The sequence below is a fragment of the Gossypium hirsutum genome, chromosome A03, assembly GCF_007990345.1.
Source record: "Gossypium hirsutum isolate 1008001.06 chromosome A03, Gossypium_hirsutum_v2.1, whole genome shotgun sequence".
NCBI lineage: Eukaryota > Viridiplantae > Streptophyta > Magnoliopsida > Malvales > Malvaceae > Gossypium > Gossypium hirsutum.
Window position 1 is genome coordinate 15,082,756 of NC_053426.1, and position 72,089 is coordinate 15,154,844.

Below are 72,089 nucleotides of genomic sequence, written 5' to 3' on the forward strand. Positions count from 1 at the left end.
AAGCAAAACTTTCTTTCTTCCTCTCTTTCTCTCACGTTAGTGCATGGGAAAATATGGATGAGAATTTCTCATCTTTCTTTCTTTATATACTAATAAAATAATAATAAAATATCTTATTAAAATATTAATAAAATAATATTTATCTAATTAAATAATTATAAAATATCAAAATATCTCTAGCATCATTATTACTTTCTAGATTTCTCTCTCTTCCAATTGACCATTTTGCCCTTCATTATCTTTTAAAATTCCATCCTTGAGTCATCATTTAATTTGGTAAAATTGCAATTTAGTCCCTCATAGTTCTTCATCTATTCAATTTGGTCCTAATTCATCAATTTTCCTTAGTTTCTAGAGCATTCCACTCTTAAATTATTTACACTATTGGTCCTTCAACTTTTTCATATTTACACTTTAACCCCTCAAATTTTGAATATTTATTCTTGTGCAACAAAACTTTTCTCACTTTTACAATTTAGTCCTTTCTTGAATTAATATATCATAATATACTTCTCAATATTGACATAACTCAAAATTTCCATTTTTGTCACTTTATTTCCTTATTTTACTATATCAAGGATAAATCTTACTGTAAAAATTTTCAGAGTATTACATGTTTCTTCCAATTATCATAACTCATTAATCTATTATTTTCTTATATACATACTCTTAATCCTATTTGAAATAAATGTAGTCAATTTATATTTTTTATTTAATCATTTTAGCATTTTTCACCACAATTTTATTAAGATGAAGTTAGGAGAATGCATGGTACTTACCTCTTTAACAACAAAAATTCCAAAAAGAACTTCTTCTCACATTTTCAACACTTGAATCCGCACCAACAATAGCTTGAAATCTTTTCTTCCACTAATCTCTTTCTCTCAACACAAAAACATACATATAAAAGTCATTACTATAAGCTCTAATAATTGTTCTTCATAAAAAATCTCTAATATCAAATATGGAGATAGTAGAAACTCATTTTCTTATCATGGTTGGAGCTTTATATCTCTAGTTATAACTTTCTCTCACTAACCCACTTGAAACTATAGCCTTAAATGAAGAAGAAGATGGTGGAAATTAATTAAAAGGTTGTTTTTTGGTGAGACTTAATGGAACAAAACTTAGTTTTTTTTTTGGGTATTGCTTGGAAGAGAAAGGAAGAAGAAAACCATGAAAGGAGAGGCTCTCCTCCCCTCTCAAGTTGCTGCTAGAAAAAATGGGGAGAAAAAAAATGAGAAAACATATTAGCTTCCTTTTATTTACCACAAAAGTTGAGCTTTTTTTATTAAAATAACCCAAAATTTTAATTAATTATCAAAATGACCTATTTTTTTTAATTAAACACGAAAATGACTAGAAATTTACAGTAAAAGTTAGTGGAGCCAAATGATTTGGCGCCACCAACATGCCACATCAACTTCCATGAAAAGAAAATAATTTTTTGGTGGAGCCATGTAAAATGACGCCACTTGTACAAATACTAGGGAAATATTATAATTTTTGAAAATATGGGGGACTTTAAAAAAATTACCATTTTCTGGTGGAGCCAATTAATTTAGCGCCACCAGCACAGCCACCCTGTTATTTTTTTACTTTGTTTTTTTCTTTTTACTTTTCTTTACTTTTGTCATTTTTTTTTACTTTTTTTAAGTTTTGTCTTTATCTTTATTTATTTATTTTATTTTTTATTATTAATTTTAAAAAACTTGAAATGTACATTTGAAATATTTTATAATATATATTTTTAAATTTTAAATATATATTTTTGAAATTATTTTTTTAAATTTTAAATATTATTTTTAAATATTAAATATATTTTTAATAATATAAAACATTTAAATATTTTAAAGATATCATTTCAAATTTATTATTAGTTTTATAATATTTCAAATGTATATTTTAATTTGTTTTATAATTTTTTTAATTATGATTTTTAAATTGTTTTTAAAGATATTGAAACCTTTTTTAAAAAAAGGTTTGAATATCTTTAAAATTAATTTTAAAATTAATAATTTATAAAAATTATATTTAAAATTTAAAAAATATTTAAAATATTATAAAAAAATAATAAATTTGAAAGGTAATATCTTTAAAAATAATATATTTTAAATAATTTAAAAATTATAATTTAAAATATTATAAAATAAATTGAAAAAATTATAAAACAAATTAAAATATACATTTAAAATATTATAAAACTAATAATAAATTTAAAAGGTCATATCTTTAAAATATTTAAATGTTTTATATTATTAAAAAATATATTTAATATTTAAAAAATACTATTTAAAATTTTAAAAAATAATTTAAAAATAATATTTAAAATTTATAAAAATAATTTCAAAAATATATATTTAAAATTTTAAAAAATATATATTATAAAATATTTCAAATATACATTTTAAATTTTTTAAAATTAATAATAAATAAATAAATAAAGATAAAGACAAAACTTAAAAAAAGTAAAAAAAAAAACAAAGTGAGGTGTGTAATAGGGTGACTGTCAGGCTAGTGGCACCAAATTAATTGGCTCCAATAGAAAATGGTAAATTTTTTTTAAAGTCCCCTATATTTTCAGAATTTGTACTATTTTTCTGGTATTTATACAGTTGGCGCTATTCTATATAGCTCCACCAAAAAATTAATTTTTTTTTCATGGAAGCTGACGTGATATGTTGGTGGCCCCAAATCATTTGGTTCTACCAACTTTTACGATAGAACCCAAAAGTTGAGTCAAAATCATTACATCAAAGTTACTCAAATGTGTGGTACACATTTCATCCCGATGTTAAAATCCAATTCAACGGCTCCAAATTATCCTCAATGATTTAATATCTCAAAATATAATATTTCCAATGTAGATTTCACGTAAAATGACTATAATGCCCTTTAAGTGGTTAAATTGCACTTCAGTCCTTTTTTCTGTCTTATCACCTTTCTTTATTCCATTCAAAGCACTTAATACATAAAAATATTTATAATTTGCACTTATTGTCCATAATCATCAATTATACATTCATAAATTTGCATTTAGGACCTTTTTCAATAAAATGAAAAATTTATGATTTAGTTCCTAAATATTCATTTGTATTCAATTTAGTCCGCAAAATCCTTTTTCTACATACTTATCTATCCAGTTGTATGGAACCTTACTAATGCATTTTAGCTCATTTCTTCATTGTTGGGAAAATTTTCATTTTAAGCCCTCGTACTCTTCAAATTTTATAATTGAGTCCCAAAAGTGACTTCCATCATATTAACACATTCTGAGTCATATTCATGTCCAACAATCATTATTAGCTCTTATTTCCTCAACTTGATCAAATTGCATTGTAATGCTTTAATTTTTTTCAAAATTCACAATTTGACCCTTTATACCAAAATCACATATTCACAATCATTCTCTCGACTTTCCTAACCTAAAAATCAAAGAAATTCTATAAGACTTCTTTTATAAAACATGCTTTCTAGTTCTATTTAAAAATTTTCATTGTATCGAATCTTAGAACAATATCATTTACTATACCGAAAATTTAGGGTGTTTCAACAATCCTTTTCTCTTGACATATAGTGAATGCACTCTTATAATGATTTGATAACGCACTGTTCTCAACACTCAAAGGTGTTGAGTTAACCTTTAAAAATGTATTTTGAAAAATAAATTTTGAGCAAATAAATTTTAACAAATAATAAAATTTTCAACAATATCAAAGTAAAAAATAAAAATAAAAATTGAGACGTCACAACAATCCTTTTCTCCTAACATATAGTGGATGCACTCTTATAATAATTTGATAATGCGCTGAACTCAACACTCAAAAATGTCGAATTAACCTTAAAAATATATTTTGAAAAAAAATTAAGTAAATAAAATTTAACAAATAATAAAAAATTCAAGAATATCAAAGTAAAAAACCAAATTGATATTCATGATTTAAAAGATCAGACATAAAAAATTGAAATTTATATAGGCTAGATTTATGTTGAGAAAAATTCATCGATGATCCATTTTCATCCATCACCTTTTCAAGCTACATTAATCATTCATAAAATTTATTAATAATTCATTATAATCTATTATCTTTGATCTTTTATCAACATTTCATTTTCATCCATCACCTTTATTAATATTTCATTTTCTTGTTATATGAAAATTTTAAAATATATTAGTAATTCGAAAAGGTTGAAAATTGAAAAAACAAATTTAAGGGCATTAAGCTTAATAATTTTTTTAAACTAATATTTTCAAAAAAAAAAAAAGTCACGTAGTGCACACTCTCTCTGTTTATAACGTATTTCTGGAATAAAATTCTTCTTCATGTATAAAAATAAGATATTTGGGAGAAAAAGATAGAAACAAATGAGCTTTTAAGAAATTATTTGAAGAAAATACTTATTTGAAAAAAAATTAGTCGTTAGTTCTCAATTAAATTTTGAAAAAATAAGTTTAATTCAACAATATTAACTTATTAAGTATATCAAATATAAAGTATATGCATATTGCATTTAAAAAAAAGTAAATTACACTAATATTCACTCTAAAATAGGGTCTATCCTATTATGGTCACTCCAAAAAAATTTTCTCGGTTTAATCACACTAAATAAGATAATTGTGCCAATTAGACACTATTGTTAAAATTTTTGTTTTGTTTAAACAGATTCCTAACGTGGCACATTAAATGACTGACACATGAGTTTTTTTTTTGTTGACTTATGACTAAAATTTAGAGACCTTCTTATAATTAGTCCAAAATTTTTTTCCCTTAAACTTTAGTAAAAAATTAACAAAAAGAATGCCATATGTGAGCCACTTAATGGGCTAATATGTCATGTCAGTAGATTGTTAAAAAAATAAAAATTTTAAAAGTAATGCTAATTTGCACAATTATCTTATTTAGAATAACTAAATTAAAAAAAATTGGGGTAATTAAAATAAGAGATACCACCTTATTTTAGAGTAATCATGGGTGTAATTTAAAAAAAAAAACAGAATAAAATTATAAAAAGATGATATATGAATTGTGTTAGATGAGCATTGGATAATTGGTTAAATAAAAAAAATTTAATTAAAAGATGAATGATTATATATTTTAAAAGGGATGGATGAATAAAATTGAATTTAAGTTGTAAAATTGAATTTAGTAAAGATTGTGGATGATAAACACAAATTTGAAAAGTGGTACACTCATATTTATATTTATTAATTAGTCTTAAAAAAGTTTATGTGGATTAAAAACATTTAAAAGAATAAATAAATATGGATGGCGAATATACTCGATTTGTACAGGCCATTAGCAAGAATTTGATTTCAGAACAGCTTACAAACAAACTGAAACTGCGTAGTTTTTCTTTTGTTGAAAGATAGCAGAATTAAGAAAGCTATTCTAACATGCATTCATTCTTCAGGTAATAGGTCAAAATTAACTAGGAAGAGCAGCAACCAGTCTTCTGGTTAACAGGTTGTCCTCGTATCTGCACCATTGGCGGCCTCGCATTGTTTAACGCCGGCTGACTTGCCATCCTAATGTAAAAGGAGAAACAAAAGAAAATGAATCAACAAGGATAGTATTCGGAATTCTGAAGGAATATATGGTTTCCGCAGATGAAAATAATGAATCATGAATTTACAGGCAAAAGAAGGTACCTGTTCTTAATATCACCAGCCATGGCCATAAAAGCTTGCTCAACATTAGTGGCATTTTTTGCACTAGTCTCCATAAATGGAATGCCAAGGTCATCTGCAAAGGCCTATGAACAGAAAATATGGATGCGATTCTTTTACTTTTCAATGGTTGATGAAAATAAGCAACACAGAGAGTTAAACCACTATTACCTTGGCTGTTTCATAAGAAACCACTTTTTTAGCAGTAAGATCACACTTGTTTCCCACCAGAAGCTTGTTCACGTTCCCACTTGCATAGCGATCGATTTCATTCAACCATTGCTTCACATTGTTGAAGCTCGCTTGGTCGGTAACATCATAAACTATCTGCCAGATGTCGAACAAACGTTATGAACTTGTCTATAAAATGTGAAATAATATGTACCAAAAAGAGGACAACAATGAAGAAATAAGGAATGTATGCATGTCGAGAGAACTTACTATAATGCCATGTGCCCCTCGGTAGTAGCTGCTAGTGATTGTTCGAAACCGTTCTTGCCCTGCAGTATCCCACTGCATGTTTCAGTAGCTCGATTAGCAAAGGAAACAAAATAAGATATTACGGTAAGAAACAAAATGAATACACACCAAGGCCAAGCCAAAATCTACCAATGATATTTAAAGAATATATAAGAATAAAGCGTTGTCAAGGCATGCTCCTAGGCTTGCTTGCACCTTGCTCCTTAGCACAAGACAAGCTGACCCTTTCGAGAAAGACCCATTTGATCAGGCGTACGCCTAATGCACCTTAGCACCTTTTTTTGCAAGGTAATAGGCATAAAAAGCCTACTTGATTGAAAGGGATAATATCAAACTCTATACTTGTCAATATTTGAGTATTCAACTAGAAATGGACCACCACAAAGAAATCAATACATAATAAAAAGAATTGCATTTTTTTAGATAAATTAGTCCGCACTTTAGAGTTTATTATATGTCTTACATATATGCATACATACAAAGACACTCATATCAGCATTTTTTGCTCCTTGCACAAGCGATAATACAAGGGTTTAGCGCCTAGAGTGCGCCTTGCATCCTTGACAACACTGATATCACAGGTGAGTTAAAAAAAGACAAAGAAAACAACAAATCAAACAAGAACAACCAACAAGGAAAGATATGGTTTGCATCCCTCGTACAAAAAATAAAGCAAATAAACAAGGAAAGATTCTCACAATTTGAAGTTTTAGAGTTTTCCCATCTTGCTCCACCGTGCGTATTTTCTATACAATAGAAAACAAACAAATAAGTTAAAATTTTCAAATAAGGAGGAGGATTACATTCAGGTACAGGTCAGAAATGCTCACAAAGTCCACGCCAATTGTGCTTATATAACTCTCCAGATATGAATCATCCTGTAATGAAGCGATAAATTAGGTAGTCAGATTGCAGGTATGCTTTCAGAATCGATTGAGCTCACCACTAGAAAGCTTGTAAAAGATGCAGCGGAGAAAAGTAGATTTTATGCTTGACTACAGACTGCTATTGCAAATCTAGCAATAAAGTATAAGCGACGTAAATTAGATGTAAAACAGTACAATTAATTGTTACAGTGGAAGCTTACAGCAAACCTCAGAAGAAGACATGATTTGCCAACTCCAGAGTCTCCAATCAGCAAAAGCTTGAATAAATAGTCACTGCACAAAATAGTTTAAAACCTATTAGCATTTTAACCAAACAACAAATCGAGATGATATCCATAACAAACCTAAAATATATTTATTTTTCGACAAAATCGAAAACTCTGAATGTGGATACACTAGATTGCTCCTACATTCAGACATTACCTTAGGCGCAAAATAGTCCTTACCCCATTTCTATATTCAATGACAAAACCACAGAAACATAATAGGATAGTAATACGACGACAAACAAAAACATTGTACTGAAGACAAACACATGAATACTTAAACTCAAGAGATCGTTTCTCCAAATTCTTGATCAGAGTTCAACCATAAACACACACAATTCAGCTTTGTTTTCTAATTAAAAATGATTAAATTCTAATGAAGCAATAGCGTTAGATCAGAAAGCTATAGAATTGACTATATGTTAAAAACACCCAATTACTTGTATCATAACTGTAATAGAAGGCGCTAGGATAGATCTATACAAAAAGAAGCCATCATGGCAAAGAAGAAAAACATCTGGGATCTTAAGCAAACAAAGAGAGAGAATCAAGTGTGAACAAACTAAAACGAAAATAATATAAATCAAATCACTGATCATGAAGCATACTATTCAGCATTCATGACTGTTGGTTTTGCCCGAAAACGAGCCTGCCCCTTGGTGTAAGGATGGGAACAGTTACTGATGAAAAAGGAAAAAAAAAAGAGAGCTTGTTTTGTTTTTGTTATTATTTAGTGAAAAAAGGTGAGACAGAAAGTGAATAATATCTTTTATTTTGGTTTGGTTTGGAACTAAAGACAATACAATTACAGAGGGAAAAAAAATAATGTTTAACGACATGTCCGAAAAAATTGCATTTTAGAGTGGCATCCTAAAAATTCCCAAGTCAAACCCAGAAAAATCAGCAAATCTTTACTAAGAAAATCATATCTTTTTTTATTTTTTATTTGGAAATTATATAGCTTAACATATAATTATTTATTAATACAAATATGTTGTTTGGAAATTACACAGCTTAACACGTCATTTTTTTTTTACATTTGAATTGTACTTAATACGTATAAAATTTCTATAAATTATTTATGAACAGATAAAGAATATTAAACAGATCAATCCGACCCAACCCTAAAATTAACGTGAATTGTTAAAGTATCTAAGAGTAGCAAGCCAACAACGGATGGAGCCGACTTGTCCAAAATCAAATCACAATGCCATGTTTGATGATTTTGAACAAATAGAATTGGTGAGGAGTAGTTGAAGATAAAGTTTAGTAGTTGTCGCAGTTCTAAAGCCCTTCCTTATTGACTTTGGGGAACCAACATTTGTAGTTTTACAAGAAATATCAACCAACGCAATCGCTTCTATCAATCGGTTGCATGGGGATTTAAGTGTAAGAAAATGTATCGTAACAGCACATTAAAAAAGTGCACTTAATTCAATTTATAAGCTGAAAAATTTATCAATCAAACCCTTGATTAATGTTAGATCAAATTTAATAGAGATTTTTTATTAGTGTAAATAACAAAATAATTAAATGAGAACTTGTAACATGCCATGAGTCTTTGATGCTAACGTGGTAAAATATTAGTTAACAAATAACTTTTAACAGATAAAAAATCTTAGAAAAATATTTTTTAACAGATAACAAATTTTAAAAAAATATTTGTCTAGGTCTATTGTTTTTTAAAATAATTATAAAAAATTGTTAAGAATTATATAAAATTATAAAAAAATACAATTTTAAAAAAATTACCTTAATAAAATTAAAATAGATGTTTAGAATGAACTTGGACAAATACATGTTTAGGATCGTTCACCCAACATTTGATCTATTAGTTAAGTGTGTTTTCCATATTCCTAAGGTTGTGGGATCGATCTACAGGCTGTGTGCGTGCTTGAGTTTAAATTTTTATTATATAAAAGAATATTTAAAAATTATTAACAATTGTTGTTTGAGTTTTAATTCGATTGTCATGAGTATTGTTGTCAATGCAGGAGGACGTAGGTTGAAGTGTACTGAAATACATTATGGATAGTTATAGAGATTATGCCAAAAAAAATATGATAAAAAAACATTTTAAAAAATTAAAATTATTTTAATCATGTTTTAAAAAAATTATATGTATTTATAATTTTTAAAACCCTAGCGATCACCCCTTCCTACCCTTACCAACATCTTAATAACCTTGATAGGATTTTTTGGACGATGACCGAACTTGATCCCCTTGGTGGAATTTGTACCAATTCTCTTTAAATCCAACGTCATGTCATCCTGCATTTCCATTTTGGCTCCATCTTGACTTTCATCTTTTGAAATTAGATCAACAAATTCTCGATTACCAAACTTATCAACGTTAATGGATAATTTGATAAATTAATTTTTTGATTGATTTTTTTTCTCAAGGTTTAATTGAACAAACCCATTTACGACAAAAATAGCGGAAAGAGCCGAAAGGTAGGTCCCTTACCTCTTGACTAGTACTAAGCCATTCGCAGATCTGAAGTTAGGTCATCTAATAATAATCAACCTTGAACTACATCACACACATATATATATATAATGCAAAATACTAATCCTCTTATATCAATTATATCTCTCATCCATGGCTAAGCTGATTCTGCTTTGTCTTCTTGCTATTTTCTGCTTTGCATTAACAAGTCATGCAGCAACATATGTTGTTGGAGACACTTCTGGTTGGGACATAAGCACAGATATTGATTCATGGGCTACTAACAAGACATTCAATGTTGGTGATGTTCTACGTAAGTGTTTTTCTTGCCATCTCTGTGTCCAGACAAGATTTAACTTTTATTTTTTATCAGAGTTTAGTGACAAATTTTGGTTTTGTTTTTGGGCTCTTTCTAGTGTTCCAATACTCATCATCTCACAGTGTAAGCGAAGTTAATAAAGAAAGTTTCGAAACTTGCAATACAACAAATAGTTTGACAACTTTTTCTAATGGGAACACAACTGTAACACTTTCAAATGCTGGAAAGAGGTATTTTGTTTGTGGCAACAAGTTGCATTGTCTTGGAGGGATGAAGCTTCAAGTAAATGTACTAGAAGATGATAAAAAATCCGTAACCGTTGGTGCTCCCGAAGCTCAACCGCAACCTCAAGCTACGATTCCGAAGCCTTCTTCGAAGACCAACAATCCTTCTTCAACTGCTACTCCCAGTTCGGATGGGTTTATCAATGGTGGAATTGGATCTCTCATAATAGCATTCCTTTTTATGGTCTCTACAATGTTTGGTCTATTCCAGATTTGATAAAAATGTTCATAGATGTGCACTGTTACTCCATATTGAGATCAAAGTTGCTTTACATTGTTGAACAACAACAAACAGTTTATTAAATCTAAGGCAAATCTGTTTACTCTAACATCTCTACTTGTGGCACTGCTCTACGGACAAGTAAATTCAACCTAGAACAAATTAAAACACAATTCACAAATTCACTTACTAGATCCAATTAGAGGGAAGTCTAATTGCTTATTTAATTTATATTTCAATCATAAAATGCATCACTTTATTTTGAGAAAGGATTGTATGAAACAGTGACGCCACGTCATCTGTATCTCTTTCCAATAGTTTTATGCCACATCAGTATTCTTATCCTGAATTTCAGGATTTTATCCTGAATTTCAGGATTTTATCCTGAAAAAAATTAAATCCAAATTAAAATACTGAAATTCAGGATAAAATCCTGAAATTCAGGATAAGAATACTGATGTGGCATAAAACTATTGGAAAGGGATACAGATGACGTGGCGTCACTGTTTCATACAATCATTTCTCCTTTATTTTAGTATTGGATAAATATAATTACTTATGTATGCAGTATATAAACATAAAATGACTCTATATTAATAGTTGTGTTAATAATTTATGAGAATTGAATCCAAACAAAATTTCATGTATCAAATTGCACAAAATCAAAGTTCATATATAAAATTGCATATTAAACCAAAATTAATGTATAATTTTGAAATATATCCTTTCATTTTATTCTACAATCTTCAAACAACATGAAACACCTGTTATTATATTTTAAGTTTTGGCGCTTCTAGGTGAAAAAGCAACTAGAATTGCAATTCGGGCCGAACCAATTTACCCCCTCTTTTTATTTTTCGGGCATAACAGGTTAGATCATCAATGCAAATATAGCCCTTATCTTCTTGCCACCATTGCGCCTAGTAACCAAATTCTCGTTACATTCTTGATAATTAAGAGGAAGCCCATTGAAATAATTTTATTTATTAACAAATAACCTTATAACGAAGTGTCTATAATTTATTTTATTAATAGCATGGAAAATTCGAGAGATCGAATTCTAACCAACACATTCAAGTAAGGTTCATTTGGACTAGATTATATTTCCACACAACTACTAATCTTATATTTCGACATACACAACTATGCTATGCGTCAAATAATTATGAATTTAACAATTCTAATTGATAATGCAAATTTTCTAATCAATCAAATATGAATTCTTTTATTCAACAAACCCGAATATTTGTAATTAAAACAAAAGATATGTAAATAACAAATAATAAAGAAAGGAAAAAACAAATTAGATATTACAAACTTGAAGAATCGCAACTTCGAAATCCCTTTTACTACAAAAAGAGTTTAACAACTCGTGGAGAAAAGAAAACACAATAATAAAATAATATTGAATGCGACTAAATCTAATTTTGATCCTAAAATTATGTATTTATAGGGCAAAATTCACATAAAGAAGAAAGATAAAAGTGCCCTTAATGAATTAAAGCAATTCTTTTTAGTATTCAACAAATTTTTGCCTCAAACTTCTAAACCATTTTTAGGCATCTTCCTGACATTTTTAGGCTTCAAGTGTTGAAATAAGTCTGAATAGATTTTTCAATTCCTAAATTGGAGTTTTGTAGCTCATAATATGATCAAAATACCAAAGCAAGGTGAAGCTGAGATCTTAAAATGGAATTAACCCATAAACTTGCCAAAATCAATATCAAAGACTTACCCATGCAAAATCAAATATAAGTCAAAATGCAATAATTAAACATTTAAAATGACACGTTTATGTTTTTGGTCTGTCGTTTGACACGAGTTTTGCTATCTGTCGTTTTGACATGTTTTTTCGATAGAAAAATTTGATTTGTATTTTATTCACTCTCTTTTTCATCGAAGTTTTACAGTGATTTGGTGTTTTCTTTCGAGCGATTTTGGCATGGAGGATGATTTAGCCAATTTGAGACTTTGTGACGAGGAAGAGAAGGCATTCCAAGAGGAAGCGACGGTAGGAGATCAGGATTTTCGGTTGTGTTTAGTGGATCGCTGTCTCACGGATAGTGTTGTCCATTTTCCTTCCCTACGCAATACGATGGCTGATGTATGGAATCCGGTTGGAGGAATATGTATATCTGATCTAGGTGATAAGAGGCACCTTTTCCAGTTTTTCCATGAGATTGATACGCAAAGAGTGTTGTTGGGTACCCCTTGGTTTTTCAATAACCATCTCTTCATTTTGCAAAAAGTCCAGCAGGGAGAACATCCATCAGATGTTTTATTAAACTTCACAGAATTTTGGATCCAAATACATGATTTGCCTCCAGGTCTGATGACTGAACATATGGCCAGACAGTTGGGTAATTTTTTGGGTGAGTTTTTAGAATATGATACTGCTATCCTAGCTTCGGGTTATAAATAGTTTATGCGAATCCGTGAGCGTTTGGATGTTACTGTTCCTTTGAAAAGGAGGAAAAATATTCAGATTGGGAAAGAGAAGACAGTATATGCCCGCTTTCAATATGAGAAGTTGAGCCTGTTCTATTTCATTTGCGGCAAATCGGGGCATGGGGAGAGTTTCTGCCCTCTTCAGCTACGGATTGAGCCTACGAATATTAGTTTTGGATGGGATTTATCTTTACGGGCTGAGTTGTGGCGGTGTGGTAAGGCTGATAGTAGGTGGCTTCGTCAGTCCGATGGTTCGCTATGGAGCAAGCCAGAAAAGGAAGGTAGCAATCAAAGCAACAAATGGCTGAGTGATTTGGGGAATGCTAATAGGAGGGAATCATGGCAACAATATTCTAATCCTAATTTAATTCCTTTGAATCCTAGTCAACAGTTTGTAAATTATGAATCTGACAGCAGGCGCAATTTGGGTAGTAGTGTAATTCAAAGTAACAATTCTGATAGTGGGCCCTTGGATTTAATGCTGGAGGAGGAAAATGAGCTTTTACTTAATATGAAAGGAAAGAAGCGGCAAAGGTTAGTGGAGGATTCAACTATTGTTGGGGATGTAAGACATTCTGATGTAACGGTTAGCTCTGGAGTCCAGAGCAGCCGACTGCAATGAAAACACTTAGTTGGAACGTTCGTGGTTTGGGGAGATCACGAACTGTAAAGAGGCTCAAGAATCAGTTGAGAGCCATTAATCCCCAAATTTTGTTTCTATTAGAAACAAAATTAAGTGCTAAAAAGATGGAATCGGTGAGATTAAAATGTGGTTTTGTGAATGGAATCGATGTTGGAGTGGTGGGATCCAAAGGTGGTTTATCACTAGGGTGGAAGGGGAACTCGTTGATTAGCCTCAAGTCTTTTTCTTCTTTTCATATTGATGTTGAAGTCCAAGATGCTTAATGTGATACTAGTTGGCATTTATTGGGTTTTTATGGGAATGCAGAAGAAAAGAATAGAGGGGATTCTTGGGAATTATTAAGGCGTTTGGGACAAGATCAAAGGCTTCCTTGGGTTGTTCTAGGGGATTTTAATGAGATTGTAAGCTCTTTTGAAAAGAAGGGAGGACGACTATGAGTTGATCGCCAGATGACTGATTTTCGTATGGCTTTGGAAGATTGTGGACTTAATGACCTTGGCTATATTGAACGGTGGTTTACATGGGAGAGAGGTAGATTTTTCTCTACCAACATAAGGGAGAGATTGGATCGGTGTTGCGACTTTGGATTGGATTAATATTTATCCTAATTATCAAGTTGAACACTTAAGTCATTCATTCTCTGATCATTGCCCGATTTTGCTGGATACTATTGGAAACCAGAGAAAATACACGCCTTCAAATGTTTTTCGGTTTGAAGCTTCTTGGTGTTTGGATGATTCTTTAGAGGAAGAAATTCGTCGAAATTGGGAAGAAATGCCTGGAAGTATTCCTGAGAAGCTTAAGGTCTTGGTCAACATATTCAGAAATAGAGCAAACTTAGAGCTAGGAAATCTAAAAGATGTCGTTTGGAGCTGGAGGATAAATTAAATAGTCTATATGATCAAGAGCCAACTGATGATGTCCTTGCTGAAATTACAGATGTACAGGTCGGTCTTAATCTTCAGGCAGATCAGGGAGAATTATTTTGGGAACAACGAGCTCGAGTCAACTGGCTGAAAAATGGTGATAGAAACACCAGTTTTTTTCATAAAATGGCAATTCAAAGGCAGAATCGTGGTCGAATTCATGAATTAGAAAGGGCGAATAGAACAAAGGTTCATTCAACAGAAGAGATGCTAAAACTTGCTTCAGATTTTTTTTGAAGAATTATTTTCAGCCTCTGAAGTGGGATCGGATGAGCGCGTTTTTGGATTGGTGGAAAAACAGATAACTGATGATATGAATGATGTTCTCCTTCAAGAATTTACGGAGGAAGAAATCACTCATGCAGTGAAGATGATGGATCATTTGAAAGCACCGGGCAGTGATGGATTTCCAGCAATTTTCTTTCAAAGGTACTGGCATATTATTGGTCCTGAATTGTCTAGCTATTGTTTATCTATTTTGAATGGTGAAACTGAGATTGAAACAATAAACAAAACCCGTATTTTTTTAATTCCTAAAGTTGATAAATCAAAAAACATCACTCATTTTGGACTTATAAGCCTTTGTAACGTTGTTTACAAATTTATCGCGAAAGTCTTGGTGAATCGTACGAGTGCTATATAGGAAAGTTGTATTAATGAAGCTCAAGGGGCTTTCCTTCCAAGAAGACATATTTCGGATAATGTTCTTATTGCTTATGAGGTGTTTCATTCGTTGAAAATGAAGAAAAAGGGAAAAAAAAGGGAATTTTGCGTTGAAACTTGATATGAGCAAAGCGTAGGATCGAGTTGAATGGGATTTTTTAGCTGGCATGATGATGCATTTAGGTTTTCATGCAGATTGGATCGTTCTTGTCATGAGATGTGTTTGTTCCGTGTCTTATTCGGTGAATCTTAATGGGTTCAACAGTGACTGGTTTCTCCCTTCGAGAGGATTACATCAGGGTGACCCTCTTAGTCCTTATCTCTTTCTTATTTGTGCTGAAGGATTCTCAATTCTTATTAAGGAAGCTGAGCAGAAGGGTTTAATGAAGGGTGTTTCAATCGAAAGAGGAAGATTCTCGATTAACCATCTTTTCTTTGCAGATGATTGTATTCTTTTTGGGGATGCATCTGCTGAAGGTGCTACGGTGGTGGGTAATGTTATAAAGGAGTACGAATCTCTTTTAGGCCAAAGGGTGAATTTTGAAAAATCTCTGATTTTTTTCGGGGCTAATGTTAATGTCAATATCAAGGATACTATCATAAATATCTTGGGAGTAAGAGTTGCATTGAACCCGGAGAAATATTTAGGGCTGCCAATGATGGTTGGGCGCAAGAAGAGTTGGGCTTTTGCCAATTTTATTGACAGATTCAGAAGATGTATAGAGGGCTGGAGCTTACGATACTTATCGATGGGGGGAAAGAAGATTTCGTCAAAGCAGTCCTATAAGCTATCCCAGTCTATGCGATGCAATGTTTTGAATTTCCGAAACTCTTATGCAGGAAGCTTGAAGGTGTTATGAATAAATTTTGGTAGGCTAATAATAGATCGTTGAAGGGTATTCATTGGAGAAATTGGGATGTGTTGTGTAGACCAAAGTGTGTTGGTGGGCTGGGTTTCAAAAATATGCGTTGGTTTAATAAATCATTATTAGCAAAGCAAGTGTGGCGTCTCTTATCCCAGGCCAATTGCCTTTTGGCCAAAGTCCTTAAAGCTCGTTGTTATCCACATTCAGATATTTTATCAGCCAAGATAAGTTCTTACCCTTCATTTACCTGGCGCAGTATTTGCAACGCTCATGATTTGATTGCTGATGGAGTTTTGTGGAGAATTGGTAATGGTATTAAGGTTAACATTTGGAATGACCCCCGGTTGCTTGGAGTGGAAAACAACAGAATATCAGGGCATTGTATTAATCCTCGATGGACGATTGTTAATCAATTAATTGATTCGGAGACAAATACCTGGAATAAAGGACTTATTTCCAGTCTTGTAGATGAAGATCAGGCGCAACGTATTCTGTCCATTCCGATTGTTGAGTCATCAAAGGAGGATTTGCTGGTGTAGAAGTATGAAGGTTCGGGCGAGTATACGGTTAAAAGTGGATACAGAGTTCTTACTACTGCCTATTTACAGGACACCAATTTCATCAACTTTACTGATGATAGATACAAGATTTTCTACAAGTCTTTGTGGTCTATTAACATCCCGGAGAAAATCAAAATACATATTTGGAGGCTATTTAATAATTTTTTCCTCACTACAGTAACTTAGTGTTAAGAAGGTTGAGGACTGATTCTGTTTGTCCGCTTTGCAGGGAAGCATCAGAAACCACGGATCATTTGTTGTGGTCTTGCGATCTTCTTCAAAGTGTATGAGCTTCCCTTCAAATTAAAACTGCTTCTGTTGACAGCACATCCAACTATAAGTTTTGTTTTGTCAAAAATTTTATTGAAGCAAATGAGCAGAGCAAACAAATTATTGCAATATCTATCTGGACCATGTGGTACAGGAGAAACCATTTGATACATGAGGGCACTAAATTTTCTATACAGGAAGTGCTTGGTTTCATTAAAGGATATGTTCAGGAAATAAAGTTTTGCAAAAAAAATCTCGGTGGCATTGATGTTTTTCTGAAAAATGGGTTTTGGAAGCCTCCAGGTTTGGGATTTATCAAGATTAATTTTGACGCTACCTTTCAAAGTGATTCTAGGACATCTATTGTAGCAGCTTTGGCCAGAGACGCAAGAGGGGAAATTAGAGGAGCTGTAACTTATCTGATTGAGGATGTAGCTGATGCGTTCATTGCTGAAGCAAGGGCATGTGAAAGGTCCTTATTGTTTGCGCGTCTGATGGGTTTCAGGTGTTTGGAAGTGGAAGGGGATTCTCTGACCGTGATTAAAAAACTGCAAGCAAGAATTAATGATAAATCTATTCTCAGATCTATTATCATTCACATTCGAGAATTAGAACACTATTTTGATAAGGTGGTTTACCTGTTTGTTCCTCGTTCTGTTAATGCTGCAGCCTATGCTTTGGCAGCGGAAGGGCGAAGAAGCAGAAGATCTGGGCTATGGAATGATGGCATTCCGACTTCATTATCGAGTGTTTTGGAAAGGGATCGGAAGAGTTCGATAGAGACGATTCAAAGTATGTCTTAGTTTGCTTTGTAGTGGAGAAGGTTCTCTGAATTTCCATATTTGGGTTCAAAGCATTTGGGTTTTCTTCCTATATCAGAACTGATTGTTACACGAAGAAGGAAACTGGCTTTGACTGATATTTGTGGGTTTTATCTTTTGTTTGAAGGCCAGAGTAGTTCTGGTTTTTGAGTTTGTGGTTTTTGAAGTTCCTGTGTGCGCATTAATGGTTTTTGGACGATTGGTCTGCTTTTCTCTTTTGTTTTATTGCTGTTTGGTTTTATTTTATGTTGTTTTTGTGGGTTTTGTTTTTTATCGGGGAGTTGATTGTGATGTAACCTCTGGCATTTTGAGCAATTTTTAATAATATCAGTCTTTTCATTTCAAAAAAATGAAAAATATTCAAAGGGGAAAATATCACATATAATTGAACTTTATGCACTAATCAACAAGCCTTTTTATGCAATGACTTGTTTAGGTTAAGCAATATGAGAGAGAAAACACTTAATTTGTTCAATTATGAATTTTTATTTGAGTACAAAATTTTAAGTAAACTTTCTTGTTTTCATCTGAACTTTCAAGGGGAAAGTATTAAAAGGAGAGCGATCTAGTTCGAAGTATAAAAGTGATATTGGAATTTAATTAGTGAGATAAATTTAAATCATAACTAGTGCTTCGTTGATTAAAGTCCTTATAAACATAGAAGATTTCGAACTATGTAAATATTTTTGGTGCCCATTTCGAACTAAATGAAGATTTGACAATCAAAATAAAAAAATTCTACAATTGGTATCTAAGTTGGACACTTGACATACTAAGTGGTGACCCTGTTATTAATTTGAGAACGAGATGGAAGGTTACTCAATTTTTAGACCCCCATGTTGGATTACACGAACTATGCCTATTGAAAGGCCAAGATAAAAGCTTTTATAAAACCCATAAATAAAAATTCCTGGTGTTTAATCTTAATTAGATGAGAACCTTCAACAATTGTTATAGATGGTGTAACAACTCCTAAACTTGAAGGAACCTAGACAAATGATGAAGAAAGTTGGCTGGTGCCAACTCTAGGATTCTCAATGCAATATTTTTTGGAGTTAACCCTTAGGAATTTAAATGGATTTCTAAATGCACCATTCCCAAACCAGCTTGGACGATTCTAAGAATAACTCATGAGGAACAAATATAATGAAGCATTCCAAACTTTAAATGTTGACTACAAGGTTTGAGACTCTAAGAATGTAGGACAATGAGACTTTGACTAAATTTGGGTAAAGTTTGTGACATATCAAATCCAACTTTTACAATTAGATAATTTTACTTTAAGTCGAAGTTGGCTAGAAAAGTGTTTCATTCTTTACGAGGCAAATTTGCAATCAAGGTGGATTAGATCAATGAAGCATATCATTTCAAATATGAGGATTGACGAGCTCATTGGTTCATTACAAAAATTTGAGATGAACCTAAACGAGTCAAGGAATAATAAAGGCAAAAGTGAGAAGAACATTATTTTGTAGGTTACAGCCCCAACTGCAACTAAGGTGAATCTGCTATAAACGATCTTTAGGAATAGATGTCCTTACTCACTCAAAACGTTAAGAAGGCATTCAAGAAGTTGACTATGCAGAATAAAAAGTTTGATGCAAACATAAATCCTAGTAAGTTTAAGGGTAAAGGAGTTGTGATAAATGATAAGGCATAGAAGGGTATACAATATTATGAGCGTTAAGGATTTGGTCATACTTAAGCTGAATATGCCAATAACTTGAAGAAGTCACTCTAGCTTACTTAGAGTAATGAGGATTTATCTATTAGTTTTGAAGAAGATGATGAGCACCTTATCAACTTCATTATTTTTACCACTCAAAGACAAGGGAAAAGTTGAGCAACTTGAATGTTCCAAGAAGGCTAAGATCAATCACATAGAGGTTTATGATGTTGGATAATTTGAGTGGAGACGATAGAACCGGAGACTTATATGGAAATAACAGTAGACTTCGAGGGGAGGGTGACGCTTTCCAAAGAGAACTATTTTCCCCCACATAAAGTTGCTAGAGGGTTAAGACAAAGGTCCTCCCTAGATACAACGAAATTTTAAATTTCCTTTGATTAGCAAAATCGATAAATTCCCTAACTTTTATTCTAATTTCTAAAATTGAATTGATTGTAATGTAATTTGTGAGCACCATAGTCCCTTTATTTATATGTATTCAATAAATACTATTTTGAAAAGCCACAACCCTTCATTTTGGACATTCTTTTTGGAAGAAACATATCTCATGGAAATTTATCCATGGGATGATAAATCATTAATTTTAATTTGAATAGTGTTTATGATTAATTTGCAAGATGATAAATCATCACTTTTAATTTAAATAGTGCTTATGAATAATTAATTTGCAATCTATAATTTCCAACAATCCCTCACTAGATTACTAATTCCAAAAAAGTAAGTACACAACGATTATGCATAAAGAAGGGTGTCCGCAGATTGAACCTTAATTTAGTGCAAACTCTCAGAGTACCAGCAAAGTGAATGGTGGCTAGTTGCTTAAACCATCACTCTTAAAGTTAGTACCGAAAAAAATTCACACATAACCCTAATGTATTAGAGTAAGAGTTTACTTGCTTTAGCACCGTTATGGCCATGTGCTCATCTCGTTTCTTGAACATGTAGAAGAGAAAACCATAAAGAAAATTTCATTGAAGCTATACCATTTCATGTCCATATAAGAATCATGATTCTTAGTGCACATTGTCATTCGATAACTTGTTATTACCCTTTGAACCTCGAAATTAACTTTTGGCTAGAACAAGGTAAGGTTTCCATTATCAATGATGCGATTAGAATGATTTTAATCTCATCTTAGTGGTAGTACTCTTAACCAAATCCCTTAACAAACCTTTTGTCAATTTATCTGCTAAATTATCAATTGACTTAACATAGGTAATAGTTATCACACCATCCCTAATCAATTGTCTCACATACTCATGTCTCAAACTTATATTTCTAGAATTTTCATTGTACACCTTATTGTACGCTTGAGACATGATAGATTCACTATCACAATATATGGCGAACCTATATTGTGGCATAACTTTATATCTAGTAAGAGATCTCTTAGTCATTTCGCTTCTTTTCTAGTAGTTGTTAAGGCTATAAATTCAGCCTCCATAGTCAAATGTGAGATGCAAGTTTGTTTCTTAGAGGCCCAACTAATGGCTCAACCTCCGATCGTAAAAATCCATCCTGATGTGGACTTATTGTCACTTAGACTTGTAATCCAACTTGCATCCAAGTAACCTTCTAGTACTGCGTGATAATTACTATAGAGTAATCCTATATTTTTTATTTTCTTAAGATAGTAAAAAATCCTACAAATTCCTTTCCAAAAATCCTATGAATTCCTTTTAGTACTGCGCGATAATTACTATAGAATAATCCCAAATGTTTTGTTTTCTTAAGACAGCCAAAAATCCTACAAATTCCTTTCCAATGATCGATACTAGGACAATTTGTTCATCTCACCAATTTGCACATAGCAAAGAGTCTAATGCAATGCATTGAATACATTAGACTTCCAATTGCACTAGCATACACAAGTTGTGCTATAGCCCTGCCATTATTCTCACTTAACTTAAAGTTCGAATAGTATGGAGTGTTTGAATCCTTGATATTCAAATGTTTGGACTTTTCCAATACTTTCTCAATGTAGTGAGATTGGCTTAGCGCAAAGCCTTTTTCATGCTTTTTCACCTTTATACCTAAAATTGTATCTACCTCGTTGAGATCCTTCATATTAAAATTCGAGGCTAGATACTTTTTGGTCTCACGAACACCTTCCATGTTCGTACCAAAAATTAACAAATCGTATACATAGAGACAAATGATTATACCGTACCTATCGGTGAATTTAGTGTAAATACAATTATCCGCATCATTATGGAAAAAACCATATGATAAGATAATCGAGTCAAATTTCTCATGTCACTGTTTAGGCGTTTGTTTTAAACCATATAATGACTTGATCAATTCACACACCTTATGTTCATTCATAGGAAGCACAAAGCCTTCGGTTGCTCCATGTAGACTTTCTCTTCGAGATCACTGTCGAAACCATTTTTTAAATGGACGTTTGAAAAATGGGGATCGACTTTTGAAAAGCGAAAACGGGAGTCGCCACCAACTTTTTTAAGTGTGATTGGATCACCTTATAAAACGTTTTGGTCTACGAAAATTAAGAAAACAGGTTCGGGAGTCGGTTACGTACGAGGAAGGATTAGCACCCTCGCAACGCCCAAAATTGGTACCAAATTGAATATTTTTTGTCTTAATGTCAAAAATTTGAAAGGATTTAAAAATAAGATCCATTTTTTAAAACCAGAATTATTTAAGTTGAAAAATCGAGATTCCTTAGCTCCGAAAGAATACAAACATCACATCCAGCATGATAGGACACGATATTCTTAAACTCTCATAACTGAAATCATCTCGTTATTTACAAAATCTATTTAGAAGGATACTTTAGGCATTTAGACAAACAGGAAATCGCAACCCAGTATGTTAGGGCACTATTTCCCGAATTCCTAAATACGAAAAAACATTGCCTCATTTTAGAAAAACTTTTGGATAAAATATGATAATTAAATGAAATATATTTTTTTAAAATAATGATTTGAATAAAATTTTAAAAAATAATTTACTAAGAGTAATACTAAAAAAATTATTAAAAAATGAAAGAGTTTGATATAATACTAAAATTATTAAAAAAATTAAAATATATAAAAAATAAAGAAAACATGGATTAAATCAAAATAAAAAGGGTTGAAAAACGAAGATGAATAAAGAATAAAATAAGAACAAACCGTAGAAAATAAGAACGTAAGAGGGAGAGAAATTTGAGTGAAAGCTCTAAAAAATTTTATTGTTTCCCAAAACTCCAGTGTGTTTACAATGAAGGGAGAGGCCTCTATTTATAGTTGAACCTCCTCAAATCTAACGGTACAGATCAATTACATCAACGGTTAAGATTAAAAGGTATCTACAAATTAAATCTCTAAGATTACAAAATCATATCTTCTAAGATTACAATCATATCTAAGATTGTACCATATCTAAGATTGTATCATATCTAAGATTGCATATCATATCTAAGATTGCATATCATTGAAGATTATATTTCCATATGAGTCAAGCTTGTAGATGGACCTTAAATCTTTTCAAGTAATGGGCCATTCCGATTGGGCCAAATTATATTTGTAATTCTGGACTGAACTTGGACTTCATTTTTTTTGGGTTTATTATTTTTGTTTTTGGACTTATTTCTGGGCCCAGGCAAAGTTGAGTGTCTACAATCACCATTCAAAAAAGTCATCTTAACATTCATTTGAGGTACATGTAACTTATGGATAAATGCAAGTGCTATAAGAATTTGAATGTAGGTCATTCTAGCCACTGGTGCATAAGTGTCAAAATAATCTAGGTATTCTTTTTACCTAAATCTTTTAGCCACCAACCTAGCCTTAAAGGTTGGAGAACCCCTTATGGGAGTATTCTTCCTTTTAAACACCCATTTACGCCCGATAGGCTTCAATTCTTAAGGAAAATCAACTAGAATCGAAGTATTGTTGGTTAATACTGAACCCATTTCATTATTGATCACCTTTTTCCAAAATGCTGCATCCCTAGAAGTCATGGCCTCACCATGGGATTGTGGATCACCATCCACATTAAACATTATGAGGGTCTTCCTAATTACGAATTCTCTATTTCCTTCAACAAGGAATGCTAAAGATTGCGGGAAAATGAAATTAGGACCAAAATCTTTTACTTTTCTCACTCTTTGACTTTTCCTCAACTCCGTATCCTTATTTTCACAAAGACTTCTTTTGGTTTGATCACTTGAGATCATTAGTTGATATTCTTTTTTTGAATCTGTTGAATCATTAAAAACCCTATTTTCAATGAATACAACATCTCTTGTTTCAATTATCGTATTTGAAACTAAGTTAAGAACACGATAAACCTTAGAGTGTTGGGCATATCCAACGAATGCACCCTTGACAGGTCTTGGACCTAACTTTGTTCTACATTGGTCGGAAACTCTATAGTAAGCCAAACATCCCTTGTAACAGCCTGTTTTCAGTGAAATCGGAATAGTAGTTTCGGGACCACAAATCCGAGTCCGAAAAGAAATTTTTTTAATATCATTGCATGGTCTGCATTATGATAGGAATGTCATATGAAAATTTTGTTAAGAAAATTTTACCGATTACATGTCTAATTAGATGGAAAGGACCAAATTGCATAAAATGCAAAAGTTGAGTTCTAGTAGCTATAGGTATCAAATAGCTATAGAATTCAAAATTAGAGGTCCTTATATGGAAAATAGACCATTAAGAGGAGTTAGTAGATAAGTATGATGATTCATCATTGGAAATTTAAATAAAGAAAAGGACTAAATTGGAAAGAGAAAAGATAAAAAGATGATAAATAATAAAATAACATAAAATATCATCATATTATCATCTTTCCTAAATTAAAAATATGGAAGCCCTATCCATGGAGAATTGAAGAAAGGAAAACTTATTTGGCCTAATTAGGTGAGTATTCTTATCTCGTTTTTAATGATTTTTATATTTTCGAGATTGTAATAACTTAATCTAGCTATCTTGGGGATTAATTTGTAAAGTTATCAAAGTACTAAGGTTCTGCCATGGATGAGTATGCATGAATTAGGAAGTTTTATGGTAGAAAATGAAAGGCTGTTGATAAGTAAACAGCTTTTGTAAAAGGAATTTTGATGAAATTGTGATTTAGGGACTAAATTGAAAAGATGTAAAATTTATGAAAAAATTTTGATTTTTAAGAAATACATGGACTGTTATTGTAATATGTAAAAATTCATTAGTCTTGGAATAGGGATTAAATTGCATGGATTTCATTTTCCGAGTCTAGGGATGAAATCGTAATTAAATAAAAGTATAGGGGCAAAATAGTAATTTTTTCTAAGATGTGAATTACATTGATTTGAGTATGAATTGTATTAAATTGATGTTAAATTAATTCGTTTAGATCTGGATAAATCAAATAAGAAGCTAGATCGAGGAAAAGAAAAAGTATCGGATTAATAGATTACAAATCCACGAACATTTATCGAGGTAAGTTCGTGTAACTAAATTGTATATATTTATATGTTTGAATTGAATGTTGTGTATTTGAATTGTGTAATTGACATGTATGAAAATTAAATCGGTCACATATCTGACAAAGTATTAAGTCTCGTTTGAATAAATAAAATTCGATGGATGCAGGGTTTCCGTATTGGTTGTGGTCCTGCATGTGTTGCGGACACACCACAGCCCGAAAGAGCATCCCGTTATTAGCTCTCATGAGCATCCCGATATTTGGCTCTCATGAGCTTCCCGTTATATGGTTCTTGTGAGCTTCCCGTTAATAGCTCTTCGGAGCATCCCGATTTGGTTGTGATCCTACATGTGTTGTGGACACATCGTAGCTCTTATGAGCGTCCCGATAAATGGCTCTTTGTGAGCTTCCTAATTAAAGGCTCTTTGTGAGGTTCCTGTTAATGGCTTTCCAGAGCTTTTCGATATTGGCTCGCTTGAACCTTCCCGACATTGGCTCGTATGAGCTTCCCAAAAATGGCTCTTCGAAGCTTCCCGTTACATGACTCACATGAGCTTCTCGTTATATGGCTCAAAAGAGCTTCTCGTTTATGTGCTCATATAAGCATTCCTGAATATGAATTGACGGATTACAGATTTGTACACTTCATGTGTACTACCTAGGTATCCATCGATATATTAAATGATTCAACGGACAAAATCCTGATATACGAAAATAAATGAATTCAAAGTGAAATGTTACCTGCATATATAAGAAATACATGGAAATTTGATATTGATGAGATCATACATGATTCTTGATATTCATGAGAAATAAATGACTAACATGTTTGATGAAGTTGTGTGTTTAAGCTATTAGCCAAATTGCTTGGATGCATTTTGTATGTTTATTTTATTGAAAATGAAAGGTAAGTTAATTTCCCGTTATACGAACTTATTAGTACTAAATGCTTACTCTGTTTTATTTTGCCTGTTTTATAGTAATTCGGAAGCTCAATTTGGTTGGAAGCAGGTCGGAGCAACATCACACTATCCTTCAACTCGTTTCGATATAAATAGCAAAATTTCTTTTGGGTATAATGACATGTATAGGCTAAATTTGGCCAAATGATGACATGTATGTGTTTGGTTGTGATTTGCCATTGGTATGACTTATATTGAACATATTTTGATGTAAATATATATATGTGTGTGTGTGTCTGGTTTTATCATGCTTGATATGTGTTTGGTGTGGTTGAATAATGGGTAGTTTATAAGCATGTTGATGAAAAGATTGAGATAGTATGTTTGGTATAAGTAAGAAAGTATGTGTTTTGATCATTATGGTACATGAGAATGCTAAGATATATGAGATAAAAATGACTTGTTTAAGACTTGGTTTTGGATTGATTTGAATGTTTGGTATTGGCTTGTAAATATGCTAAAATGTTAATGTAGGTGAATACCAATTTGGGTGAGAAAAGTGGCATTGGAAATGCTCTATTTTAGTCCACACGAGAAGAGACACATGCATGTGTCTCAACCGTGTGTGACATACGGTCTAGCATATGGGCATGTGATCTGGCCGTGTGTCCCTGCATCTTAAAAATTGAGAAACAGAATGCTCAAAATTATCCACACAACTTAGCACATGGGTGTGTGGCTTGGCCGTGTGACTCCTGCACCCAATTAATGCAAGTCAGTATGCTCACACAGCCTAGCACGTAAGCGTGTGGCTTGACCGTGTGACCAAGTTAGAGAGTTACAAGAGTATGGACACGGGATGGAACACGGCTGTGTGTCCCTATTTCGAATACCCACATGACTTGAGACATGGGTGTGTCTTTTGACTGTGTGAGACACACGGCCTGGCCACATGCCCTTGCACCTAGAAATTTTTTTGAAGTTTCTCGAGAAATTCTCTAAGTACCCGGTTTAGTCCCGACTTGATTCTAATGTGTGTTTTGGGCCTCGAGGGCTTACATAAGGAACAATATGATTGATTATTACAGGCTTATGATATGAATGTGAAATGATATGAAATTGTTTGTATTTGATCTATAAATCTTGGTAATGCCCTGTAACCTTGTTCCGTGGATGAATAAGGGTTAGAGGTGTTACACCCGCACACTTTGAAATGATTTGAGTTTGGTATCCGACCCTTCCATAACTCATATGGAGATGCTTTGAACTTTCTCGATAGTATTCTGTTAAGAATATAACACACAGTCAATAATGTTTCACCCTATAGATTATATGAAAGTTTAGCATTTAACAACATCGAGTTAACCATATCTACTAAAGTATGATTCTTTCTTTCCGCCAAACCATTTTTTTGCAGAGTATAAGGTGCGAACCACTCATGTACCAAAATACATTAAATTCCTTTGAAAAATATTCACCACATCTATCATTACAAAGCACTTTGATTTTCTTACTAAAAAAATTCTCAACCTCATTTTTAAAACGTTTAAACATATCAAACGCCTCGTCTTTACTTCTCATGAGGTACACATAAGTATATTTAGAGAAGTCATCTATAAAACTGTTAAAATATCGTTTCCACCTTTTTTTAGAGTTCCACTTAATACACAAACATCCGAATGAATTAAATCTAACACTTGCGAATTCCTTTCACACTTATTAGGAAATGGCTTCTTGGTAATTTTTGGTTGAATACAAATTTCACAGTTATCTACAAACTCATCATTACTTAGAGTTATATAACCATTCTTTTGCATATATTGTAAAGTTTTAAAATTAAAATGTGTTAAATGCACATGCCACAAAGGATAAGATTCAAGAATATAAGTAGAAGAATTAACTTTATTCTATCAATGCTCAACTTGAACATACCCTCGTTACAATATACTTTTCCTACATATATATCACCCTTAAGCAAGACAAACTTATTAGATTCCAAGATAATCTTGAACCCTTTGTTACACAGAATACTCACGGCACTAAATTCTTTCTCACATCAGGAACATGCAACACATTTGTCAAAGTCAATTTCTTCCCATATGTGAAGTTGAGTTCCACCATCCCTTGAGCAAACACCTTAATCGATTGATAGTTTCCCATAAGCACTTCAAGATTTTCCATTAGTTCATAACTCTTGAATTGTTGTCAGTCATTACACACATGAACAGTAGCCTTGGAGTCGAGCCACCAATTACAAGGCTTCTCAATCATGGCTATGTTGAGTTCAGTAATCATACTAATCTCTAAACTCTCGATCCCTTTCGTAACCATGGCCACTAAGTCTATGTCGTCCACCATAATGGCTTCTCAAATTCTTTTTGAGAAGTCTGCAATCCTTAATATATTGTCCTTTTTTTTATTGCAATTATAACAATTACGAGGTTTTTTCTTCTTGTCTTACATGTCCTTGGTCTCGGATGTGGGTTTTTGCTTACCATTTCGAGAATTCTTGGATTCGCTCAAATGGTTCACTTTAGAAGTTTGGGGAAGATACACTGCATCACGCTTCTGAGTTTCCTCTTCAATACACAAATGCCTAAGTAATTTCTCCACAGTGAAGTCCTCTATCATATGCAGAAGTTTCTTCTGATATTGTTCCAAGATGAGGGCAATTTCGAGATGATAGCCCCAACTTGTAACAATTTCGGAATAACAACTTTAAAGTTACAAAGCCTACTTATAAGGAATTGTAATTCATGGACTTGTAATTCATGGACTTGATCCATGATCAGGATACTATCGACCATTTTGAATTCAAAATACTTCATCATTAAAAATTTATCAGTACATTGTCACTCGGTGTTGTATTTCTCTTCAAGAGCTTTCCATATTTCTACCGAGGATTACATCGACATGTAGAGATCATACAATTGATCAGACAAGGTGTTGAGAGTGTATCCTTGACATGTGAAATTGTCTTTTTCATGCTTCTTTTTGAGTTCGGCCACCTTCGTAATTTTTTCGGGATTTGCATTGGGGGCGAGATCCTCCACGAGTTGTAGGTTTGGATCTAGAACATACGCCATATTTAAGACACTAAGAAGGAACAACATCTTGTCCTTCCAATGATTGAAGTTTGAATCATCCAATCGGTCAAGTTTCACAAACTCTTGGTTCATCACTTTAAATGAGGTGGTAGCCTTCGCCGCCATCTCCAAAATAGTTCCCTTTGATTGTTGGATAATTTGAATGGAGACGATAGAAACGAAGACTTATATGAAAATAAACAGTAGACTTCAAAGCGCGGGAGATGCATTCCAAAGAGAACTATTTACCCCCACACAAAGGTGCTAGAAGGTTAAAACAAAGGTCCTCCCAGGATACAATGAAGTTTTGAATTCCTTTTGATTAGAAAAATTGAGGAATTCCCTGACCCTTATTCTAGTTTGTGAAATTGAATTGATTGTGGTGTAATTTGTGAACACCATAGTCCCTCTATTTATATGCACTCAATGAATACTATTTTTAAGAGCCACAACCCTTTATTTTGGACGTACTTCTTGGAAGAAACATGCCCCATGAAAATGTATTCATTGGATGATAAATCATCACTTTTAATTTAAATAATGCTTATGAATAATTAATTTGCAAGATGATAAATCATCACTTTTAATTTGAATAGGGCTCATAAATAATTAATTTGTAATCTATAATTTCCAACATATGACAAGTACAATCATATGATCATTAGTCACTATTGTGTTGTGCTTAGTCATATCAAGCTAAGCTGTTGAAAGGCCTAAAAAAAAGTGTTGAAGAGTTGCAACTTAATAAAAGGCTGCTAGGGCAAAGCCACACAAGATAGTTTGGAGAAGAAAAGACCAAAAGAGTTTAATTGTGACTCATCAATTTTTGAAGAAAGTCATTTATCATGTGTATTTTGATAGTGAATGTTCTAATTATATGATTGGAAAAAATAATTATGAAACACCCCTAACTCGTATCCATCCCTAAATAGGGTTATGAAGCATTACCATAAAAATGCAACTTTAAAACATACATTTCAATTCACAACATAAACATATCAATCACCATTCAAGTACATGCATAACGTCCCTAAATTAAGCCCTCGAGGCCTTAGAAACACTTTTGAAATGATTCGGAACGAAATCAGAAACATTTGGAACATTTAAGAAAAATTTAGGAAATTTGAATTGTAGGGGTCACACGGTTGAGACACAAGCCCGTGTCTCAGGCCATGTAACAATCAAAATAGGGACACACAATGGTTTCCTAGCCCGTATCTGTGCCCATGTCCATGTCCGTGCCCGTGTAACTCTCTAAGTTATATCACACGACCAAGCCACACGCCCGTGTGCCAGGCCGTGTGTTAGGCCGTGTAACTGCCTGACTTGAATGCCTTAAAAACCTACAAGGGACACATGGCCGTATGTCACACATGGCTGAGACACACACCCGCGTCTGAGGCCGTTTGGACATGAAATTGGCCAAATTCAAGCCATTTCCATCTCCAACTCAAATATGTACCTACAAGCATTTTGTTCCCACTTTCAAAACCTCAAAATATACCAATTCATGCATGAAACAATCAATACAATAGACCATAAATTCATCCAACTAATATGCCCACAAGGCACATCAATTTCATTTAACCAAATATTATCTAAACATGTTAAAAACCTATCATAATCAAGCATCATAACTCATTACATACTAAGATACTGCACACCACATATTTGAAGTATTCAAGCACCAACACTTTGCACAAAAAAAGGTTTGTACATCAACTACATATATCTGTTCCAAAAGGTTTATCTAGTTATGCACACAAGTTCAAATGCTATTCAATAGCGACAAGCATAAACATATCAACTTTTAATATTTATATCTTTACAAAAAAAATCATATTACTAAAGACTTTTCCTAATACATGCCACTTTAACCAACTATAGCAAAAACCAAAATGACTACCGAGATGATGATGATAGTGTATGAGCTTCCGAGTCGATCCAATCAAAGGAACAATTCCAAAAGTCCTACAAAAGTAAATCAAACTAATATGAACAAGAGGGCTTAGTAAATTCGATAATAGATTCATTGTTATCAATTACAAATGTTCAATTTGATGTTAACTTTCAATACACCAGCACAAGCCTGTTAGGCACAGAGCCCGAATAACAATGGCACAAAGCCTGCTAGGCATAGAGCCCAAATAACACTGGCACAAAGCCTGCTAGGCACAGAGCCCGAATAACATTATGCTTCTATTTCTTGAAACATAGTTTTTAATGGAATTCAAAAATTATTCACTAATGAAATATTCAATACAACTAAAAATAAGCATATAACGAATTTACAAGACTAGATTATAGTAATTGCAAATCATAAGGTCTACTCCGAAATCTTCCCTTTTCCGCAATCGTCAATCCGTTCGTGATCTAAAATAATTGTTCCATTCAATTGAGTACTTAAAAATATCAATTTAATCCATAATTAATCATCATTTGTATGCAAAATTACCATTTTCTCTAGGATTTTGACTTTTCACAAATAAGTTCTTAATCTTATAAATTGAAATATAAGCATTTTAATCCTCCATTCAAGCCAACTGAAATTATTAGGGACTTATATCAACCCAAATAAAACGTTAATTCATAAATTCAACATGAATTTTACCATTTTTACAAATCGATCCTTAAATGCAAATTTCACCAAAAATCACTTTAAAAAAACTTGATTACTTTAAAACAAAGATTCATAATATATCAAGAATCATTCAAGAACATCCATGAAATAACCCTCAAGCTTTAACAGTTTTACAAATTAATCCCTGGGCTAACTAGATTAAGCTAAAACCAACTTAAAAACATAAAAATCATTAAAAATGGGGTTTTAAAACTCACCATGCAATCTTACTATGTTGGCCGAACCTAACTTCCTCTTTAATGGCTAATTTTAGGTTTTGAAACAAAGATGAATAAGATGTCATCTTTCTATTATCTTTTGTTTACTTATTTTTCATTTTATTTACCTATTTACTAAATTAACCTTTATAATTCATTTAAACTACCATAAAACCTATCCATCATAATCCACTATCTTAATTATGGTATAATTACCTTATAAGTCCATTAGTTTTCTTTTCCATAGCCATTTAACCCTTTTTAACTAATAGTATTCAACTTTTACAATTTAGTCCTTTTTACTTAATTAATTATACAAACATCGAAATTTCTTACCGAAATTTTAATAATACCTTACTAACATCCCATATACATTAAAATAATATTAAAATACTAATTTACTCATTCAATTTGTGGTCTCGAAACTACTGTTTCGATTTCACTGAAAATGGGTTGCTACAAATTTTCACAAGAATTTTCAAGAAAACTTTGAAGGAAGTATGACCTTTGGTGATCATAAAAAATGCAAGATTCTTGAAAAGGTGTATTAAATGTTGAAGGCATGCATCAATTGTAAAATGTATTTCTTGTAAAAGGCTAAAAGGTAAACCTTATAAGCATTAGTCAACTTCGTGATCAAGGGATGCATGTAAACTTCATGAAGGATAAATTCTTGGTGTCCAACAAGAAAAATGAGAAAATTATAAAGGTGCCAAAATATTCGGTAATTGCTACAAATTGATTGAACCATTAACATGCAACCGTGGAAGTTCTCCCAATCTCGAGCTATTCATGAGAGACTAGGCCATGTTCACTTCAAAGGTATACTATATTTAGTGAGATACAATGTTGTAAGAGGATCGCCAAAGCTAAAGTGTATGGAAACTCCATGAATGACAAGTAACAACATAAGCCATATCACTAGTTGCAACTGGTATAAACATCTAGACTTTTAGAATCCTTGCATATGGATTTGATAGGACTTATGCAAATTCATAGTGTAGATCGAAAGAAGCATTTCACTGTGTGTGCGTGCATATGTGGACTTATGCAAATTGAGAGTTTGGATTGAAAGAAGTATGTCTTTGTGTGTGTGCGCGCGTGATTACTCGAGGTACACTTGGGCAAGGTTTCTAAAGAAGAAATTTGAGACTTTTGAAGCCTTTACAAGTTGTGCAAAAAGTAGATGAACAAGAATAACTATATTCTTGGGAAAAACATTAGGATTAAAAGTGAACATGGAAAGGAAATTGAGAATGAAAAGTTCTCAGATTTATGTGGCAATAAAGGGACTCAACACAAGTCTTCTGCACCAACGACTCCTCAATAGAACAATCTGGTTGAAAGGAGGAATTGAACCATTTAAGATCTAGTCAGAATAACGTCAAATTCCAAAAAAGTTCCGTAAAAATGTGGCTAGAGGTTGTAAACACATAGCTCATGTGATCAATAGAGTTCTATTGATGCCCAAGACAAGGATGATCACTTTTGCTAAATGGGTAATGGTTGTTCGCAAAAGTCAATGTGTGACATTGTAACACTACGTTAGGATGTCATGATGTTAGCCACTATTTCTATGATTTATTAACGACCAAAGTGATCTCACAATGTTGTGTAAATGATGTCACGATGTTGGGCACTATTTCATTGATTCATTAGCAACCAAGGTGCAATGTCACAACATTGGTCTCGAAATAATGTCAAGAGACAAGTTATTTAACTTTTTTTTTGTTGCCTATATAAAAGAACTCATTTGTTTATCCATTTACTACTTAATTTGTTCTTACGACTTTTTGTATCTAAAAGGGGAAACTAAAAGCCTTAAAAAACGCATTTCATACCTCATGTCTTAATTCCAATCTTCTTAATTTTTTACTTCCACCATTCTTTTTCTAACACTAAAAAATTTCACTTTATATTTAACCTCTAATGTTTGATCTTGATTCCGTTCTTGCTAATGCTTATATAGAACCCTAAGTAATTAAGTGTAATTTTCTTTCCGTTTTTAGGAGTTGCCTTTTAAAGTGACTTATTAAATGTGCTCGTTACAGTGTTACCTTTTTGGTTAATTTCACCCTTATGGATTTCAATAAAATTTTATTATACCAAAAGAACTCATCATAATTGAGTTTATAAAATATCATAAATTCCAAAACTTCAAAACTTTGTAATTTTCGAATTAACTCGCACAGACAATCCTGTTTACTCATGCACTAGAAAGCTAAAAAGCAGCTCTTTGAGTCAGAAGAAAACAATTCAACAGAAAAAGAATCCCATCCAAAAGTCCATTCCAAGTTGGCTCATATTTCTGCCTTTGAGAACAACAACTCTAGCATATTGAAGGTGGATTACCTAAGATTGGTGTTGCTTCGACAATAAACATTGGTTGGGTTTGACCACCAAGTATTCTCAATGGAGCTCATTTCAGTACTAATACATAATCGCAAATTGAAGTTAAACATGAAATCCTATAACATCAATTAACAAAATATAGATACTGGATTGGGGACTGTAAATAATTACAAATCCATGTTCACTACATACATAAATAAGCAGGCACTCATTCCAATTTCAATAAGAAAAATAGGATGTAATATGCTAGTGACAGGCAAAAGCAGAAAACTGTAAACAATCATAAGCTAAAAACTACATATAGAGTAATGGGAACTTAGCCGTAGCATCGGATAGGATCATTGCACCCTTTCTCAGCAGATTGTTTAAAACCGAATCGACCTCCTTTGGCAAGGTACTGCTGGTGATATTCCTCTGCTCGATAGAACTTCTTGGCAGGCAGAATCTCGGAAACAATCTTTCGGTTCAAGAGTTTCTGTTGTTTTTCCATGGACTCCCGCGCTACCATCTCCTGCTCCGGTGTGTAGAAGTATATACCAGATCTATACTGTGTTCCCACATCATTCCCCTGCCAAATGATTAACCATTAATAATTAACCATTAAAAAACCCCAATTATTTTTTGCTATCATAAGAACTAAGAATCCACCTGGCGGTTGAGGGTAGTAGGATCATGGCGAGCCCAGAATACATCAAGCAAAGTGTCAAAGCTACACTCTTTAGGGTCATACTGAACCCTCACAACTTCATTATGGTTGGTGGACCCCGTACACACGTCTTCATAGCTAGGATTATGCATAAACCCTTGGCTATACCCCACCTCCGTTTTGGTCACCCCTGGAACTCTCTGGAAGGCCAATTCAACACCCCAAAAGCAACCCGCACCGAACTGAGCAAACTGTTGACCAGGAGCAGGGACGTCGTCGTCTGGACCCTGAGCGATGGAGGAACCCTCCATGGACGGGGCTGGCTTGTTGTTGGCTCCGAAGCCTAGATTTTTAAGGATGTTCATGGGGCGTGTGTGAAGGGAAATGGATCGTCTGGTTTGAGGGAAAGGGAGAGAGATAGGAGAGAAAGAGTGGGGAAGCTTGGGAGAATGAGAAAAAAAAGGTTTAGCGACCAGAGAAGAAGAGGAAGAAGTAGTAACCGCAAGGCTTCGAAGCATTTTTAAGGGTATTTGAGAACAACAACAATGGTGATGCTATTATTTCACTATTTTATTTTGGGATTCTCCCTTATTTTCCCATTTTTTGTAAAGGGTATTATTATTTTCTGCCACAAACCAAAATGAGTTGTTTTTTAAAAGAAAATTAACAAGTCAACTAAAGTATAAGACAAGATTATTATTAGGTGTAATTTGGAAGAGCCTGGAACAAGAGAGGAGATTGGGTGTCTGGTAATAAACCAGAACAACGTGTCGCGAGTGCCACCACACTCACACGGCCCGTTTCATTGGGTTTTCATCTCATAACTACACGCATAATGTCTTGGGCCCAAACAACTTGTGCCAACCTTCTTCCACTTCCATCATACTTAGTTTGCATACAAGGCTAATTAATTAATTATGATGCATTCGGATGAATTTATTTATTTAAAAAAAAATATAATATATAATATAAAATAGTTTTTTATACAATATTAAAAATAAGAGATAAAAGTAATAGGGTTCTTTGTTAAACAAATGTGATAATATTGATGTTTTTTTTATGATGTTTTATAATTATCTGAAACAATTAAACATATTAGAAGAGAAGAAGTTAGAAACAAAGAATAATATAGTAACATGGAAAATTAAGCTAAAATTGTATTAGCATTTCTAATGAAATCTTCCATGAGTTTACATGGATAGATATCTCAAAACCCCTTCGGAAGGTGGTTTGCTTGGTAGGGAGTGAAGAGAAAGAGATTGTCTGTGCTATTAAATACGAACAGCTTCCAGTTTTATATTAAATATGAACAGCTTCCGGTTTTATGTTACATTTGTGGGATTGTTGGGCACACAACAAAAAAATGTGTTAAACAAGCCGAAGGTATGGATCAGGGAGAGAATAGACTCCAGTACGGTAATTGGCTCAGGGTGCAACTGAATGGAAATGGACAGAATCGAGGAAACTGGAGGAATGGAGTGGAAATAATTGAGAGTAAGGTGGAAGCTAACACTGAGACAAATGAAGGAAAGAAACGAAGTGGGGATGAGTCAGAACTTATGGGCCTTAAAGAGAAAGAGAAAATTAAGGTTGGTGAGGAGGACTCAGAATCGGGATCAACCATAGAGAAACGCCATACAAGACTCATGCGTGATGGAGAAGGAAGAAACAGGGGTAAAAGAGAAAGAATAAGGGGAGGAAATGGGGAGAATGTGGATGAAAGTCCAGCTAAAGTTGTTCGAAGAAAACTTATGGATTTTATCTCACCTGGTAAGGCGGTGGTTGGCGACCAGCCCCGCCAAGAGCCATGGAACTCTTATGTTGGAACTGTCGTGGGCTTGGAAACCCTGCGACAGTTCGGGACCTTAAGCAACTTCTCGTTGCTAATGATCTAGATGTTATTTTTCTATGTGAAACTAAACTGCGTTCTAACAAAATTGCTCCGGTGCGGGATCAATGTCGCTTAGACGGATGCTTGGTTGTCAACTTTGTTGGGAAGAGTAGGGGTCTCGCGATGTTAAGGAAAGATGGGATCAAAGTTGATATTCAGAATTATTCGTGACACTATATAGACTCGGTGATTCAACTGGAGGACTAGAGATCGTTTAGGTTTACGGGGTTCCATGTGCGTGTGGACCCGAACCAGAGAAATGACTCATGGAATATGCTTAAAAGAGAGGGGGGTACGGGATGAAATTTGGATTGTTGGTGAGGATTTCAACGCCATTGTTAACGAATTTAAAAAGGAGGGTGGGCGGAGGAAGTCTAAGGCTTTAATGGATGATTTTTGCAACGTCATTGAGGAGCTTTCCTTGGTTGATATAAAGACAGTCAAGTGTTGGTATACTTGGGTGAATAATCGTGAAAGGTCAACTATGGTCAGGGGTTGGTATACTTGGTTGATATAAACAGGTCACTGCAATTCTAAATGGGCTTTCTCTTAAATATGAGGCAGTTGTAACTATCATCACATCAAGCCAAGTCTTGTATGGTGTTCAGGCAATTACAACCATGCTTCTGGATGCTGAAACAAGTTTTACAAGCTACAATAGTTTATGTGTCCAGTTCAGCTAATATGGTTACAAATCGTCCAGTTGACTCCATTGATAGTTCTCAGCAACCATCGTGTCGTCCCAACTCAACACCTGCACAAAGTCGTGGACGTGGCCATTCATCTAGCTCGCGTATTCAATGTTAATTATGTGGGAAGACCTGTAACACCCCAAACCCAGCCTGAACGTTATGGCCGGATCGGTCGATGTCACATGGTAGTGTGTTTGAAAACCGTAACTTTGCTTAAAACAATTTTCGTTTAGAAACTTTTTATTATTACTTATTAATTCTAAAATCGTGTTATTTATTCAGTCAAAAGTTTTTAAAACGTTTATTCAATGCGGAAGATTTTAAAACGGTTTACGTATTTGTGAGTATTTTGTTAAAATGTTTGTTTCTTTTGAAAACCCGAGTTTCCTTGATTCTAGCACTTATAAACCATAACCAATAAGAAATCCCAAACTAAAATAAAAATCCATAAAGGTCATATTTACAATAAAATACCCAAATAAAATTTAAAATCATAAATAAGTACGAAATAGTATAAAAGGGGTCGTGTGGCCACCATCGAGTCCTCCGCTGCACCGATCCGTTAGGTTTGGGGATTACTTGTACAGATTAAATCGAAGGGGTGAGTTTAAGTAACTCAGTGTGTAATCCCCATATAAACAAACAGACAGTATACACATGATCACAGTTTGGGCCTAAGCCCTTTCCATAACCGTATCAGTTTCAGTTTGGCCTTAGCCCATCTCAGTACAGAATCAGTCATGTAGTTGGGCCTTAGCCCATCAATGTATCAATAGTAGTAACAGATATGCAATCACAAAATCCTACCCAGCCAGCCTCTACACACCATCTCCGTCCAACCCTACACTCCATGTGGGGATATAATTAACCCACCCATCCCTATACTCCAAGAAGAAATGAGTGCGGCACTAGATAGTAATTTGCAGTTGAGCTGCCAATAAATTAGGCTCGAGGCCTTTCAGTACACTTCCTCTGAACAAAATCAACCCCCAACCCAACCCAATGCAATGCAATATATAGTTATGACATGCTATAACATGGTAACAATACGTACAATATCAATTCAGTGAAATATCATCAAGCTCGATAACATGTATACATATAAATAAGTCATACAGTCATTTAATTCAATTAGGGGTCTAAGTAAGCTTACCGACCCTACAGTAGGTTCACATTCGTCTTAGGGGACCCGTGTAACCTTGGCAACAAAGCAGTGAAAATGGGCTCACACACCTATGTTGTTTGCCCGTGTGGCCCAAACAGCCTAATTTGGCCTTGGCCGTGTGGATCATATGGCCTGGTCCAGAATCCCACACACCCGTGTGGCCCACACGGTCCAAATCGGTCGAGCTTGTGTGTTGTACATGGCCTACCTGGCCATCAATTGGCTGTGTCTGGTGCACACGACCTGGCCTCATCGATCACACGCCCGTGTTAGGGCACACGTCCTACCACACAGGCGACCACATGCTCGTGTGGCGTCGACAGTGAGGTTTTCGGCTTTTATTGAAACCTCATTTTCTATGCAATCGAGTACACACCTGGTTTTGATTCGAAGCTAAAGCCACCATGAGCACTCCAGAACCTATTATTGACCAACATTTCACTCAATTAGTCCAAAACACTCGAATTAAACTTAACCCTAAAATGAAAAAGTTCTCTTCCAAGCGAAAAAACCCTTACCTTACGAACTATAGATGTTTCTCTCTATAACTCAGCACTAGCACAGCCCTTCACACTCGATTTTCGGTTGTCAACACAGTTAAACAAAGGTTCCCCAATTAATAACTTAAAAACCAAAATTTTAAAGCACATTATCACTTACCGATCGAGTGTGACCCTATGTTACACAATATGACGAATTGAAAACAAAGTTAAAAAGAGAAAGGAAGGAAAAAGGTGGATTCAGCAAGAGGGAGGGTAAAATTCGGTAGCAAAGGAAAAATGGAGAGGGAAACGGCAGAGACTTTTTGCAGGAGAGAAGAAAAATAACTGGGTAACTCCCAAATCCCCTATTTTGCTCCTACTAAACCATATCCGTTTCAACTATTTCAGCATTCCAGTCCATCTCAAACACCTACACAACATTAATAGCAAAAATAATGCCCAAGTACAAACTTTAACACAAGACCTCCCTCACACCAACACTCCACTTAACCACCAGACCACTAGGCCCATTCTGACATTATTTTACAAACAACAACACTCCACTTAACCACCAGACCGATAGGCCCATTCTGACATTATTTTACAAACAACTCTACTTAAACCCTTTAAACAAGGCTAAGGCTTCAATCATTAAAAATTTCAAAATTTTCCCAAGTCGAGGCTTGAACTTGTGGCCTTACACATACACCCAGAACATTTAACCACTGAACCAGATACACAGTTGTGTTAAATAATAATAAAAACATAAACAAGTATTTTTGGGGCGTTACAAGACCAGTTATCCTGTAGATTGTTGCTAGTATCGGTTTGATACAAGCTATAAAAGTCAAACATATAGGCCTCCTCCACAAGCCAACATGTGTATGTTTGGTAATGGGGTTCTAATTTCTCCTTGGCTGCCATAGTCTAGCTCATCTATATCTCCTTTTTCTCCTGTATTAAACTCTCAAGGCAATTGGGTTTTCCCTCCTCCAACACATCAGAATTGGACAAATCCATTCCATTCATCAACACAACCTATGAATGTTCCTGCAGAACCCTCTAACTCTCAAGCATATATGGTAACTCCTGACATTGTAGAAGACAATGCTTGGTATTTGGATTCTGGTTCTACTCATCATCTTACTCATTTTGTTGTCTCAATGAGTGAAAGCACTTCATATAGTGGCTCAGGTATGGTCTATGTGGGTGATGGTGCTGCCCTACCCACTATTCGTACTGGTCAATCATCCTTACTCATTTGCTTTCTCATAGTATACATGTAATCTCTCTTATTTTTACCTAACATCACTAAAAACTTGACGCCCTGTCTAAATTTACAAAGGACAAATAGGTTTTGTTTGAGTTCTTTTCAAACAAGTTTCAAGTTCAGACTTAAGAATGAGAGAAGTGTTGCTGCAAGGGTCAATTCATAATGGCCTTTACAAGTTGAATCTACTCAATGCCTCTAAGCCTTTGATAACTGATAAATCAGCTCAGTGTTTTACTGTTGAATGTATGACACTTTAGACTAGGCCACCCTTATTTGGCTACATTAAAGAAAGCCTTGCATCATTGTAATGTGTCATTTTCTGATAATAAAATTGTTGTTTGTGTATCTTGTCATTCAGGAAAAGAGCATAAACAACCATTTTCTGCTGTTGTCTCTACATGTACTTCTCCACTTCAAATAGTGGCTGCTGATATTTGGGTACCTGCCCCAGTTCACTCGAATGGTTTTGCTTACTATGTTGCATTCACAGATGCCTATATACAATACACTTGGTGTTACTTCTTAAATAAAAATTTAGATGTGGCTATAGTGTTTCCTTAGTTCCTTCAATAAGTTGAGAGATGCTTTGGTAATAAACTCAAGGTTATTCAAACTGAAGGGGGATGAAAGTTTCAAGAATTAATGTGGTTTTTTACTCAAAAGGGGATTGTTCATAGAATCACATGTCCTTGTACGTCTGAGGAGAATGGTTTGGTTGAGAGAAAGTACAGACAGATCGTGGAAACATGCCTCTCCATACTTGCCTATGCATCACTGCCCTTGTACTACTAGCGTGAAGCATTTAGCAGTGCAGTGTTCTTGATAAATTAGTTTCCTTTTCAACCTCTAAGTAATGTCTCTCCCTATGAAAAACTATTTTAAGTAAAACCTAACTACTTGTTTCTTAGAGTCTTTGGCTGCTTATGCTTTCCTAACCTCAGACCATACAACACCAAGAAATTACAGTTTAGATCCATTCCTTACATTTTTTATGATATTCCTCTCAACATAAAGGCTATAAGTGTAGAGATTCTTTAAGAAGAATTTATATATTAAGACATGTCACTTTTCATTCCATTTTAAACTAGCTCAAACTGTCCAAAATCATCCATTAACAGCTCAACATGTCCTACAACTAGCTCAAAGTTGATAATTCCTCATCACTCACAACCACAAACAACTTACCAACAGTTTCTAAATCTAACTCAACAACAACCCCTATCAAGTGAGTCACCTAGTCCAATGTCTACCTTACCATTACTTGCTTTTAACCCTATTGAGCTTACTGTTTCTTTTGAATCAAGTCAACCTTGTCTAATGGACACTTTTAAGCCAAGTCAGTTCTCTCACGATATAGTCAATACTCATCCTATGGTAACTCGTAGCAAAATAGATACATTCAAACCCAAAATATATCATTCCAAGGTAACTCAATTGTTTGACACTACACCTGTTGGAATTCATGAGTCAATGATGCACCCTCATTCGCGAGATGTTGTCCAAAATAAGCTGGGAGCCCTTATCAATAACAATGCTTGGACTTTCTGTACTCTCATCTCTTCAAAAAGGTTAATTGGCTGCAAGTGGCTTTTCAAGGTCAAGAAGAAACCTGATAGGACATAGAAAGATATAAAGCAAGGCTCGTTACTAAAGGTTTTTATCAACATGTTGGATCAAAATTTTGTGATACATTTAGTCTAGTAGTTCGTGTTACAATTGTTAGGGTTGTTCTTTCTATTCCTATTATGAATAGATGGGCACTAAGACAAGTAGATACCAATAATGTTTTTCTTAATGGTACATTGACTGAAGAAATCTATATGGATCAACCATCAGGGTTTGAAACTATAGATGTCACTAGAAATCAGGTTGTGTGCAAGTTAAATAAAGCTCTATATGGCCTCAGACAAGTACCTCGAGCATGGTTTCATACGTTGAGAGAGCATCTGGTTGGACAACTTGGTTTTTGTGCTTCTAAAGTTGGCTCTTCATTATTTATTCGATCAAATGGTGAATCTTCATTATTTCTAATGGCCTATGTGGATGGCATTATCATTATAGGAAGCTATTCCAAGGAGATTGATGAAGTTGTTCATCAACTATATAGTAGATTTGCTCTCAAAGACATGGGAAATCTTCACTTATTCATTGGTATTGAAGTTCATCATCTGCAACATAGGATATATCTCGTTTAAAAGAAATATGTTCTAGAGTTATTTCATAAGGCATGTATGGATGAAGTATCACCTACACCAACATTGATGGTAAGAACACCTAAACTAATTGCAACATATGGCAATCCATTTCTTGATGGTCATTTGTATCATAGCATCATTGGAAATTTATAGTATGTCTACATTACACGACCAAACATAGCCTTTTGTGTTAACAAACTGAGTCAATACATGAATGCTCCACACAATACTCATTGACAGATAGTGAAACATGTGTTACAATACCTCAATACAACTTTAGATGATGGCTTATACTTTATTAAAGGTTGATTTGAATCAGTTTGTTATTCTGATGCTGACTAGGCATCTAATATTGAATATAGACTATCCATCACAGGTTACTGCATTTACCTTAGCCTCAATCCAGTTGCATGATGTTCCAAAAAGTAGGCTATTATTTTTAGATCTTCCTCAGATGTAGAGTATCGAAGTCTTGCAAATTGTGTTTCTGAATTACTATGGGTGAAGCAACTATTGAGTGAATTAGGTTTTCATCCACAGCATACGCCACTAGTATAGTGTGACAATGCCTCCACAGTATCAATGGCAACCAACCCAACTCACCATGTTAAGGTTAAACACGTAGAGATTGATCATCACTTTTGTAATAGCCCGTTTTTTAGTGGTGTAAAAAATAGTAGTTTCGGGACCACAATTTCGACATGTCAGTATGTAAATATTAATTATTTAATAATTACAAGGTTATTATTGTCATATGAAATTTTACTTAAGAAATTTTATCATTTAGATAATTAATTGAGTAAAAAGGACTGAATTATAAAAGTTGTAAATATTGGCTTTTACTATTTAAAGGAGTTAAATAGGTGTAGAATAAAAGAGTGGTAGACTAATATGGTAATTAAACCATTATTGGTTGTAGTGGATGGTTTTGGGCTTGTAAATGATAAAATTTGAGAGTAAATAATGAAGGTTAAATTAGTAAAATAGTAAATAAGTTATTTATATTAAAACAAGTTAGAAAAACATGGTCATCTTCTTTATTTTTCTAAACTAGAAGACCATTCGACCAAAGTAGATCCCTCAATAGGTAAGTGAAATTTCACCTGTTTTTAGTAATTTTTATGTTTTTGAGCTCGTATTAGCTTAATCTAGCTAACCTGGGGACTAATTTGTAAAACTGCTAAATTTTATGGATTGTTCCATTGATGAGTTTAGTCTATTCTTGAATTTTTATGGTAGATTATTAAGCTTGGTTGTTAGATAGGACTATTTGTAAAGTAGTTTTTTTTATGATTTTAATGTTTAAGGACTTAATTGTTAAAGCGATAAAATTATAAGGACTTGATATGAAGTAATTGCAATTATGGACTGCAGTGAGGCCCTTGAATATTTGGCTAAGCTTGGATTTGAATAAAAATGGTTAAATTGCATGTTTTGGGCTTAGGGATTAAATTGTATAAAAGTAAAATGTTGAGGGTAATTTTATAAAAATGTCAAAAAGGAATTAATTAATTGAATGAAACTATTATTTTAGATCAAGAATGAGTTGAAAATCGTAGAAAAAAGAAAATTACGGAATAGCCTCTGTACCTTGTTGTGCTACAATTTAGTCAGGTAAGTTCAATTGGTTTAATTCTAATACATTTTTAAATGCTTATTAGATGAAATTCAATTGTTAAATGCTGATTAATAAAAATTTCTTCTTGTAAATGAGAACTGATGGAATGAAATGATAACATTGTTTTCTGTTATAAGCGCTGAGCCAGATGGACGTAGGATAGAGTATGATTGGCATGTCAATAGATTATTTTGCGCGCAGTACAATATTGGTATGAGATGTGATGATGACTTCTGTATATCCTATGTTCATTGAATATACCGAGGTCCTACATTTGTTGCAAACTATCGTGTTATATTACAGTGTTTTCTGGTGTATTATAGAGGCGAATGTTAGCCTATGGGCTAGACACTTAGTGTTGAGGTGTGTTATCAATTGGCTTGGCTTGTCTGAGCACCTCGTGTGTTCTAGATGGTTAATCATGTATTCGTATCTGTATATCATTCATTGGATGTTGATCATTGACTACTAAATGTTATTGAAATATGAAAAAATTGATTGTATTATTGTTTAAACATTACTCACCTGTTATGAACTGTGATTGACAGGAACTCTGTTCATTAATATTGTTATTTGAATTATTATGTTTAATTCGGTAAGTTTTATCATTTAAACGACGAACTTGCTAAGCTTTATGAAAGCTTACTCATGTTATTTGTTTTAATTTATGTAGATACGATTTGTGGAAATCGGGAGATCGGATCAACTTAAAGAATCACACTATCAAAGGACCTCTTTGGTAGATTTTGAATTTAACTTGGCTTATATGTCAGGTAATAGAACTATTTGGTCTTGATTGTATTGGTTCATAAGTATTTTGTAATGTGTATATGTTGTGCTTTTGATATTGTGGAATGAGTAACTAATATGGTATTCATGTTAAGTTCCAAGTTTAAGCATGTGTGGTCAAGTATGAAGGTAAGTTTGATATGAATTAAACAAGGCATGTTAGAATTGAATGCATGTTATTTTGAATGAGTTGAGGCTTGTGTAATGTAATTCTAGGTAGGTGAAATGTTAAGTGTTTGAAATGTGGTGTCACTAATGGCAAGTTGGTTAGGCCTTAAGTTAATTTTTTGGCATGCTTTGGGTGTCATTGAAATGCATTTTGAAGTCTTATAATCATGTGTTGAGAATTGGTTTAGGTACTCAAGCACTTGGGCATGAAATGAGCACATTTTAGGTCATTTTTTAGGTACACACGGCCGTGTGTCACACATAGGCAACCCACATGGGTGTGTGCCCCGAGCGTGTAAGGTTCAGGGTTCACATGGGTCGATATATGACTTGTGATACGACTGTGTGACCCAAGTCAGAGAGTTACACAGGCCATGCACACGGGCATGTGGGATAGCCACACGGTCTATGCTCTGTCACACAGCCTGGCCACATGGCAGTGTGACCCATGTTTTAAAAATTTTTAGTTTTTCCCTGAATGTTCTGATTTGCTTCGAATTGGTCCCTAATTGTTGCCTCGTAGGCTCGATTCAAGGTCCATAACTGTATGCTTTACTCTAATCTAATTATTTGTGAATTTGTTAATTAAATTTGTTAAACTTGATACTATTTGTTATTATTGTTTTTGAATTGTAGGGTAGTACTCTGTTACCCTAATCTGGTGATAGGTATGGGTTATGAGTATTACAACATTGTACAAGAGAAAGTTCATGATGGCATCCTACAAGTTAACTTTGTTTGATCAGCAAGCCAAATTGCAGATGTCTTCACTAAACTTATCACTCCAAAGTAGTTTTCTTTCTTTTGAGATGCCTTACGAGTTCTTCTGTAGCACCCCAAACCCGGCCCAGACGTTATGGCCAGATCCGACATGCCACATCGAAGCGTTCAAAACATTTTATATTATTGATCCAGAAAAACTTACTTAGTGTTTTAAAAGATAATTTCATTATAGGTTAAAGTGAATGGAAGCTGTGCACCAGGTAGGAACCTGGAAAAGAGGTGGTGAGTCCATCGGACTGCTTAAGTACCAAGCTCCCTTCGGATCCAATCCTAGACATGCATACCGCCATTGCCACACCTTAACGTCATGGATATTTCTAGGAAACCGATTTGATTAAGTCATTTTTAGGAAAAGTGATTAATTTTGGAAAATACTTTCATTGCGGAAGCTTTGCTTGTTGTCGTGTTATTTTGAAATCAATTGTTGTTTTTGAAAACGCGCCCTAAAGCTATCCAATTTCAATAGTTAAAATAAGTAATACCTATCTTAGTAATACATATTAAAACCATCAAAAATAATTAAGCGGCCTTATTACATTTAAAAACCCAAAACTTCAAACGTAAATAAAACGATGTCCAGTTCACCAGAAGAAAATCAAACTTTCAGAACGGGTGGCCACTCCGAGTTCCCTCACAGCTCCAAGCCCACTATGGTTGGGTATTACCTGCGTGGATGAAAATAGAAGGGGTGAGTTTGGGGAAACTCAGTGTGTAAATTAACCCAACCATAGCCTATATCAGCTCAAACCACAGAAATAGAATAAGTTGGCCTTAGCCCAGAACAGAATTCAGAATAAAGCCCATAGGCCCATAACAGAACGGAACAGATATTACATGTTTATGCAGAAACCCAACCATATCCAACCGTATACACCCCTGTACCAACCTTACACCGTGTGGGGAGACAACTCGACCCATCCAACCGCTACACACCACAAAAATCGCAGCGAGGCTGCCAGATATTGTGACAGAGCCACCAGATACAGATATTGTGGCAGAGCCACCAGAACAGATATATGTGGCAGAGCCACCAGATCAGATAATTGTGGCATAGCCACCAGGACGCTTCCTTCATAATATAACGCATGTCCCCATGTAACAGAAATAACATGTCATGGCATACGTATACAGAAACAGAACATCATGCTTTTCAGAAAAAAAATAACCCTAGGGGTATAACGGTAATTTTGCATACATAGGGGTGTTCAAGTAATTTCACTATTCTTAAGGTTTTCATACATAACATAGCCATTTATGTACGATCAGAAACACTTACTGCGTTTTCTTACCAACTTGGACCCGTTGGCCCATTATCCCGTTTTTGGCCCATTAAGCCCAAAAATATCGAAATGCACGGAATCGCGCACTCTGCAGTCTTATCACTTTAATTTACCATATACATCAAACTATTAATCTCATAAGCATTCACACACTCGCAAGATCTCAAAATACTGGCTTTTATGCATTTCGGCTTTTCGGCTTGTGCCGATCTAGTCTATAAGAGGGTGTTAGTTACACACCTATTTGCGACGATATGCTGACGAGATCCACACACGAACCGCCTACAATTGGATTACTAACACGTTAATTTAACTATTCAAATATGAACTACATATTAACCCCTTACAGTATTCAGCCAACCACACCTACAGATTAGAGTAAGCTTATAAGAAATCAATAAGCAACTCATTAACAATTTTTTGCCAGTGTTTGCCACATAATCATAATTTCACCACAAGCTGTCTTCCTGAGCAATAGTCACTAAATCATTTATAACTGGAGCTACGAAACTCCAAATCAAGTGCCGTTAATTTTCCCTGAAAATAGACTCATATATCTTCTATCCATAAAATTTTAAAAATTTTTGGTTTAGCCAATCAATACCAGAGTTTTCTCAAGTTTCCCATGTTTCACTGTTTGACTAATCTGACCACTCTTCATTACAAATCAAATTTCTCATTGTAAAAAATTCAAAATATGTTCTTGTTTCTTTTATTTGAAACTAGTCTCAATAAGCTTTAATTACATAATTTATTCAACTTCTAATTCATCTCCCACAATTTATGGTGATTTTCAAAAGTCACGTTACTGCTGCTGTCCCAAGCAGATTTATTACCAAATCACTCTTTCACACATACCTTGCATGCATGTTATTTAAACATGTATATCACCAATCAATCATCACATATCTATGATTTTGCTTAAGTATAATCTCCATTTCATCATTTTAAAGCACATGTTAGCCAATTTTTCCCTTTAGCATCTAAGGCACATGCATACTCATTTGTTTGACTCAACTTCACCTATCTTCCATTTTTCATTAAAAGAACATGAAACAACAACCATTTCCTTCATTTTAATTCATGACTAAATGCTCACAACACAACTAAAAACCAAAATATGCTTCAAGAGTTAAGGTAGAATCAAGAAGAACTCATGAACATTAAGATAGAAGCAAACTACCATGAACTTACCTTCAATTTTCTTCCCCAAGTGACCAAACATTCAAGATCTTTCTCCTCTCCTTTCTCTTCTCTAACTTTCGGCTATGATGAACAAAGATGGACAAAACTTTGTTCTTTTCACCCCTTTTTCTTTTAATAAAATTTCATATTTCATCCATTTAATTCTTTAATACAAAAGACATGAAATGCCCATCATGGAACATTTACCTAACCCATTATCATGGAACATTTACCTAACCCATTATCATGGAATATTTACCTAACCCATTATCAATTTTTATCAATTTGTACCATAAATTATGGATATCAAGTGCACATATTGTCTGCAACAACATGATGGCCGGCCACTTCTTGTAAAATGGGAGGTTTGACATGCAAATCCTCCTATTTTGTACTACTATTTATTTGGCCACTACAAATTAGCCTATAGCATTTTCAAACATTTTCACATAGGTCCTATTTCATAATTTCACTCACAAATGACAAAATCAAAGCATGAAATTTTGCCAACATTCACAGAATTCCCGAAAATTGGGGCGTTACATCTTCCTCTGAGTAGTAGTCCACCAAACAATCAACATAAGACCAAAAACCAGGAGAATGTTAATATAGTAGCAGTTGAGTAGTTAGTTGAAGTAGTTAGTTAGTTAAAAAGTGGTTAAAGAAGTTAGTTTGTTAGCAGGTAGCTTTACAACCATTAATATCTTGTATAAATACAAACCCAAATGTATTTTGTAAATAGATGAGTTCAATGTAAAACTTCTCTTTGATGTTCGTTACTTGTTTAGTAATTATTGGTATAGTTAAACAAATCGTCATAAACTGACCCTCATTCATGTAGGCCTCAAGCGCCATCCTATATGACCTAACTTAACTGAATAGAAGCCATTCGAACTAAAATGCCAAATCTGTTGGTCGAGCAAAAGGAGTTTAACATCTTTTGCAACACGTCACAAGTATTAAAGGGGAGCAAAAAAGCACTTATGTAAAAAATTGGGATAGACTACGACAGATTTTTTATAACCACCTCTTTACCCACCTTTGACAATAATTTATTTTTCTAATTAAAGATACACTTGCATAGTCTCTCCTTTTTAAATAGAACACTTGACCTTTGTTTCTCCCAACAAGCGGTGGTAAACAAAGGTAGCACCCACGGTCCAACGGAACAGTAACACCCAAACCTGAACAAACAAAAGTTCAAATAGAAGGAGTAGTGTTAGTGCTAAATATAATTCATGACTTCTATAGTTAACACTTATCTTGAAGCATCCTAATACTTTTAAAGAATCGTTTTAACCATAAGAGCTTCCATATATATAATTAACTAAATTACTAAATATTTCTCCAAATAAATTGTTATAATTAATTTTTACTACTTAATTCTAATTGTGTCCATATTAGAATTTATGTGTAAACTTATTTAATTATCAGAATGAAATTAAGCTATGATGACTATATAATTTAATTCTCACTTTCGAATCAATTATTTAATTTAGACATAATGACAAATCCGACGATTAACATTTACATCTTTTGTCAATTTGATCTTATTCTTTTTTTGTGCTAGATTTGACCCTCAACATTTAAAAAAGAGTCAAATTTTTAACGAAAATATTGAGTAAAATGTTAAATTTTTAAACATTGCAGCCTGTATGGTGATGTGTCACAATTTCATATATATTAATATTTTTTTAATACCTTTTTAAGCTTGTTCTTGAGTGAAAATAGGTCGACCTAGTGCCATTAGTTAGATTTATATGTTTTAGTAGTAACTAGTATTTGAGGGTTATTTTTATTAGTTATAGTTCTTATTTGACATTTTGAATAAAATAGAACTTACTTGGGGCTTAAATGTGTATGAAGAAGAGTTCAAACGAGAATGATATATGAAAACTATAAGTTTGAAGCCGATGTTGTGTAAAAAAGAACTATGTCACGACAATCAAGGAGGAGGATGTCATGACTTCAATATATGTTTGTTGCATGAGTGTTGGAACTTAAAGGTCAATATCGCGACATCAAAAGAATTAATGGTGCGGCGCTACTCACTGTGATGCTATAGGTGTTGAAGTCAGGGGCCTACATTGAGATGTTGCAAAGAGATGAGAAATCATTCGTCAATTTCCCAACATTGTGAAGCATGACATTAAGGCATTGATCCAACTGCTAGGAATCTTGATGGTTATTTAAGGGTATATAATGGAATTTTGGCACAAAATCATGCCTAATGTCACCACATTGCATTATAAATTATGGTAGACTTGTCATTTGACCAACTTAAGCCTTTTTACTATATATATAAATTATGAATCAAATTTTAAAAAAAAGAAGAAATGAGAGTAGGAAAAGTTAGACGAGAATTAAAGAGAACTTCAGAGAAGAAAAGGATTTTGTTGGTTTTCCTTAATGAGTGGTTGAATTTTCTTTCTTTTGAAGTTGATAATGCAAGAGTAAAAAATTCATGGAAGCATTCATTGTTTGAAATTGACTTTACCTTAAAGCAATGAGCAATTCTAAACTCTATTCTTAATTTTTTTACTTCTTATTAACATGATGTTTGGAATTATGAATACTTTCTTTGTGAATTCCATGATGAACTAAATTGTTTTATGGTTGATTGTGAAGTTAGATATTGATTAAGATTAAAAAGCATGTGTTTAGTAGTTAACCTTATTATTCAAATGAATTGAAGAGCTTAGTAAACTAAAATTGACGACTCTAGTTAAAAAATTATGTGAATGAGACAAAGAGAAGATTTTATCAAGTAAAACTCAAATTGATTGAGTTGAATGGTGAGATTGAGAGGTGATTTATTAACTAGGTGAGATCGAGAGGAGAACCAAGGCGACAATCTTTTAGGTTAGAACATGATCGAGTAGAAACTTCTACTTAAAAATAATAATTTGTTTAATCTTTAAGCTCATGTCTTGCTCAATAAATATCTAGTCAAACAATCAATCATCCTATTCTTCCCTGTGTTGAATTCTTCATTAAGAAAGAAGAACATTTAGATTAGAGTGCTTACAGATTTTATAGTTTAATTTTATTATAATGAATGATTTGATCATACTAATAATCCTAAGTTCTAATAGATTGGTACTTTTTTTTATCTAATATTTTCGTAATTGCAATCTTTTCATTATTTGTTGACAATCCCTATAGGTATGGCCCTTGGAATACTTCCTGAGTATTTCATTGTAAAACAAATTTCTATACTATAATTTGGCTTTATGATGATTGCAAATTACTTGTACTTAAATTTATTTACATATATTTTGTCACTTCCTAAAAATTGGGTTATAAGAATCAGGTTAGTGGACCAGATATCAGAATTAGGTACTTAGTAATAATTAGGTAAAAATATTAAAATAACAAACAAGATTAAAATTCAGGTAGGGAAGTTAAAATTAAGTGTTTGGTTATTAATTAATTTAAAATGAATTTTAAATATGAATTTGGTTTTGAAAATAATTGATGAAATGAGTTTTTAAATAAATTGGGACTAGTTTGAAAAAGGGTGGAAATTCAAAATGGTTAAAAGGGCAATTATCCAATTTTTGAAAAATGGTTCCGTCACTTTCTCTCCTTCATTTCTTCCTTTTGAAATCTCTCTAAAAATCTCAATCAAAGTTTTCCTCTCAAATTAGCCAAAAAACTTAGACTCTTCAACCTCTCAAATACCAAAAATAACCTCTAATTTCAAAGAAAAAAACTATGATTTCTCCATCAATTTCGCCATTTTTTTAAGTTCATCCTCAAATTAGATCCATAGTTCGCTATTGAGGTAACATTTTGACTTTTTATGATCACAAATCATGTTGTTAATTCAATTCGAGTTTTACATGATTGTATGAAGATTTTAATAGATTTAACATTTTTAAACCAAGGTTTGATTTAAAAATGGTGAATCCTAAAATCTCAAGTAAACCTATTATTTTAAAGTGGTTTTTGACTCATTTTGAATTAATTAGAAGGTATTTCAACTCAATTTAATTAATCGCTAACGAATTTTTAAGAATCAAATGTTTTCCCTCTTTTAAATATTCATGAGAGCTTGATTTTCTAAAAATTTAAATCTGACTAATTATGCAACAACCATTTTTCGTTAAATTGGAATAGTGGTTTCGGGAGCACAAATTCGAGCCAGAAAGAAAATTTATTTTAATATTATTGCATGGTCTGCATTATAATAGGAATGTTATATGAAAATTCTGATAAGAAAATTTTATTGATTATGTGTTTAATTATGGAAAGAACCAAATTGCATATAATGTAAAAGTTGAGTTCTTGTAGCTAAAAGGATCAATTAGCTATGGAATTCAAAATAAGAGGTCCTTATATGGTAACTAGATCATTAAAAAAAAGTTAGTTGATATTTTTGGTGATTCATCCATGAAAAATTAGAAAAGGTTAATGACTAAATTGGATATCAAACTAATTAAAAGATGATAAATAATTAAATAGAAATATCATCTTATTATATATCATCTTCTTCTCCAAAAATATACGGAAACCCTAGAAAAGAGAAAACAAGCTTTCTTGGCTTAATTGGGTAAGTATTCTTGTCCCGTTTTTTAGTAATTTTTATATTTTTGAGATCAGGATAACCAAATCTATCTATATTGGGGATTAATTTGTAAAGTTATCAAAGTATAGAAATTTTTCCATGAATGAATATGTTGAAAATTTGAAATTTATGGTAGAAAATGAAAGATTGTTGATAGATAAACAACTTTTACAGAGAGAATTTTGATGAAATTGTGATTTGGGGACTAAATTGTAAAGATGTAAAAGTTGTGGAAAAATTTTGAAATTTTTGAAATACATGTGCTGAAATGTCATATGAAAATTTCGGTTAGACTTGGAATAAGGATTAAATTGCATGAATTTCATTTTCCAAACCTAGGGACGAAATTGTCATTTATGAAAAGCATGGGGGCAAATGCAAATTGAATCCAATTGAACATGAAATGTGATAAATTGAGGGTTAAATTCATTTATATAGTTCCAGACAACTCAAATTCGAAGCTAGATCGAGGAAAAGAAAAAGTTTCGAATTAGTAGATTTTCATACACAAACAAGTGTCAAGGTAAGTTTGTGTAACCAAATTGTGTTTATTTTCATGCTTGAATTGAATGTGGTATGTGATTGTATGAATTTTATATAAATGTTATAAACAAATGAAATAATCACATATTCAATCATATCCAGAAAATATTAAGTTCTGTTGAATAATGAAATTCAATGGATATATGTGATTTCCCATATTGAATATGGTCTTGCATATGTTGCGGATAGAATATAGCTCAGACGAGCAATTCTATTTTAGCCGTCTCGTGCATCCTGTTATATAGTTCTTGCTAGCATCCTGATCGGTAGTGATTCTACATATGTTGCACACTACCGCAGCTCTTTGTGAGTGTCCTGCTACATGATTCGATCGGTTGTGATCCAACATATATTGCCGACACAAACGCAGCTCTACGTGAGTGTCCTGATATAAGCTCTTATGGGCTTCTTGACATTGCTCGCTCGAACTTCCTATTCTCTTATCTAGTGCTCCCTAATATTAACTCTCTGAAATTATCTGTTAAGCTCTATGAGCTCCCTGAGTAAAACTCTTATGAGTTTCTTGTTTAGCCCAGATAAGTGTCCTGTTACATGGCTTATCTGAGCATCCTGATATATGTGTGCTCTCTGATTATGTGCCATAATGGGTACCCCTGATTATGAGTTTACAGTTTACTACTCTGTACACCTTGTGTGTAATACCTGAGCTGAGTATCCATTGTAATTTCAATGATTCAACAGATAAATCCCTGAAATGAGAAATTATGAGATTAAATGAATTATATCTTGAGTGCTCTTGGAAATGCTTGAAAGTGTAACATGATGAGTTCATCAATGTATAATTGATGCATAAATGAAATATGTGACTAAGTTGCTTACTTGAGTGTATGTGATTAGGCAAATTGCCAATTCGTTGGGAAGCATGTTATTGTGTACTTATTTTATTGAATGTGATTGGTAAGTTTAATTCCTGTTATAAGAACTTACTAAGCATTAAATGCTTACTAGGTTTTATTTTCTCTGTTTTATAGTGTTCGGAAGCTCTTTAAGGTTGGAGAATGGTCGAAGAATCATCACACTATCCTCCACTTGTTTTGGTATAAAAAGTAATCTTATTTTGATATAATGGCATGTATAGGTTAACTTGGCCTATGTTAGCGTGTAAATAGTTGTTTGTAACTTAGCCATTGGAATGGCTAAAAATGGATTATTTTGGTATATTATTATAAGGTTATATATCATGTTTAGCTTATATGTATGTGGTTTGGTTAAATTGAATTAGGTTAAAATATAAATCATTACAAGAAGGTAAGTTTGATCATATGAATATGTGATACTATTTCATACATGTTAATGATGTTTGCTTGATTCATATGACTTGAATTGGTTAGAAAATGTATGCAAATGTTATTGTAGGTTGAAGGTTAAATTTAGGTGAGAAGTAAAGCTAAGAAAGGGCTTTATTTTGTCTACACAGGTAGACACACAGGCATGTGTCTTGACCGTGTGTGACTCACGGCTTAGCACATGGGCATGTGGTTTGACTGTGTGGCCCCTGCATCTTAAAATTGAGAAACAGAATGCTCAGAATTGGGCACACAGGTAGAGACACGGACGTGTGTCTCAGTTGTGTGTGCTATATGGTCTAGAACACGGGTGTATGTCTTGGCTGTGTGAAACCTGTACCTAATTTGTAAAAAATTAAATTGACCACACAGTCTAGCACACAGGCGTGTGGCAAGCCGTGTGGCACAAGTCAGAGAGTTACACGGGTAAGGACATGGGCTGGGACACGGTCGTGTGCCTCACTTTGAACACCCACACGGCCTGAGACATGGGCATGTCACTGCTCACACGGCCTACTCACACAGGCATGTGACCCCTGTATTAAAGAAAAAAATTTAAAATTTTGCGAAAAATTCTCGGAGATCCCGATTTAGTCCCTACTTGATTCTAATGTTTAAATTGGGCCTCAAGGGTCCATTCAAGGGACAATATGATTAGTTTCGAATATGAAAAGTAAATGACATGTATTATATGAAATTACTTTGTAAACTTCGGTAATACTCCGTAACCCTGTTTCAGCAATGGATACAGGTTAGGGGTGTTACAAATTAGATTAAATTGATGACTTAGACCTGTAATTAAATAGCATTTAGGATGTTTGAAATCAAATTCGAGGTTTAGAAACGAAGATATTACAAGAAATCTCTTTTTTTAGCCAAACTAGTTAATTTTTGGTAGTAATAGAGAGTGTGTAGATGTACGATTTTGCTATGAGTTGGATGGGAATAAGGTTGTAATTAATGAGTGTGTAATTTAATTATTAAGTATGCAAAGTTCTAGATCAATCGGGAGCTTTTATGAGCAAGGTAAAGGGAAAAGAGAAGCTTACCTAGCCTTTGACATTCGACCAAAAGTAATCCGGTGAGTGGTTGGAATTGTTGCTTCTAGGTACAATTCAATGTGTTATTAGAGAGTTTAAGGTAGCCTAAGAACCTCTCGTAAGTTTCGAGTGTAAGTAACCCCGTTTGATCTATTATCGTTATGCAAATCATGTTTATAAGATGTGCCATGCTATATAAATTATCATGAAATGTCAATGAAAATGTTATGTAATTATGACTGAATATTATATAAGCTTCTGGTATTTATGCACATGATATGAGATCAATGTGATATGGCTCTTTGGGAATTATGTGAGTACTTGAAAGTGCCTTATATGAGATTTGATTAAGTGATGTGGATATGTGTTATATGATATGTGAAAGTGTGCATAAAATAGTAAGTACACATGTGTTTAAATGGATATGTTGGCATTGTAATCTGTTGGAACCATTAGATATAGTTGACATGTCATAAGTGTAACACCCCAAACACGGCCCAGACGTTACGAGCGGCCTTATTACAACTTAAAACCCAAAACAATTAAAGTAAGTAAATTCTAATCAAAACACATGAAGAAAACCGAATTTTCAAAACATGTGGCCACTCCGAATCCCTCACAGCTCCAAGTCCACTATGGTTGGGGATTTCCTGCGTGGATGAAATTAAGGGGTGAGTTTGGAAAACTCAGTGTGTAAAACAACCCAACCATAGTCCAAATCAGATCAAACCACAGAAACAGATTAAGTTGGGCCTTAGCCCTATATAGAATTCAGAATGAAGCCCATATGCCCATAACAAATACAGAACAAATATATCATGTATGCAGAAAATCCAACCCATATCCATCCGTATACACCCCCGTACCAACCTTACACCATGTGGGGAGACAACTCGACCCACCCATCCGCTACACACCACAGAATTTGCAGCATGGCTGCCAGAACAGATATTGTGACAGAGTCACCACATACAGATATTGTGGCAGAACCACCAGAACAGATATTTGTGGCATAGCCACCAGAAACAGATATTTGTGGCATGGCGACCAGAACGCTTCCTCCATCAATATAACCCATATCCCATGCAACAGATATACATGTCATGGTATACAACATACAGAATCAGAACATCATGCATTTAAGTCAAAATTAACCCTAGGGGTATAACGGTCACTTTGCACCTAGGGGTATAATGGTAATTTTCATACTTATGGGTATTTTAGTAAATTTACTATTTCAGGGTTTTCATGAATATTACAGCCATTAACGTATTAACAGAAACACTTACCGAGCGTTTTTACCGAATTGGGCCTGTTGGCCCATTAACCTGATTTCAGCCCGTTAAGCCTAAATATATCGAAGTGCACGAAATTGCGCACTCTGCAAACTTACCGCTTGAGATTACCAGGATTAACAAACAACTATCTCACGAGCGCTCGCACGCTCGCAATTCACAAAATGCCGGCTCTTTGGCATTTTGACTTTTCGACTTTTGTCGATCTAGTCTATAAGTGGGTGTCGTTTACACACCTGTTCTGTAACGATATGTTGGTGAGATCCACACACGAGTTGCCTACAATCGAGTTACTAATACGTCAGACTACATATCAAAACAAAATACGTACTAATCTCCTTACCATATTCGGCCAACATTGCCTTAGTCCCTAAAGTTCTTACCTTTCTGCCGAAGTATGGACTAGAGCTAGATGTCCAACCATGTTAGCCTTCAAAGCCCTTTGCTGTACGTCCCCTTGTCCACAGTAGTGCACACAAAACCAAAAAAAAAAGGCCAATATGCCCTTAGTCCAAACATTAGCCACCCTTAAGGGGTTTCAGCTTTTCCTTAAAGCATAAGTAATAATGAAAGTTGTTCGAATACTTACCAAAAACGTTATGACACTACTCCCGATCTACTGCAGATCCAACCACAGCACAAGAAGAGAAAAGTATAATCAAAGATTCCGCTTCTGAAGTACCTCAGTGCAGAAAAGTTTCAGTTTGAAAGAAAGGATGAGAGGTTCGGCTTCAACGAAAAGATGAGTAAAAGTAAAAGAGATCAGCACAAGGGGAAAACAAAAGTTGTGGTTTCGGCTTTTGTGAGTGATCGGCTAAGGTGATTGAATGGGAGAGGTTTTTCTTTATGATTGGTGAAGCAAAGAAGATGGGAAAATGACGATAAAAGAAAGGAGAGGAATGGGTTAATGGCCTCGGCTTGAGGAACTAAGAGAGCAAGATAATGAAAGAAGAGAAAATAAGCAAAAAGAACAAAAATATAAATTTGAAATAAAACAAAACAAGAACCGATTAAAAGGGAAGCAAGATCGGCCAAATTAAAATACCCCAACTAACCCAAAAAGAAAAAAATGAATCATAAAGGCGAAAAATAAACGGTACTTATTTGCTATGGCCGAATGAGTGCATTTCGGCATAAAATTTCTTCCTAAATTCCAATTCCATGAATTGCTCCTTGATTCTTGGCCAAATTCAATGTTTGAATTTCATTCAAACTCCTAACCGAAGCTGGGTCCTCCAGGCACAACCCCACGCTACTGGCCACTGGGACACAACCTTGTTTTTGATATAATACTGCCACAATAATTTATAACCATTACCTGCTTCAGTTCTGGCCCGCTTTAAAAAAAATAAAACAGAATTCGCCCGCGCAAGGAATCGAACCTGCTCCCTCTTCGCGGGCCCAGCACGCTGCTGCCACTGCACCACGGGCACTCCTTATGCTGGATTATGCTCGCAAATTCTGTTAATCCCTATTTTAATCGCAACCTGAATACTAAAAAAACAACCATTTGCGCACGCCGTTCCTTGAACCCAGGGACCTCCCACGCCCTCCTAACGTGCTTAGCCACGGGGCCAGGTGCTTGTTTGTGCTAAAGCTCAGCCCAAATTATTAATAAGGCCTACTGCCCAGATTCTCTAAGGTAGCATAAAATTTAAATTTTTTTTTAGACTCTTGAATCGAACCCAAGCCTTTTCCCACACTATAAATCCATCGTAATTCACTTAGATCCTACACTAAATAATTAATAACAATATTGATAATAATTTCCCGTAAAAAGTTAAAACATCAATAATTCTATCTCGGGCCATCTTCTACCCGAACTCGGACTCTAAACCCAATATTTCTAGGCCCAATTTTTGGGGCGTTACAATAGGAATGTAAGTACTAACTATTATTTGCTTTTATATGTGGACATTGAAGCCTCAGGACTAGTTTGTAAAGACAAAGGAATGTTGAGCTTAGCTCCATTGAATGGGACTGGTTGGTGTGTTTGGAGAGTGTTAACTTCATGCTACACTTTTATGGAACTGGTATAGACTCTATAAGTAAATGATATAAAATTATTTCTTATAACCTTGAGATTGTGGTTTATTGGTGGTCATTTTGAGCACTTATTTGGGCTTGTAAAAGCTCACACTCTTATGTATATTTTATAGATAAATAGCTGGTTTGTTTAAGGAGAAGTGAGTCATCCAAGTGATCCAAAGCAAGGTCAAACTTTCTTAAGTATGTGTTGTGTTTTCTACCTCAATAAGGATGGAAATATGAGACGTTACCTGGGGAGTTAGACTTTGATATGTTCTTGGGTTGTAATTTACATTTTAGGGACTATTGATGGACTTTTATAATTGGCTTTTGATCATTGATTGCTTGAGAATGTTGATTTTGAATATGAATGTTATGATGGTTTGAGTTGCATGATAAATGACTTGTATGCCTATAGGTGAATAATGATATAAATGTTTTTAGGTATGCCTATAGGTGAATAATGATATAAATGTTTTTAGTGCATGTTGGATGTTGTAGCAAGTTTTAAATGATCTACTGGTATGAAATGAATCTTTAATGCACATAAAAATGTTGGTAATGTAAAATTGGTATGCTAAGTAATTGATATATGAAGTTAGGAATTGCATGCTAGGATAGCTATTTACCTTGCACGTAGAATTGTGTGTTGGTAAGTTTTGAAGTGTGTGAGTATGCTTAATACAATCTATGTATGTTATATGATATGTTGGATAAGAGAAATTAGGCTAAATGCACAAATTGGTATGCTTGGTAATGTGACAAAGTGTTATATGAAATTTTTGGTTGTTTTCTACAAAAATTGCAAACAATGTCGCGAAAATGTTGGAATGATGTTGCGATGAGGGACCAACGTCACGATGAGGAATGTCACATGGTCGTGACATGACAACTGAGTGATTGAACCATGTTTTGATAGTTTTGCAATATAGTCTTGATTTTTATACTATGTAATTGGAGGCCTTAAATGCGATGAAATTATTTGAAATTTTCATGGTTAAGTCCTATTTGGTTAATTTCATACTTTTACACTCAATTTTACAAAAAGTTTTTTTAAAAGTATCTTACTAAACTTACGAATTAGTCCTTAAATTTTTGCTTTGTAATTAAATGAGTCTTTCTTATCATTCTGAATTGTTTCTTTCAAATATAGTTTAAGTTTAGATGCTTTAAGTTTAACTTGTTCAGTTATGTATGATTTGTATATCGCATGAGAAAAGACGAATTTACCCTTATTGTTGTATTTATCAGAATAGCATAATGGAAGCATGATTTAAAGTTTATATGTTTACCCTAGACTATATGATTGATGTTTATGCATATAAATATATTGAGTGAATATTGTAAGGTGTGAACGGTGGTTTTGTAGTGTGTTTGGTGGTCGGTAAGGATAGTCGCATAAGTGGTTAATGTGATGTTCTAGATTCGGGTCAGACCATCCTAGTCGGGTTTGGGACACCACACATTTTGAGTTACATGACAATCCATGTTTACTTCCTACTTTTTTTTTTGTTTTATGATTTTTTGAATTTGATTTATTTTGTTATATTTTTATAATTACTAAATTATTTGTCGGTGTGGCATATAAGACAAATAGTGTCATGTCAACATAAAGAATATGTGGACTGCCACGCAAGTCATCATGTCAATATTGTTAAAAAATTAATGTTTTAATAAACATTTCCATTAAAAAAAAGCAATTTGTCTACTTTTTGAAAGGTCAATGGCCAAATTTAGCTAAAAAAGAATAAAGAAAAATTTGATAAAAGATGTAAATGTTAAGGGCTAAATTATCATTATGCCTTTAATTTATTCATCTAATTATATAATAATCTAAAGAAATTAAATTAATCCTATGTCCTCTCTTACCTTCTTTAGAAAAAGAAATTACTATGGATAGTAATTCATACAATCTATTTCTTATTTTTTGTTCTGTCTACTCATTCAAAAATATTATTATATAAACCATTTAAAGTTATAGTGAGCTAGCAAAGGGACTAATTGGACATTATAATTAAGACTAACATAATTTGTAATTAAGTTTTAACTCTTTCTCCATTAATTACAAAGTTATTTAGTGGAGTCAATGAACTTGTCAAATTTGTCTTACCATTATAGGATATTTGATATCCCTTTAGTTAAATTTTGTTTACCCAATTAGTTATATTGGTAATGATTAAATCATTTGCCTTAGACAAATGACCCATGATCATGTTTCATTTTCATAATGCATACAATGCTAATGAGGATACTAATTACTCATTATAAAGTTTTGATTTCACTATTTTTAGTGAAGCCAAATCACGCACAAGTCATGTATCCAACATACCAACTTTCAGCCTACTACTACCTTAAGAGCACATGTTTTCAATATGTCAAAATACATGAGTCATACACATATAGTCATTCACTTACTCATGGTTTGGGTAAGTTACATTGAGAACATCATAATTGAATTAACCCATAAATAGATATGTGATTAATTCAGCTTGATTATTTTTTAATGTACTTTAAATTCAACCAATCACATCTATGCCTCTATTTTTGAAAGTTAATCTAGCTTCGATAACCAAAACTAGCATCTCCTCAATTGGACTTATAGGCAACATAATAGTCATAAAATTAGCTGATCTCCACAAATGTAAACTAAATATAGTCATTTTAATCCTTTTTAACATTAATTTTTCCTCATCTTTCTCCACTATAACTCTTGTACAAAGACTCACCTCCATGGTCATGTAGGGAAACCACAATCCTTCCTTCTTCCTAGTAACACATATATGCATTTGATCTCTTTCACCAACATAAATCTTATTCCTTATAAAATATTTTACAACTAAATTGCTTTAGCTTCATGGTTGTTTGAATCAGATCGGATCAGTCACATTGGTTAGATTAGGAATTGATCAGGTTACTGGTTTTGAAAAAGGCATTAGACCATTTGACTTAAGAATCGATATGGACCAATTGAATAGGATTTTTAACATTTTTAAAATTTTTAAATACCGATCGAAGATGAACCAATGGGTTGATTGATTTGATCACTGATCTAATTCTGAAAACTTTGCCTAGCTTGGGTGGTATCCATTACATGTATGGAAGGAATTAAACAAGTAGAAAAAAAAATGCATTTATATTCTCACATGCACAATCATAGAAAATAATTGATTATGGTATCCATTCCAGACCAACACTCTCTACTTTCGATTAGCTAATTGATTATCAACATGGTTATATTACACATTACCCAAGTTTGGAGTTTTTAAGAAATTATTGATATCCTCAGAAGAAAAAGGGATAGGTTTCTCCTGAACTATAATTACATCATCTACAACATTCAAGAGATTTTCAAGAGATTTTCAATTTTGGGGTCATCAACATTTAACTCCTATGTGCGAAGAGGGAATCCAATGACGGTGACGACATACCATGACCATGACCTCCTCACCCATTCCAATTAGCCCACCTATCAACATAACACCACTAGCCAACCTACCACCACCGACTACCATGATAATAACTAGATTCCAAGAGAAAAAAAAACCAATAAATTATGCTTCAAGTCTAAAGAAAAACTTAAAACCTGAAATTGTTTTAGTAGATTGTAGCAATATTAAACATACTTCCTGTGGGTAAGTGAAGGACACATCACTATTAAGTATATCTTGTGAACCATAAAACAAAAAAAACTTCGGTAGAATTGTCGTATAGAAGTTGTAACAGTCTGTTTTTCAATGGTGTCGAAAATAGTGGTTTCGAGGCCACAAATCTAACGAGTGAATTCGTAAATATTGTTATTAAATATACAATATTTACAAGTCAAATATAGTATTATAATAAATTTTGATTTGATATTTATGTTATGTAAATGAATAATTAGGTTCAAGTGGTAAATCCTTAAAGTCAAATGATTTTAGAAAAGGAGGTATCGGAACCTTATTTCTATAAAACGAGCCCGTAAATATTTAGTTGTTAGGGTCATATCAAAACTTGGTTAAGAAATTTAAATGTTTAGATAGTTAATTAAAGAAAAAAGACTAAATTGTAAAAGCTATAAAAGTTAATCAATATAGACTTATTTATATTAAATAGGTGAAAAAGCATGAAGTAAGGGCCTTAAGTAGTAATTTTACCAAATTTAACTATAGTGGATGATCATGGCTTGGCATTTGATGAATTTTTTTAATTTTAAAGGTTAATTTAGTAATTAGGTAGATTAAAAATAAAATAAAAGATGATAAGTGAAATATTATCATCTTCAACCTATTTGTTTTTGCTTGCAAAGTTGAATGAAGGCATAACTAGGGTGAGCTTTTGGCCAAGTTTGATTTCCATTGCATGGTATGTTATTTTACCCCTTTGTTTGTAGCTTTTATGTTTTTGAATTCGTATTAGCTTAATCTAGCTAACCCTATCACGCCCCAAAAATTTTGGTTTCTACTTCTGTAAATTTCTGATATAAAATATGTATCTGCTTCAGTGGTTAAGTGTTCTGGGTGTATGTGGGGGGTCCTAAGTTTAAGCCATGCCTTTGCCAAAATTTGAGATTTTTTTTTTCTGAATAAATACTTAACCTTGACCAATAGGCTTTTGTTTGGTTGGTTGTAAAAACATATCAGAATAAGTCTGCTGGTCTGGTGGTTAAGATGTGTGTTGGTGGGTTAGAGGTCTGGAGTTCGAATCCTTGTACGAGCCTGAGAGTGTATTTTTTCTCGTCTAACAGAGAGAGTTTCGATCAAACATAAATTCTGTGTAGTAGAGTTGTGGGAGAGGTATTAGGGATATGGGGAAATATTATTTGATATATATATTTTTAGTATTTTCGTTTTCAAAAATTTTTGCTTCCCAAAAACTTTTTGACGTCAAATTCTCCCTCTCTACCGAATTTTTCTTCCCTTATTGTAGTCCCACTCTATTCTGTTCATTCATCAGTGCCTTCTCAGATATTCGTTCTTCCATTCCTGTCAACTGTTGGTAAGCTTTTTTAAACGTGTTTTAGTTCTATTTTCTAAGTGACTGATGGGAAATGTATTTTGTGTTTGACAGCGAAGAATCAGGTTGAGCAAGACTGTCTTTTCGAGGAATTCTAGTCATAATCGCTCGAGTTGGAATTGTAAGTGTTGAGCCCTTGATATGAATTACTATTGAAATCCTCTAGTCAATTGCTAAATCGATGTTGTGTATACTGATTTTAGGTTTTTGAGTGCTCGGAGATCGGTTTAGCTTCAAACGAGACCAAGTGTGTACCCAAAATACAGAAAACGAGATTTGGTGAAAAGCCAAAAAAGCTTAATGTCGACGCCACACGGGCGTGTGGTCGCCCGTGTGGTAGGCCGTGTGATGGAACACGGGCGTGTGATCAACAAGCCAGGCTTTGCGTGCATGACATAGCCGTGTGATGGCTAAGTAGGCCATGTGTGAGACATGGGCTACAATAATTTAAGCCATGTGGGACACACGGCCGTGTGGGCCCACATAAGTAAAACTACACGGGCGTGTGGGATTCTGAGCCAGGCCGTGTGATCTACACGGCCAAGGCCAGTTTGGGTCGTGCGAGCCCACATGGGCAGGCCACGTAGGCGTGTGAGCCCATTTTGCTGAAATAATCTGTAAGGTTAAATGGGTCGCCCTAGTTGGTTGTGGACCTATTGTAGGGTTGGTAAGTTTTACTTAGACCCCTAACTATGTGATCTGATTGTATGGTGTTTGACTGAGCAGATATCTGTAATGAACTGAATGTATGTTCTATTATTAGCATATTTACATGTCATTTATGGTATGTTGCATTACATCCAAGTGGGTTGATGATATTTGGAGGAAGTATCTAAAAGGCTTTTAAGCCTGTTATCTGGCAGCTCAGCTGCAACCTTCTGATTATGTGCCGCATTTCGGTACAACTTGGTGTGCAGGGATGGGTGGGTTGATTTAATCCCCACATGGTGTGTAGGGTTGGATGGCGATGGTGTGTAGAGGCTGGTGGATAGGATTATGATTTACTGTGGTTGCATTCTGTATTTTATAAGGGCCAAGGCCCTAATATAATTGTGAAACTGTATCCGATTAGGCAAATGCCCAAACCGAATCTGTAATGGGCTCAGGCTTAGCCTATATATGACTGTATTCTGATGTGTCCTGTATGCATGTTTTCTGTGGGGATTACACAATTGAGTTTGCGAAAACTCACCCTTTCTATTTAATCTGTTCAAGTAATCCCCAAATATGACAGATCGATACGACAGAGGACTCGGCGGTGGCCACACGTAAATTTTAGGCTATTTCGCAAATTTTCAGATCTTATTACCTATTTAGGTCTTTGATGTAACTTATGGACTTTGGAATATTTAGCTTTAAGTTTCGGTTTCTTAATTGTTTTACGATTTATTACTATTAAGCATGGTAAAACTCGGTTTTCACTAAGATCAAATGGTTCTTTTCAAAATAAGTGTTTTCTAAAGCTTCTGCTAAAAAGATATGAATTCAGACTTAACGATTAACATGTGTTTTACTTCAAACTAAGGTAGGCTAATTTAACTGGAACGGTTTTAACTTGACAACATCGTTTTTTACTTCCATTCCATTTGACATCGCCAGATTCGGCCATAACGTTTAGGCCGGGTTTGGGGTGTTACATTTAGTGGTATCAAAGCCAGGTTGTAAAACTCGGCTGTAGATTTAGGGTTTTAAAAAAATGTTTTTTAATGGTTTGAAATATTTTTGACCAAGTATGTGGTACACTAAGTCTCCGGCGCCGATCCTGTAAATGTTCTGAAAACTTTGATAAGTTTTTGAAAATATGATTAGTATATCCTGAAACTACTATAGGTAGTATACTATACTGGAAACACTTTAGTTAGTGTATACTGAGACTGTAGTAAAACTGATAGAGACTGCGAGTTACGAAAAATCACTCTGAATTACTGAAACTGTTTACATAAAACATCTGCTAATAATTATTGAATTGTAACTAATTCATAAAACTGTTAATGTAGATAAGTTTCTAATCTACGATGAGTGCACGAGGTATCCGTAGACGGGATACTAGAGGCCGTGGAAGGGGCCGTAGAGCGGCTCGAGCTGAGTCCTATTCTTTAGGCAGTATGCCTAGTTTAGACACGAGTGAGATACTGGTGTCACCTGCGACTAAGACTAGGTCTCAAGACTGTATGGTTAGGGACGACACACTGTCCCAGGCTATGTTTAGGGTATTGGAGAGGGTCGTTGGGCCCAATACTGGATTTGGGGGCTAAGGATCAGTTACAGAATGACTCTGGTCCAACGGGGCTGAGTTATTCAGGGGTGTCATTAGAGTCACCCCTAATATAGCTGTGTATTGGATGGAGGCCACCGAATAAATTATGGACGATCTGGACTTTACCTTTGAACAAAAATTGAAATGGGTTGTTTCTTTGCTTCGCGACAAGGCATACCAGTGGTGGCTAACCATTAAGGAGGGCACTTAGCCTGAACGACTGACATGGGATTTTAAAAATCTACTTTCCAAGGTAAATATGTGGGGGCAAGCTACATCGACGCTAGGAGACATGAGTTTCTGAATCTCACGTAAGGGGATCGTTCAGTGGCCGAGTATGAGGTTGAGTTTCTGAGATTGAGCTATTTGCGTGAGGTATGGTAGTGACAGAATATGAGCGTTGTGTTTGTTTCCAGGATAGACTCAGGGACAGTTTGAGGGTTCTGATAGCTCTGCAGAGGGAGCTTGACTTTTCAGCACTGGTAGATAAGGTGAAGATCGCCGAAGAGGTGAAATGCGCTGTGCTCTAAAACAGAGATAAAGAGAGGGGTAGAAACAAGAGTGATTTGGAGCCCTTGAGTTCTGCTATGAGGTCTAAGAAAAAGGCCAGACCTGAGGAGCCAGTTAGAGTTGGGGCCCCTGTTGCTCCTACTGGGATCTTGTCTTGTGGGCATTGTGGTAGACGCCATTTGGGGGAATTTTAGAGGACGACTGGGGCATGTTTGAGATGTGGGTCTACTGAACACCACGTTCGAGGGTGTCTACTGAGGGTCGATCAGATGCAAGCTCCGGGTTTGGGTACTGTACAGCCGTCGAGGGTAGCTCAGCATCCACCTAGGGGTCGTGGTCAGGTTAGAGGTGGTAACGACATAGGCCGTAGATAGAGCGCACCAAGCAGAGGTGTTGGACATACTGAGGTGAGGCAGTCTACTCCTGTTTATGCTGCTCCTCTACAAGAGGACATAGATGCTCCAGACGTCATTACGGTTAAGTTTTTAATTTATAATGTACCTTATTTTGCACAAATAGCCATAGGCTCTACACACTCTGACGTAGCAATTACTATGTCTGGAACTTTGGGGGCTCCAGTTGAAAGTACTGATAGTGAGGTAACTGTATTTAGTCCTTTAGGGCAATCTGTTCGGGTTAGTCCCGTTAGAGGTTGAAGAGACAGTATTTTTGGCTGATCTGATGGAGCTTTCGTTCGGGGAGTTCGATTTAATTTTGGGGATGGACTGGTTGGTCAAGCATCAAGTAAGTCTGGGGTTGATGGGTTCCTATTGGCATTTTGTAGAAGGGTTCTCCTTGATCACAACTTCATTGACTAAGCTTCTGTGTAAAGGAGTTTCTTTTGTATAGACTGATGGGCAGTAAGAGAGCTTTGAGAAGCTCAAGACTGTACCGAGTGAGGCCCTTATTCTGATACAGCCGGCGTCTGAAAAGGAGTTTACTGTTTATAGTGATGCGTCACACATCAGTTTAGGCTGTGTGTTGATGCAGGATGGTAAGATGGTTGCGTATGCGCCTTGTCAGCTTAAGACTCATGAGGCAAGTTACCCTACGCATGATTTGGAGTTGGCTGCTATGGTATTTGTACTAAAAATCTGGAGGTATTATCTGTATGGTGAGAAGTGTATCATCTACACTAATCACAAAAGCATCGAGAACCTTCTCACCCAGAAAGAACTGAATCTTAGGTAGCGTAGATGGATATAGCTACTTAAGGATTATGACTGCACCATTGAATACTATCCTAGCAAGGCCAATGTGGTGGCCGATGCACTGAGCCGTAGAGTTATGACTGATTTGAGGGCGATGTTTGCTCACCTTAGTCTATTTGATGATAATAGCTTATTAGCCGAGCTTCAACTTATGCTGACATGGATTGAGCAGATTAAGGGTAAACAGTTAGAGGATAAATATTTAGGTTTTCAGTTCCGACAGATTGAGTGTAGCACCCCAAACCCGGCCCAGAAGTTATGGCCGGATCCGGCATCCACATCAAAAACGTTAAAAAAAATTCCATTCTAAGTCCAGAAAATCGTACTTGATGTTCAAAAGATTAATTCATTAAGGGTTAAAGTGAATGGAAGCTGTGCACCAGGTAGGAAACCGAAAAAGAGATGGTGAGTCCATCGGACTGCTTAAGTACCAAGCTCCCTTCGGATCCAATCCTAGATATGCATACTGCCATTACCACACCTTAACATCATGGATATTTCTAGGAAACTGATTTGATTAAGTCATTTTTAGGAAAAGTGATTAATTTTGGAAAATACTTTCATTGCGGAAGCTTTACTTGTTGTCGTGTTATTTTGAAATCAACTGTTGTTTTTGAAAACGCGCCCTAAAGCTATCCAATTTCAACAGTTAAAATAAGTATTACCTATCTTAGTAATACATATTTAAAACCATCAAAAATAAATAAGCGGCCTTATTACATTTAAAAGCCCAAAATCTCAAACGTAATTAAAAGGATGTCCAGTTCACCAGAAGAAAATCAAACTTTCAGAACGGGTGGCCACTCCGAATTCCCTCACAGCTCCAAGCCCACTATGGTTGGGGATTACCTGCGTGGATGAAAATAAAAGGGGTGAGTTTGGGGAAACTCAGTGTGTAAATTAACCCAACCATAGCCTATATCAGCTCAAACCACAGAAATAGAATAAGTTGGCCTTAGCCCAGAACAGAATTCAGAATAAAGCCCATAGGCCCATAACAGAACAGAACAGATATTACATGTTTATGCAGAAACCCAACCATATCCAACCGTATACACCCCAGTACTAACCTTACACCGTGTGGGGAGACAACTCGACCCACCCAACCGCTACACACCACAGAATTTGCAGCATGGTTGCCAGAACAGATAATGTGACAGAGTCACCAGATACAGATAATCGTGGCAGAGCCACCAGAACAGATATATATGGGGCAGAGCCACCAGATCAGATATTTATTGCATAGCCACTAGAACGCTTCCTCCATAATATAACCCATGTCCCCATGCAACAGATATATAATCATGGCATACATCATACAGAATCAGATCGCTATGTTTTCAGTCAAAATTAACCCTACGGGTATAACGGTAATTTTGCACCTAGGGGTATAACAGTAATTTTCCATACATAGAGGTATTATAGCAATTTAGCTATTTTCAGGGTTTTCATGCATATCCTAACTATTTACGTACTATCAGAACACTTACCGCGCATACTTACCGAATTGGGCCCGTTGGCCCATGAACCCGATCTTTGGCCCATTAAGCCCAAATTATCAAAATGTACGAAATCGCGCGTACTGCAGTTTATTACTTTAAATTACCAAATATACAAACCCAACTATTTTACGAGCATTCGCACACTCGCAAATTCCCAAAATACCGACTTTTCGGCATTTCGGCTTTTGCCAATCTAGTCTATGAAAGGGTGTCAGTTACACACCTGTTTGCGACGATATGCTGACGAGATCCACACACGAACCGCCTACAATTGGATTGCTAACACGTTAATCTAACTATTCAAATACAAACTACGTATTAACCCCTTACATTATTCGGCCAACCACACCTACAGATCATAGTAAGCTTATAAGAAATCAATAAGCAACTCATTAACAAATTTTTGTCAATGTTTACCACATAATCATAATTTCACTGCAAGCTGTCTTCCTGAGCAACAGTCACTAAATTATTTATAACTGGAGCTACGAAACTCCAAATCGAGTGCCGTCTATTTTCCCTGAAAATAGACTGATATATCTTTTATCCATAAAATTTTCAGAATTTTTGGTACGGCCAATCAATACCATATTTTTCTTAAAGTTTCCCATGTTTCACTGTTTGACTAATCTGACCACTCTTCATTACGAATCAAATTTCTCATTGTACAGAATTCAAAATATGTTATTGTTTATTTCATTAGAAACTAGACTCAATAAGCTTTAATTACATAATTTATTTAGCTTCTAATTCATCTCCCACAATTTATGGTGATTTTCCAAAGTCACGTTACTACTGCTGTCCCAAGCAGATTTATTACCAAATCACTCTTTCACACATATCTTGCATGCATGTTATTTAAACATGTATATCACCAATCAATCATCACATATCTATGATTTTACTTAAGTATAATCTCCATTTCATCATTTTAAAGCACAACATGTTAGCTGATTTTTCCCTTTAACATCTAAGGCACATGCATGCTCATTTGTTTGGCTCAACTTCACCTATCTTCCATTTTTCATCAAAAGAACATGAAACAACAACCATTTCCTTCATTTTAATTCATGACTAAATGCTCACAACACAACTAAAAATCAAAATATACTTCAAGAGTTAAGGTAGAATCAAGAAGAACTCATGAACCTCAAAATAGAAGCAAGGTACCAAGAACTTACCTTCAATTTTCCTCCTCCTAATGACCAAATACTCAAGAGCTTTCTCCTCTCCTTTCTCTTCTCTAACTTTCAGCTATGATGAACAAAGATGGACAAACTTTGTTCTTTTCACCCATTTTTCTTTTAATAAAACTTCATATTTCATCCATTTAATTCTTTAATACAAAAGACATGAAATTCTTATCATGAAACATTTACCTAACCCATTATCATGAAACATTTACCTAACCCATTATCATGGAACATTTACCTAACCTATTATCATTGAACATTTACCTAACCTATTATCAATTTGTTCCATAAATTATGGATATCAAGTGTACATTTTGTCTACAACAACATGATGGCTGGCCACTTCATGTAAAATGGGAGGTTTGTCATTCAAATCCTCCTATTTTGCACTCCTATTTATTTGGCCACTTCAATTTAGCCTATAGCATTTTCAAACATTTTCACATATGTCCTATTTCATAATTTCACCCCCTTTTTTCTTATGGAACAAAAATTAACTAAAATTGTCGGGTTCTATCTTAAGTTTGGGTTTTCTAGAGGCCCACTAACATAATTAAACCTATGCCAACATTCACAGAATTCCCGGAAATTGGGGCGTTACAACTCTACCCTCCTTAAAGAAATTTCGTCCTCGAAATTTACCTAATCCAAACAGATGAGGGTATTGCTGTTGCATCGTCTCTTTTGGCTCCCAAACTCAGAAGTTTCCCCTTCCTTAACTTGTTGAAAACGAGCGACCAAAGACTCATCGTTCAACTATTTTTCTTTAATCTGATCCACCCAGGTTGGCCTCACTTGCAACTCAGTCAACAGACTTCTATCATCATACAGACTCAGACGAGCAAACATTGCTCTCAGATCAGATACAGCTCTACAACTTAGAGCATCGGCTACCACATTAGCCTTGCTTGGGTGATACTCGATCGAACAGTCATAATCCTTAAGCAACTCAATCCATCTCCTTTGCCTAAGGTTCAGCTCCTTCTGAGTCAACCAATACTTAAGACTCTTATGGTCAGTGTATATAATACACCTTTCTCCATACAAGTAATATCTCCAAATCTTAAGTGCAAATATCACTGCTGCCAACTCTAAATCATGAGTCAAGTAGTTTCTCTCATGAGGCTTAAGCTATTGTGATGCATATGCAACCACCTTACCCTCTTGCATTAACACGCAGCCCAAACCCACGTGTGATGCGTCACTGTACACAGTAAAATCATTCCCAGACTCCGACTGAATTAACACAAGTGCTTCAGTCAGAACTTTCTTCAACTTCTCAAAAGCTTCCTGTTGTTTCTTAGTCCATACAAACGGTACTCCTTTCCTTATGTGTTTTGTCAGAGGTGCTGCCATCACAAAAAAAAACCTTCCACAAACCTTCTGTAGTATCCTACCAGTCCTAGAAAACTCCGTATTTC

General features: G+C 34.3%; 3 protein-coding genes across 3 annotated transcripts; 1 reads left to right on the forward strand and 2 right to left on the reverse strand.

The window, feature by feature from the left end:
- Positions 1–5,244: 5,244 nt before the first annotated feature.
- Positions 5,245–8,079, reverse strand: LOC107944894 (GTP-binding protein YPTM2). Its single transcript, XM_041108923.1, has 8 exons — positions 7,910–8,079; positions 7,236–7,308; positions 6,979–7,026; positions 6,847–6,894; positions 6,110–6,181; positions 5,840–5,995; positions 5,651–5,754; positions 5,245–5,527 (listed from the first exon to the last, which is right to left on the reverse strand). Exons 1-8 carry the CDS (start codon positions 7,921–7,923, stop codon positions 5,431–5,433), a joined length of 612 nt encoding a protein of 203 aa, XP_040964857.1. The 5' UTR covers positions 7,924–8,079; the 3' UTR covers positions 5,245–5,430.
- Positions 8,080–9,886: 1,807 nt separating this feature from the next.
- LOC107947689 (stellacyanin) lies at positions 9,887–10,625 on the forward strand. Its single transcript, XM_016882261.2, has 2 exons — positions 9,887–10,063; positions 10,167–10,625. Exons 1-2 carry the CDS (start codon positions 9,904–9,906, stop codon positions 10,568–10,570), a joined length of 564 nt encoding a protein of 187 aa, XP_016737750.1. The 5' UTR covers positions 9,887–9,903; the 3' UTR covers positions 10,571–10,625.
- Positions 10,626–34,181: 23,556 nt separating this feature from the next.
- Positions 34,182–35,421, reverse strand: LOC107947333 (peptide methionine sulfoxide reductase A1). The gene is made up of 2 exons (XM_016881972.2): positions 34,702–35,421; positions 34,182–34,621 (listed from the first exon to the last, which is right to left on the reverse strand). The coding sequence occupies exons 1-2, from the start codon at positions 35,215–35,217 to the stop codon at positions 34,370–34,372; spliced, it is 768 nt and encodes a 255-aa protein (XP_016737461.1). The 5' UTR covers positions 35,218–35,421; the 3' UTR covers positions 34,182–34,369.
- Between the last annotated feature and the right edge of the window lie 36,668 nt (positions 35,422–72,089).

Excerpts from the sequence above, each read along its gene's own strand:
- LOC107944894 (XM_041108923.1), bottom strand. Across the intron at positions 6,182-6,846 it reads AAACTCTAAAACTTCAAATT|TGGGATACTGCAGGGCAAGA; the intron begins GTGAGAATCTTT and ends TGAAACATGCAG. Across the intron at positions 5,996-6,109 it reads GAGGGGCACATGGCATTATA|ATAGTTTATGATGTTACCGA; the intron begins GTAAGTTCTCTC and ends GACATCTGGCAG.
- LOC107947333 (XM_016881972.2), bottom strand. The coding sequence starts at position 35,217 with ATGCTTCGAAGCCTTGCGGTTACTACTTCTTCCTCTTCTTCTCTGGTC. Across the intron at positions 34,622-34,701 it reads CTACTACCCTCAACCGCCAG|GGGAATGATGTGGGAACACA; the intron begins GTGGATTCTTAG and ends ATCATTTGGCAG.
- LOC107947689 (XM_016882261.2), top strand. The coding sequence starts at position 9,904 with ATGGCTAAGCTGATTCTGCTTTGTCTTCTTGCTATTTTCTGCTTTGCA. Across the intron at positions 10,064-10,166 it reads CAATGTTGGTGATGTTCTAC|TGTTCCAATACTCATCATCT; the intron begins GTAAGTGTTTTT and ends GGCTCTTTCTAG.